Source organism: Cibotium barometz, chromosome 10, assembly GCF_041138505.1.
Source record: "Cibotium barometz isolate CiBa-2024 chromosome 10, ASM4113850v1, whole genome shotgun sequence".
In the NCBI taxonomy this organism is placed as follows: domain Eukaryota; kingdom Viridiplantae; phylum Streptophyta; class Polypodiopsida; order Cyatheales; family Cibotiaceae; genus Cibotium; species Cibotium barometz.
Window position 1 is genome coordinate 50,325,078 of NC_141055.1, and position 72,089 is coordinate 50,397,166.

At 40.3% G+C, this 72,089-nt stretch overlaps 2 protein-coding genes and 1 long non-coding RNA gene across 3 annotated transcripts; 1 reads left to right on the forward strand and 2 right to left on the reverse strand.

Annotated features, from left to right (window-relative positions):
- The first annotated feature begins 30,563 nt into the window (after nt 1–30,563).
- LOC147635019 (uncharacterized) lies at nt 30,564–32,345 on the forward strand. The gene is made up of 3 exons (XM_086804271.1): nt 30,564–30,784; nt 30,907–30,948; nt 32,030–32,345. Exons 1-3 carry the CDS (start codon nt 30,723–30,725, stop codon nt 32,178–32,180), a joined length of 255 nt encoding a protein of 84 aa, XP_086660397.1. The 5' UTR covers nt 30,564–30,722; the 3' UTR covers nt 32,181–32,345.
- Nucleotides 31,451–31,809, reverse strand: LOC147635020 (uncharacterized). The gene is made up of 2 exons (XR_015266826.1): nt 31,741–31,809; nt 31,451–31,648 (listed from the first exon to the last, which is right to left on the reverse strand). It is a non-coding gene; the product is annotated as an uncharacterized LOC147635020 (long non-coding RNA).
- Nucleotides 32,346–41,359: 9,014 nt separating the features above from the next.
- Nucleotides 41,360–45,409, reverse strand: LOC147635021 (uncharacterized). Its single transcript, XM_086803340.1, has 3 exons — nt 45,300–45,409; nt 45,013–45,165; nt 41,360–41,474 (listed from the first exon to the last, which is right to left on the reverse strand). The coding sequence occupies exons 1-3, from the start codon at nt 45,407–45,409 to the stop codon at nt 41,360–41,362; spliced, it is 378 nt and encodes a 125-aa protein (XP_086659466.1).
- Between the last annotated feature and the right edge of the window lie 26,680 nt (nt 45,410–72,089).

Genomic DNA, 72,089 nt, shown 5'->3' on the forward strand with positions numbered 1-72,089 from the left:
GTTGTCATTTATTGTTGTAAGATTCCTCCCACCAGCTTTTGAGATGTAAAGATGTAAGAACCTCTCCTTTAGTCTCTTTAATCATCCCCTATTTCAGAATGCAAGAAAACATTGTTTTCCCTTGTTTTTGGTCTAGAGAGAGGTAATACAGTTTTGAAATATTTTTAGATAATAATTTTCTCCCAGTCAATAGGAAGAGATCCTCTGAAATAGAATCTTAAAAAGAGTTCTCCAATGTGCATTAGAAATTAATTGAAAATGTATATTGGACATCTTGGCCTAGGGTATATATTTTCAGAAAAATTCTTATTAAGCTCCAAAGAGCGTTCTAAAGGGCCAATAGGGTCAATCCAAGTGTTGGAATAAGAAAAAGGCAAAGAATAAAAGAAAATCCTCCAAAAATGAGTAAATTCTCACATAAGATGAAGAGTTGACTAGTACTGGGGTTTATTAGTAAGAAAATGTGATTTATTAGTATAAAAATAGAATTTTGACACCTCAGAAAGGGGGGAGGGGGCTCATGAAGGAGGCGCCTAGAAATCACATCAAGGGGGCATTTTTTAATTCTAAAAAATGAGATATTTCATCTCTCCTTCTTCAAACTAGATCAAAAAAGTGAGCCAAACTAGTCTAAAACTTGTCCAAAATAGATCAAACTAGAGCTGGAAGCCTCTAGATTCTAGTTGGACTTGGTTGGTGGCCTCCCTATCTTATAAATAGACCCCCATTCCTTTGTATTTTCATATTGGAGTAACTTTATGCTAGTGTAATTTTCAGTTTAGTATATTTCTATTATCTCTCTACCTTGCCTCTCCATTGTGAAGCTTTGGGGCTTCACTAATCCTCTTCTTCTCTTGGAGATTATCTTCTTTTACTTGGTGGCCAACCTTCTTCTTGTGGGCTTCACATTTCCATAAAGAATCAAGCCAAAAGCCAAGGGTAAGCCTAAAACAATGGTGTTTTTCTCTCTTCTAAATGGTAATCTTCTTCCCAACCCCTCTAATGCTTGGGAAGCATTTTAATCTATGGTTTCTTCTTTAAAACCATGCTTTTATTGATTATATTGTTTAAATGGATTAGTGCTAATATTTTATGCTTAAAAGTAATGTTTTGATTTGTAAATCTCTCTTTTTGTCAGAATACTCACCTTTATGGATTAATCCTTCTTGGAAGGATAGATCTTAGTCCTAATCTCATTTTCTTAACCAAATCTCTAGGCCTAACAAGCTAGAGATAGAGATTAAGCATTTTTTATGATTTTTAATCTAAGTAAAATGAGATTTAATTCATTTATGCTTGTTTTATGTTAAGAAAATTCATATTTATTCATTCTAAAGTGAAAGAGAGCTTGGGTTAACATTCTTATAATTATTTTCTTAAATAAATAAGGTGCCTAAATGTAATTATGTTTACGTTTAAGCTTAGGCTTATGCATAAACTAATTTTTATGTTAAAATGCTTATTTTAACCATTTTTAATTCATAGAAAATGCAGGAAAGTTATGGCAAAATTTATCAAAAAATGAAGGTTTATGCATAAATAATTTTTATTCTAAAAGAGGAACTTTGAGTATTATTATTTCATAGAAAATGCGGGGAAACTATGGCATAATTTTTATTTTTTATTGAAAAATGAATTTTATGCATAATTAACTTTTATGCTAAAAGTGGAATTTTAAGCATTCTCATTTCATAGAAAATATGGGAAAGTTATGGTAAAATCTTTATCATTAGAAAATGGATTCTATGCATAAATAACTTTTATATCAAAAGTGGAATTTTGAGTATTATCATTTCTTAGAAAATGTGGGGAAGCTATGGAAATTTTTATATCATTAGAGAATGAATTTATGCATAATAAATTTTATGCTAAAAGTGGAGTTTTGAGCATTATTCAATTGCTTGAAAAATAAAGGTGGTTATACACATATTTTCTAGATGAATTATGGAAATTATTATAAATATAATTCATTTAGATAAAAATGGATTAGTGGGTGTGCATAAATATTTTATGCTAAAAGAGGAATTTCCATGATAATTAATTTTGGGAAAATGGAGAAAAGAAGGTGAAAATATTCATAGGGGTGCATTGAGAAAATATAGATAAATTTTAATTAGAAAGAGGAATTATGGGTATAATTGATTTTATGAATCCCATGAGATCGTATTATGCATAAATATTTTATTCAAAAAGAGGAATATTGAGTATATTTTATTTTCAAAAAATTGAGATAAGAATGATAAAATATTCATGGGAATGCATCGAGAAATCATGGATAAAATTTTAATCAGAAAGAGAAATCACGAACATAATTAACTTTTGGAATTACGAAGTATATGTCTAGATCCTCGAAAAATAGAATCTTGGGGTACATTCTGAATGGGAAAAGGATTTCCCAGGAGAAAAAGACTAGAAACACGCTTAGTTGGATGAATATGAATAATTGTGAGACTGACTTATTCCTAGATTCCCTGGGAAAGGAATCCAGAACTTTTGAAAGGATCGAGGATCCAAAAGAGAATGGAAATTTAGATTGAACTGAATTGAGTCGAGAAAAGTTGTCTTTAACTGAGTCAAGTAATGGTCGAGAAAAGTTATCTTTAACTGAGTCAAGTAATGGTCGAGACTTAGAAAGTCCTGTCTGTATAAAAAGTAGGGTGACTACTTTTAATTTGGAGTGATGTGTGGTTGATGTGAATAGATGTGAGATGATGTGAATGAATGTGGGAATGATGTGAATGGCTGTGAATTGATGTGGGATGATGTGAATTGATATGGGATGATGTGAATGGATGTGAAATGATGTGTGGGATGATGTGATTGGATGTGAATTGATGTGGGATGATGTGATTGGATGTGAATTGATGTGAGTGGATGTGAATTGATGTGAGTGAATGTGAAAATGATGTGGGATGATGAGAATGAATTTGGGAATGATGTGGGATGATGTGAGTGGATGTGAATTGATGTGAAACATTTGATGTGATGTGAATTGATATAGAAAAATGTGGGATAATGAGAAACGACATGGAATAATATGGCATGATGAGAAATGAAGTGGAATGGTGAGAAATGATGTGAAAGGATGTGTAATGATAAGGTAAGATGGGAATTTTGTTTGGAAATTGTGTTTGTATATGAAACCTATTTTTTTAAAGAAATTTCTCAAGTATGTTGGGGGAAGCATTTTGACTATCTTGTGGAATGAAGTCGTGGGACCTAAGTGGAAATGTCGCGAGCGACAGGTTGACGGAGAGTCAATGAAGGACGTCTCGCGCATGGAAAGATCGGTCGAGTTCTTGACCAACCTCGATTCGGTTAAAATGGCGAGCTTCCGATACGGTGAATGAGGGACCAAGAAAGCGGCCTATGAGTGAAGCTCTAGGTGACTTGCGAAAAGGAGCCTAGAGGGTGCTGACCATACAGTGCTCGGGCTCTGGGTCGCCCAGGATACCCGCATGTGCGTCAAGGAAGAAAATGAGTTGGAGTTATTTTCTAAACATGGGCATGGATCTGGTTGATTGGCCTTGCTGGTCTTCAATGGATGAGTTCATGGCTCTTTTACATGGATCTTGTTGATTGATCTAGCTGATCTTCAACGGAGAGTCCATATGGATTTTATGTGATTATACTCCTAGGTACTATGGGCTAGGAACTATCGAAAAGGCCCCTAAGTGAGCAGGTGGTGAGCGTTCTCGTTTCCAATGATGCCATAGGTACACTGAGGAAGGAATGATTGAAATTTGGATTTTATGGCTAGGAAGTAGAAAAGTTGGAAATGAGACCTGGAAATGGAATACTGAGGATTATAATGGAAACATTATGGTTTTATTGTAATGCTGTTTTGGAAATAGTTGAATCAGAGAAAAGGCAATTTTCTATTGGGTGCGTAAGTGGTGTGTCTATTTAAATTTTGCATGGGAGCTAGCTAGGGGGCCTGGAAACTCTTTTCCTTGGTACCCGAGACAAAACATAACCAAATTTTTATAATGGATCCTATCAATACAGTGGTTGGGCGGTTGGCTAACCCATGGGATTGGATGGGGTTAGGCTAGATTGATGGATTCCTAAAATAAAATTCAAATGATCAAGTTACGATAGTTGAAGTAAGTCACAGGATAATCCTTGTTTTATGGAAAAGAATCAACGGCTGTGCCTCTTTGATGGGGAAAAAAGCGTTGGTCTCTATGAACCAAGTGCAAGTTCCTCCTTTGATTTGGCCATGTGACTCGTGGGTTCAGTCGGAATACAAAGGTTAATTAAGGCCCTTGACTACATTAGAAGATTTTTCTTGGAGGAATCTCCTATGCTTTCTGGTGGTGAGGAAAGTTTTTTTCGGGTTCGGTTTTGGAAGAACCGAGGGATTAGTCTCTTGTTCGATCATTTGTGGTGGGCGAGCCCCGAGTGGGAAGCTATGCCTTGCAAGTGGTTGCTACTTCCGCTGCTAGCACCCCAGAGTTTGATGCGCATAGAGGCCAGGGATCTCACAATTGTGACAACATGAGTATCATACAGGTAGCTAGTAACCCAATTTATGTCTCTATCATTTTTGGAGATTCTCCTTGGTGTTTTAAAGAACTTCATCCCCCTCTTCAGATTGGGAAAACCCTTTCAAGGGCACCTCCTCTAGCTCAGGGCAACCCTTTGTTAGCATCTCCCAGGTGCCGAACCATGCAAAACTCATCATCATCATCTTTATTAAGCATCTCATGCTTCAATCGACTCAATCGCTCCATTACGACCAAATCAAACCTTGAGGAGTTGTCCCCAGGGATTTTCTAGCACAACAAACATGGCTATGGTCTCAGAATCAGTAGAAAATGGTGCCAACTACTACTGATTCCAACCCTGGGCACTCCACAGAGTGCAGTTTTGGTAAATCTATGATTAAGCATTGATTAATTTATGCTAATAAAGGTTTATGGTGATCAAAGTGAAGTCTATCCATTGCTATTGCATGCCCTTTCACCTTATTGGTAGATCTCCTCGAAAACATTGAGATTTTGCTACTCAAAGGCACACCATTTTACAAATGCTCATTTTTTAGGTAGTTAGGGTTTTGATTTTTTCAAGCAACATCATTAAGCAAACTTTCAAAACAAAGAGCTTAAAGTGTCTCCATGAGGACATTATCATCACAAAAGTGGACTTGTCCACTAGCTAGGTTTGTGCTAGTACTTCTGAGCTCCATGAAGGAATGGATCTTAACTGTGAAGGACACTCGATAGTGTATGCCATTAAGCATTGCCTTAACCAATTCTTGGACTTTCAACATGATGAGACATCTTATGTCTATTATCACATAGTGGAAATGAAGAGTGGAACATCATCTTGGTATTGTGCTTAATGCAAAGCTGTGTAATTTACTCATCTCAAAATCCACTTTGCATACACACATCTAATCAAGGGGAAATCATTCTATATACACAGTCACATGATTAGATCTATTTTATGCCATACACTTCATGTAAGTGAGCTAGACACTGCCATTGCTTTCATGCGATTGGTAAGACCTCTCACATCACCTATGGCATCCTTCATTGATGGCATCCACACCATGCACATTGACCTTCATCGAGACAAGAAAAGGAAAGACGTCAGCATCACCACAAGAAGGAAGACAAGGACTACAATCCAAGTGGAGAAAAGGAAAGACGTCAGCATCACCACAAGAAGGAAGACAAGGACTACAATCCAAGTGGAGAAAAATCATTTCATGTGGCCTCCCACAAGGCCTATTTTATTTTTTAACTTTACCTTGTAAAATCACCAAGGACCAGGCCCTTCTGGTTTGCTACCCCTTGTTTTAAGCATAACTACCTCATTGTAAGCTGAACTAGTTATTCCACATGCTAAAATAGCATTAACCATCATAATTGGCATTGTAAACCTAACTGGAGTAAGACTTATGAGCACCAGCATGGTCATCATAACCAGCATCATAAGTTGTAATTGGGACCAACATCTATCATTATATACCTAACTGGAGTAAGACCTATGGGGGCACTAGCATGGTCATCCATAAACAGTAACTAGACCCTAATGGATCTAGCATAGCCATCATAAAGGTAGCATTGCCATGGATTTTAGTTGAGGGGGATGTTAGTAATAGCAACTTTATCCATGGCCGTGTGCCATTAGCTTTAGAAGTTATATGGGGCATAGATCCAAAGGTGATATTCAAAGGTTACTCAGCCATGTAAAAGAGTCCATGTGAATCTCCAAGAGCCAAGTTATCATCAGGAATCTCCACCAAAGACCAAATGAGAAAGGTCAACTAAGATCCATAAATCAAGGGAGAGAATATAGGGGCTACTTTTTTAGCACCTAATCATGATTAGCCTAGAGCTATTCCATTGTACTTTAGCCTATATAAGAGGCATCATCTAATGGAACGGTGCATCTATTATTCCCATCATTATATTGTCATTATGCTCAAGTGATTAGCCTTAATCCACATCCAATCATTATCTCGTCCCATTATGCTTAAGCATGTCTATAGTCCATGCTTATTCACCTTGATTATTTTTCTAAGCATAACTGCCTCATTGTAAGCTTAACTAGTTATAAACAAGCATTAACCATCATACTGGAATTGTAAACCTAACTAGAGTAAAACCTACAAGCACTAGCATGGTCATCATAACCAACATTGTAAGTTGTAACTAGGACCAACATCTATCATTGTATATGTAACTAGAGTAAGACCTATGGGAGCACTAGCATGGTCATCATAAATAGTAACTGGACCCTAATGGATCTAGCATAGCCATCATAAATGTAGCATTGCCATGGATTTTGGTTGAGGGGGGATGTTCGTAATATCAACTTTATCCATGGCCATGTGCCATTAGCTTTAGAAGCTATATGGGGCCTAGATCCAAAGATGATATTCAAAGGTTACTCAGCCATGTAAAAGAGTACATGTGAATCTCCAAGAGCCAAGTTACCGCCGGGAATCTCCACCAAAGACCAAATGGGAAAGGTCAACCAAGATCCACAAATCAAGGGAGGGAATGTAGTAGGGGCTACTTTTTTAGCACCTAATCATGTACCTAATCATGATTATCCTCTAGAGCTAATCCATTATACTTTAGCCTATATAAGAGGCATCATCTAATGGAATGATACATCTATTATTCCCATCATTATATTGTCATTATGCTCAAGTGATTAGCCTTAATCCACATCCAATCATTATCTCCCCCCACTATGCTTAAGCATGCCTATAATCCATGCTTATTCGCCTTGATTAGTGTTCTAAGCATAACCGCCTCATTGTAAGCTAACTAGTTATTCCACACGGTAAACCAGCATTAACCATCCTCATAACTGGAATTATAAACCTAACTGGAGTAAGACCTACAAGCACCAGCATGGTCATCATAAATAGTAAATAACTGGAACCTAACGGATCTAGCATAGCCATCATGAAGGTAGCATTGACATGAATTTTAGTTGAGGGAGGATGCTAGTAATAGCAACTTCATCCATGTGCCATTAGCTTTAGGAATTATATGGGGCATAAATCCAAAGGTGATATTCGAGTGATATTCAAAGGTTACTCAACCATGTAAAGTAGTCCATGTGAATCTCCAAGAGCCAAGTTACCGAGAATCTCCACCAAAGACCAAATGGGAAAGGTTAACCAAGATCCACAAATCAAGTGAGGGAAAGTAGGGGCTCATTTTTTAGCACCTAATCATGTACCTAATCATGATTATCCTAGAGCTAATCCATTGTACTTCAGCCTATATAAGAGGCATCATCTAATGGAACAGTGCATCTATTATTCCCATCATTATATTGTCATTATGCTCATGTGATTAGCTTTAACCCACATCCAATCATTATCTCCCCCCATTCTGCTTAAGCATGTCTATAATCCATGATTATTTTCCATAACTCCATTTCTAACACCATGCTATAATGAAGCACATTGAAGATGCCCATTGTACTTCAGCCTATATAAGAGGCATCATCTAATGGAACGGTGCATCTATTATTCCCATCATTATATTGTCATTATGCTCATGTGATTAGCTTTAACCCACATCCAATCATTATCTCCCCCCATTCTGCTTAAGCATGTTTATAATCCATGATTATTTTTCATAACTCCATTTCTAACACCATGCTATAATGAAGCACATTGAGGTGCACTACCACTTTGTTGAGGGAGAAGGTTCTAGCAGTGTGCTATAGATCTGGTAAATGTTAGCACAGAGGATCAGGTGGCTGGCATCTTCATGAAGGGATTGGGCATAGAGTGTTGAAGCTTGTGGATCCAAGCTCCCATGGAGATGGTGATGAGAAGAAAGGCCTAATCCTACATTAATTAACATGTGATTAAGCTAAGGTAAGGTGGGTGATACCTAATGATAATCATGATGAATGAACTAAGCTAATTAAGCTTTAGACTCAAGCACACAAAATTTCCAATTTCGCCCGAAAATTCTCAAATCTAATGAAAATTTACAATTTTAATGGATTTTTCAAATTTTTACGTCAAAAAATATATATTTAAAGGAATTTGAATGGTCACACAGGCGTCCGAATGGACACACCACATGCCAATCACCAACCCCACATTTTTTAGAAATTTAAAATAACCCGTGTCTAATTTTTCACTAATTTTCAGGGATTTTTTTGAAATTTTTAATTAACCCCGAACGCATTTAGAATATGAACAGTCAAAAAATTTCGGAATCCCAATGGTCTTCCCGGAATACGGAAAGCCAACAGTTTTCGGGAAAATGAAAAGAGAAAAAATCAGAATGTGAAAGGTCAAAAGTTTCCAGAATCCGAAAGGTCAAAAGATTTTCCGGAATACGGAAAGCCAAAAGGTTTCCCGGGAATGTGAAAAGCCAAGAGATTCCAAGAAAATAAAGTCAGAAATTTTCAGAGATTTTGTTATTCTGAAATTTCATATTTTCTCCCCCCTTTTTAAAGCTTTTTTTCAAGCTTTGAAAAGCTTTTTTTAAAAACTTAATTTTGAAAAAAAAACTCTTTTTAATATATTTTTAAAAGCTAAAAATAAAGCTTTTCTTAGCCTTTGTATTAAAGCTCAAAAAAAATTATAAGGGGGGGCGATTTTTGCCCAGCGGCGGCGGTGGACACGGCGGGCTGCAACGCAGCCCCCGTGTGCGTTTTCAAAAAACTGTGAGAGAGGAGGAGTCCTCTCTCCTCTCCCCTCTCTCCTCTCCTTCTTCTCCATTCCATCTCTCCTTCTCCACCCCCTCCTTCTCTGTTAAATAGAGAGGAGGTTGATTAAGAATTTAATTAAACTTTTATTAATCATAATTAAAGTTTGATTAATATTTAATCAAATTATGCCTATTAAGAGACGATCACACGCGTGAGAGGAAAATAGAATGAAAATTCAGAATTGAGAGACGAAGAGGGTCCCACGCACACAGGAGAGCATTCCATGCATCAACATGCTGCCCCTATTGAAAATCGACAGAAAATGGATAGAATATCCGCGAAAAACCCGTAAAAATGCATAAAAAATTATTTTTAACTACAAAAATGCTCTAAAAGTTTCTAAACAATTATGATTTTTTTTTAAAAAAATTCTAGAACTTTAGGGAATCCATTCTATCAAAAATATTCACAATAAGTTATGTGGTATTTTCATAAAAATTTCCATTAATGCTTATTTTAAACCACAAGAAATAGAAAAAAATAGCATTAAACTCACGGAATTCCCCTGCAATGTCGATTCGTCCATTGAATAGTAGTAACATACGTTCCAACCGCCATATCGACGATCCATGTGTAAATCATCAACACAAATCAACAAAATAACATTTTTTATTTAGTAAATATTGAAATTTACTTCAAAAAATGCCAAAAATTACAATAAGAAAGAAAAATTAACAACAATTAACTAGAGATTGCTCTGATACCATTGTTAAAACCCTAAGATCTCTCTAGATAATTGTTATGCATAAACATGCATAAATCAAGCATAAACTCATCCACCCGACCACCCCAAGGGATGCACACATGAATTATAATGAAGTACATTATACCTTTACCTTGATGTCCCATACTATCAAGAGGTATAACTCCAATCAAGCAACATGTAGCTATAGTGTGAAATGGTAGGTGAGTAGTTATGATCCTCTACACAAGAGAACATAACATAACCTAGCCTCAAGATAACATCAAGAGACCATAGCCTAAGCCTCAAGCCTCAAGATAATATATTCTTATTCTCCCTTGAGTGTGCCCCATGCCCCTATTATATAGGAGGGCCCTCAAGTGACTCTTGACTCTCCATTTCCCATGTGTGACCCTTGGATGCCTGACCCTAACCTTAACCCTTAAGGTTAGTCTTAACCCATGCTCCACTAGAGCTTGTTCCCATGCTCCCATGCTCACAAGCCTAATGTGGGTTAGCCTCCTAGTATATGCACACATAATGTGCATATAGCATGCTGTCCCTCTCTCAAAACATTGCACTTTTGCAATGAAAAGAAGAAAAACTGCGCTGAACAATCTCAATCGACTCCCAAGTCGAATCCTCTATTTCCCTATCTTTCCACCTAATTTTAACCTCAGGGATTAGTCAACTACAAAGTTTCCTTTCCTTGAATTCAAGTAACTTATCAGGTTCTTATGGAACATAGAATAAATCTTTGACTTCAATGAGTTCTTGAGGAGTAACTGTGTTATCCTCACCTCCCAGTTTCCCTTTTAATCTACTGATATGAAAGACGAGATGAAGTCTAACATGTGGAGACAATTTAAATTCATACGCAACCGTGCCAATCCGATGTATAAATCGAAATAGACCACAATATCTAGGAGATAAATTTGAGCATTTTCTTATTGACAAAGTCTGAGAATCTTTAGGAACATTAAAATAAACCAACCCTCCTGGTTCAAAAGACCGAGATGAGTGTCCCCTCTATCAGCATAAAACCGTGCTCTATCCTGAGCACTCCTGGATAGAATCTCGAGCTTTGGTCAGCATTTCCTTCATATCACGCAAGAAATCCCTCGATGCATCAAGCTCTATGTCCTTAGGACCGACATCAATAGGTGGCCTGGGTTGATACCCATACATATGCACGAATGGACTAAAACCAATAGCCATATGTTTAAAACTGTTATAGGCAAATTCCATCATTGGAATATATTTTTCCCAATTTGATGCTTTTCCAGAGACATATGCACGAAGAAAATCCTCTACAATTGGATTCATACGCTCTGTTTGCCCATCAGACTATGGATGATCATAGGAATTCATACTCAAAGTAATTTCCTCGTTGTAAACCATTCTTCTTCTAGGTAGAAATGAGGACCTTTTTATTACAAAGAGTAAAGCCAAGATTTTATGTGCCCCAAATGACCTTAAAATATGAGCATGAATATTGGGTGCATATCCCAACAGTACCTCAATTGTTTGTTTGTTGTCGTGACCTTTTTTCAAGGACAAGAGCACTCATGCAAACATGCAAACACATTTCTCATTCTTACCAAATGCTTTCACAAAGTTCATTACATTCTCGCTCTCTTTTCTCATACATAGCTCTCACACTGATAAGCTCTCTCTAAAACCATGGTGGAATTTGAGATGTTGACAATAGTTCTAGATGTCAACACCAGCTTCAATCGCACTTGGTTTTAGAAGAGAGGGTTGATGCAGTTTGCTTCCCTTCCTTGGAGCCCATCGACCATTAGCTCAATGTGCAGGAGTAGTTGCACAAAGTGCAAAAGAATGGGGGTGCAGGGATCTCACTTGTTTACTGTTGTGAGTATGTGGCCAAGGTTTTTCATTTGCCTTTGAAAGGAGCCACGAATGCTCCATTGGACAGAAGAGGATATGGAGTTTTACTTTGGCTCTAAAGGGCTTGGCAAGGATTACATACTTAATAATCATAAAGAAGCTCGACATGTTGTATTTTAGGTTTCTCATTGAAGTGGTCATCCTGACCCCCCCACAAGCTCACTTGTATGTCAAAGAGGGCATTGGTTTATATTTTTATGCATTTGTTGGAAAGCCTATTGCACGGATACACATTTTGTTTAATCAACTGCAAGCAGAGCATAATAAGAGTATAGGCCCTAATTCAAATACAAATATTGGGCAATATTTAGACTTTCTCCATGAGGGGATCTCCACCACTGTGCAGATCCTTATTACAACGGCCTTAGTAGAAGCATAGGACGCACCACACTTTTAGAAGAAAGTGAATACGTTTCAACACAAAGAGATGGGGGAGGGGTTCCATAAGGAAATAGACAAAGGAAAAACCTGAGAGAAAGAGCTAGATGTAGAAGTGCAGACACAAACAAAGGCACCTGTAAAATCTGGAGAATTGGAATGGTTGGATTGAAGTGTAGTAGAAAGTTTAATTCCTCTATTTTTTTCAAATGAAGTGGAGGTCACGGATATTATTTTATTATAGGTTTCCTACAAATATAATTCCAAGTATGCAACAAAAGCAACAAGTGTATTTGTGCAACAAAAGCAACAAGTGTATTTGCATCATATATAACTTAAAATATGCTCTATAGAATGCCCTTAACTTGTGCAGAGTTGAGGTGACAAAATCCAAAGGTGAATTAGTGAAAATGTTTACAATCCAAAACAAGATGGTAGCCTTGGAAGCTGAATAGGTGACCTTGAGGTAGACATTAGAGGCACTCAGAGAAGATATAGCATAGTCCAATGCGGATAAAGCCCGAATACAAGAAGAAATCCTAGACTTCTAGCATAAGTACACAAGTTCAGAGCTGAAATATCAAAATTTAATGACCCAGCATTTGTTTGCAATAAATCAACATGAAACTACATCTAAAGCTAACCAACCTAACGTGACCTGCTAAGTAGAAAGCTATATGATTTGTCTGGAGCAGGTGGATTCAAAGGAGGCGGATCTAGAGAGGGCTAGGTCACATTTTAACACCAATTATAGGAGGCTTGCAGAGTAGATATACCAACAAAGACTTTAGGGTCCCATTCTTTCATTGATGCTGGAAATTAGCATGATCAGGGTAAACAAGTACTTCTTGAGCAAGATGAATCGATTAGACGTGTTCTAATAGAGTATATTATTTATAAAGAACATGCTAAGGCTTATGATCATAATGCAAAGCAACTCAAAAATGAAGTGATAGCTCTGAAGATGGAAAATTAAGAGCTAGAAAAAAGAAAAGCAGAATTGGAAGACCAGCAAGCTCAAGATGTTCAAAAGATTAACCAACTTAAAAGGAAAGCTGCTGGATCCAGAGAGTTAAGAGCAACAATTGATACGCTGGATGAATATGAAGAAGATATCTGGAATTTGAAAGCAAATCAAGAGCTAGAAAAAAGAAAAGCAAAATTTCTCTTAAGAAGCAAATCAAGATGAAAGTGATCTTCATTTAAAAATTTGAGAATGAACATGGGATGTCTTTATCATAAAAGAAGTCTAAGAAGACACAACATACATGACTCTCAAATAGGTTTTAAATGTGCCTACCTTCCTAGATTTGACTAGATTGAGGAAGAATAGAGGCATGGATCGAGTGGCTTGAAGATTACTTCAACTTTAGAGTACTAAAAGAAGTAGGAATGACTAAGGTGATTGCTTTTCAAAGATGTTGTCAAGATTTGGTGAAGTAGAGTACCATAAGCATAAGCTCAATTATGGCGCAGATGAGATCTAAGTTAGAAGCTAAAAAGAAAAAAAACATTTTTGTTGTGGCTTCCTTAAGGGAGAAAGTGGTTGTACCATAAGGAGAACCCTCGTGGGGGTACACAATAAAACAAAACGAGAGCAAAAAAGTATTTTTGTTGCGACTTCCTCAAGGGAGAAAGTGTTTGTACCAGAAGGAGAGCGCTCATAAAGGTACACAACAAAACAACAAGAGGACAAATCGAAAGACTAACATTGAAAACATTAAAAGCTAAGTATAATTTACTAGATAAATAAAGGTAAGTATAATTTACTAGATAAAAGTTATGAGTAATATGGGTAACTTTGTTCAATTCATGTATGATCTAGGTAAGAAAAATTAGGCATGATGTATTGTCACAATTAAAGTTAATTGGGATAAGAATTTTTGTTGAACTATAGAAAAAAATGAATCTCATAGGTTTCAAGTTAGAAAATGCCTTGTCTACAACCTACTACTAGATTTTCATTTAAGAAGGCACACTACCATTGGCTTACTACCATTGTGGCGATAGATTGACTATAAAAAATCAAGAAGATGTGATATATTTTAAGACTAGAAGAGTAAATTTTTATAAAGAAGAAGTAAAAAAGACTTCACATTAGGGAAACAAACCAATTATTCTAAAATTAAATTAGATAAGATTGTATATCTTTTGTTATGCTAGGGAAGAAGATTGACTAAGATTAGAAGAGGGACTCTTTGTAAAGACTAGGCATTATTGAGATGTCAAGCTCAACATGAGCTGACACTCATTAAGGCGCATGCGTGATTGGTCAACATTTACATCACTGCGGGTTTGGTAGCTAGCACAGCCATATCTTTGCCTGAGATTCTACAACTGGACTACACTGACTAATTCACATCTACCCACTCCGCTTTAGCGTGTTCACATTATGGACCGCCTGTATATACTCTAGTATGTGTGTTAGTCACTTTATCTCCTTTGTAGACCTCTTTTGTTGAAGAAGAAGAAGAACAATTTTCAACCTCTCACCTTGTGTGTTCTCTTCTAGGGTTTTTGAGTGTAAGATCCCACTGCCCCCTACGTGCACCGGATTCCTGGTTGCTAGCAGTGAAAGTAGCTTCTTCTTCCGTGGGACACGGTTTCCCACTCGGGGCCTCGCCCTCGAATGTCCGGACATGAGACTAATCTGGTGGTCATTCCGAAACCAAAACGGGAAAAATTTCCCTTGCCTGAAAAACGGGGATGATTCCACCTTTTTGATTTTCTTAACGAATTTTCTAACGAGGTCAAGAGACTAAACTAACCTTCACCTGATTAAACCAGATAGAAGGAAAACTATTAACTTGAAGAAATCAACGCTTTTTTCCTAATTAAATCAGGCATAGCCGTTGATCTATTCATTTGAGAAGTCTTTAACTATTCGAGTTCTAAGCGTATTCCTATTATTCAATTTCATTATTAAAACTCTACTGATTCAGTGAAGTTTTCACTCATTTTCAGAATTTCAGAGTGATGGCTGAAAAGCAGACAGGAAAGAATGTGAAGTGCCTAAGGTCAGATGAACTTCTCCAATGAGTTCTCTTATTTCTTACAGAAGAATGGCATTCAAAGACAGTTTACATGTAGATACACTCCGTAGTAAAATAGAGTTGCTAAGTAGAAAAATACGTACATTGCAGAGATAGTATGAGCATTGATGGCAAAGAATAATATTCCGCATAGCTATTGGGCTGAGGCTATGTCTATAGCAGTTTATATCATGAACAGGACTCCTACTGTAGCCATACATGATGTAATGCCAGAGGAGAAGTTTACTGGCAAGAAACCTGATTCGTCTTACTTGAAAGTTTTTGGATGTATTGCGTATGTGCATGTGCCAAATGAGTTCCATACTAAGCTGGATCCAAATGAGTTCCATACTAAGCTGGATCCAAAGGCAAAAAAATGTGTGTTTATTGGGTATTCCCTTGAGCAAAAGGGATATAGATGTTATAATCCTGCTACACGTGAATTGAGGGTAAGCACGGTTGTTGTATTCGATGAGATGAGTAGCTGGTATGGTGTTGAAAAAGATGAAGTTGGGGCTGATGTAAGTGGAAATGTGGTTGCACAGAATGCAAGTGAGTAATCACAGTCATTGAGTGGACCAGGAGAGTCCTCGTGCAGCAATTCTATTGATAGACCATGGAGTGGCAGGTTGTGTCATAATACCAGTCTTGGAAATGTAGTTGGTACATCACATAAAGGCAAAGAGAAATTAGTTGAACCCCTTGGTATGCCTAATATTTCTACAGGTCTCTTGTTGATAGAGATTCTAGTGACTCAAAGATGAGCCTTGATGAGGAGCTTGGGATTCTAGCAATGAGGACACTTGGTGTAAAGAAGGCTTTGGAAGCCATGAATGCAAAGTTATGAAGATCTAGAAGAGTCAAAAACCCTGTGTAGAGGTTGACTTACGATGGTTATGCGGCACATCACTATGCTTACATGGCAAAAGTTGTGTAGGTTGTAGAGCCCACATGTTTTGATGAGGCTATTGGAAATGTGTATTGGTGGGAGAAAGCTATGGATGAGGAGATGGATGCCTTGTATGGAAATGAGACTTGGGATTTGGTGCCATTGCTTGAAGGCAAGAAAGCTATTGGATGTAAGTGGGTGTATAAGGTGAAACATAACAATGATGGTAGCATAATCAGGTACAAGGCTAGATTGGTAGCCAAAGGATATGCGTAGACACATGGGATTAATTATGAGGAGATGTTTGCCTTGGTTGCAAAGATGGCAACTGTGAGGACTGTGATTGCGGTGGTTGCACCTAAAGGCTGGTTTTTAGATCATATGGATGTAAAAAATGCGTTCTTGCATCATGACTTGCAAGAAGAAGTGTATATGGATCAACCACTTGGTTTTGAGGATACAGGTGTTAACCACATATTGGTTAACACATTCCTATGACAACTATGTCCGCACACTTATGTAATGGGCGCCCGTGCTATATTGTAAATCCTATCATTTGATGAGGGAAACTCCCTAAAGATGCTCCCAAGTATTGAGCTTCAAATTAGAGTAACCACCTTGGTGTGCGGGAGGATAGCAGTGACGAGCAGCTACGGTGGAGCTCTTGAGCCATGCTCAAGCTCGACGGATAGGTAACTTCCCACGAGATTGTTAGGGTTTCCTTAACATTTTTGGCACTGCTGTCGGGGAGCGCCATTCACTACTTGTCTAGGCCATCTTTGATTCGAATCCGATGGAGCCCCCATAGCTCGTGCGAGGTAGGTTCTTTGTTGGCATTTGGTTTTTTGATTTTTTGTTGTATTTTGATGTTTTGTTTGGTTGTTTTTTTTGTTGTTAAGATTCATGTATAACTTTGTGTTTAGAGTAGGATTATCACTTGTTTGAGTAAAAAAACTTGTGATTTGGGTGATTAACGAGTCTAATCAAGAGGGGTTTTGCTTAAACCTAGACTCTTTTTGTTAATTTTTAGCTTAATCTTATTTTTCTTGCTTAATTCCTTTGCATAGGTAGGTTAGCATTACTAGATAGAACACTAATCAGACAAAAAAAAAACCATACACTATCTCTTAATTTTCACTAATTATTACTAATCTATTGGTCAGTGTGATTAGTGGACTTAAAGAGAGTAAAAAGCCAAAAAATTAAGCCTAATTACTTGTAATTAGACTAATTAGAGTGGAATTAGTGTTCTAAACACTTGCCTTAACTCAAATCTATGCTTTGTTCACTCCAATTAGGCCTTAATTAGCAAGAATTAGCACTAATTTGATCTCTTTTGTTTAATTTTTCCTCTTTTGAGTGGATTAATTAGTGACCTAATTAGTGAAATTATTTTGAGATAATCACATGTTTGGATTAGCATAAACATTGCTAATGCCTCTATCAAATCCCCATGCTTAAACTCCTTACCACAATTAGGAGTAATTTGAGGGCAAAGAAGAGGGTTAAGGAGTGATTAATAGTGGGATTAAGAGAATTAATCTTTAGTTAAGCTAGAGGACCTCTAAATTAGTCTAAATCTACTAATTTAGAGGTAGTCTCTAACTTTAGGCTATCCCACCCACCTAGCATTAAAGAGGGGGTCTTAGTTGTCTCCTACTCACTTCCCTCCAATTTGAAATTCAAATTGAAATCCAAAATTTCAAATTCAAATTCAAACTTGCCACGGCCGTTCCACACTTGCCATAGCTGTTCTAACCTAAAGCCACGGGCATTCGCTTGTGAGCATACGGCCGTACCAAACAAAAATAAATAAAAAAAATCCGAACACTCGACGGCCATTTCAACCTAAAGCCACGGGCATTCATTTGTGAGCATATGACCGTACCAAACCAAAAAAAAGAAAAAAAATCAAATTTTTTTTTTCGAACGTCCATTCCAATCTAAAGCCACGAGCGTTTTCTTATGAGCGTACAGTCGTACCAAACTGAAAAAAATCGAATGACCGTTTCACACTTGCCACGGCAATTCCAACCTAAAGCCAAAGACGTTTGCTTGTGAGTGGACGGCCATACCAAACCCTTTTTTTTTCAAAAACAAAATAAATAAAAAAATTTGAGCAGCCGTTCTAACCTAAAGCCACGAGCATTCGCTTGTGAGTGTACGGTCATACCAAACCCAAAATTTTTTAAATTTGTTTCAAAAAAAGATAAAAAAATTTCCAAATTTCTAAATATTTAGAGGAGCATCGCTTTTACACGCGTAAAACACCTCAAAAGACCATTTTTAACCTTAAAGGTGCGTTTACGCATAAGGCAAAAGTGAGGTAAAACTCCTATTTTGGGCCTACACGTGCACTGTTGAAGCTTCTTTAAGCTTCCTCGCACACCATGGACACCTTTCAATCATGGTTGCATGCCCCCAATGCCTCCATTCCATTCGCCAGCACCCTGGCCTCAATTGCTCATTCATATATGGTCGCCATGCCACCCATGCTTGGCCAAGAGGGTGAAACGATCTTTGAAGAGCCCTTATCTAGTGGAGCTCCTCCCTACGTGCACCTCAGCGTGGAAAGACGCCCCGAGAACATTGACATACCCTCTTCTCTATCCACCACGGATCTATTCCCACTCCCCACCTCCCCTTACGCCACAACTTGACATTCCAAGCTTAGCACAAGCTCTAGGAAGGGGAGTGTCACAACAGTTGCACCCAAAACATCACATACAAAACCTATGTGGGCAAAAATTTTGAAATTTTTGCCAAAATTCCACGGAGTTGGAGACCCCGTATTCCACATCAAGGTCTTTAACCAAATCTATCAGGCATTTGAAATTTTCGATGATGCAACTAAAGTCCATCTCCTTGGACTCTACCTTGAAGGCAAGGCCGTGCAATGGTTCTAATCCTTGGACCCTCAGCACAAAAGCACTTTCAACACAGTGAGAGAGGCCTTCATTCTCGGATTTGCACCCTATGGGCCTAAATGGAGCCTCATCATCCGACACTTCAATTGGAACAAAAAACATAGGAAACATTACGCGACTACATCGCACACATCAAAAGTACCTTGATTTGCATTGTGAAGAAAGGGAAAATTTGAGTGATAAGCAATTAATGAACCTTTTCTCTTGGGCTTGCATAATCTAAGGCTTCACAACGCCAACGTAAGTCGTCGATTTTCGTTGATTAAGGAGCACCATTTTTCAATAGAAGATCTCAGATCTACACTCACTCAAGGTGAATCAACCTAATTCCTCTTAGCCCCAAGTGTTTTCAAGGATTCTCTACAAGCTGGTGAAGTCAGAATTCAATTTGATCAAATCTACAGTGAGATCCAAGCTCTTTATCAAATCTGCAGGTGACTTTGGTAAAATAGAGATTAAGCATTCAATATTTGGTCAAATCTTGTGTTTATTGGCTTAATCCTCTACTAGACTCATTGCTATTGATGGCCTTGAAAGCATTTGAGCTCATTTGAAGTCTAAGGCCCCAGATCTGGACTCCCCACATACTTTTTTTTTGCACACAAAACAGAGGATTAATTTGTTAATCAATAATTAATTAGTACTAATCACTATATTTTAGGATAATTGAGGGTTCAAATTAACCATTAGGTATCTGATACAGATCCTTATAACTTCAGATTGCAATTCAAAGTTGGTTTGATATTCCAACCATTCCGTACAAATTGGTTACCCTTGATTTAATGTAATTTCTGGTAAAATTGTGCTGATAAATTTGTGATAATCATAATTTTGCATTTAACCCTTGGTTAATGCCTATAAATCTCACTCAAAATCAAGATTATTCACAGCTAGAGTTGCATTTGGGAATGTGCATAAGAATGAATGCTATATGCATTATGTATTGGCACATTACATCAATGTAAAAATGGGATCAGACACTGCCCTTGTCCAGAATAAGGCAAGAGGCACTTGGCACGCCTGGTGGGTTGGATTCCCAATTCGACAACTCAAACCCAAAAATTTGCAATCTTCTAGAATGTTAGATGCTCTTTAGCATTTTTTCAATGGCAATTACCTAGAGATGGGCATCATGTTAGATGCTCCTTAGCTTTCTGGGGGAGTTCTGTTCTCAGCTAGCAGAGGGTTTACTGATGACCCAATGGTAGGCACGTCCGGGCCCTTGATGATGCGAAAGAACAGATTTGGAAGGCAGAAGATGAAGCATGTCTTCCACGAGGTGACACATGTTGGTCAAGGACCCCTCTACCTTCGATCAGGCCTGCAAATGGGCGATCTTTCTCGATGACAACATACGGGAAAGCTATTCCACGCCACTGCGCTAATACCACCCCACAACTCATTTGTAACATTACCTTCCTCTCCTCTCGGACCCCAAGCCTTGCTGGTGGCACCGTCCCAAACTAACTACTCACATAACGCACCACCATGCCCCTCTCCACTACCAATCTTTCCATCCCAACTGTTGCCTCTCCGAGAAATCCCGATTGCTTATGGAAAGATCCCAACCAGGTCCATTGCTAAACCTATGGAGCCCATGCGCGGTTTGCCACCCCCCAAGGCACCTCACCTCCCTTTGCCTGTGCCCTACATGGACCCTAAACCACTTGTGCACACTATAAGTACACCCGTAAGGAAACCACCTCTTCTGTGTTTCCTCAGCCATGAACCCCATAGAGTGGTAGACTACCCTCAAAAGAAACCTCTGCCAATGCAACCACAATGTCATGGTTGTGGAATTGACCATTACTATAAGGATTTCCCTTTGCAATCAATTTCTCATTTCATAGTCGAAGGCATGCTGTCCCCTCAATGTGTTGAGTGTTCAACATGGGAAGATATCCACTATCCCATTGAATGTCGTCACACGGTTGCAGGCCAAGCTAAAGAAGGCCACAGCCCAAAAGAAACAACGTTCTAAGACATTGGCCATGGTGACAATCGGGTTAGCATCCACACAGGCTCAACAAAGACCATATCCTCCTCTCCACGAGCGATGATTTTGTCAAACTGTCCCCCCTGTAGCGCCCAATAAAAACTCATAAAACGGGAAAAACGGCTGGCCACATATCCTAATGCCATCCTTGAGAAGCAACGCCTTCAGGAGGCCCAAGCACTGGTAGAGCAATAACAATCTCAACTTGAACCGCTTTTATCCTCCTACTGCAACTACCTCTTGACCTCCACACCTGTCAAATAAGGACCGAATTGAACTTCCATATACTGTTGTTGCTGGTCCACCCTATGATCTAGGCCCTGCCCCTCAAGAAGCCTCTACTCATCAATGCGACCTGGCCAGCCTCTCTGCCTTCCTTTCCTCCTAAATCCAATGCCCATTGGAACCTTGTTAAAAGGTCATCTAAATTTATGGAATGACCTACGAGATTGGATGGAACACAAACAATAGGCTTATGTGGACGAGGAAGCTCCAGATTCCTCGAATGAATTTGAGCCCCATTATCCAGACTTACTCCATCACCACCACCCCATGACCCAAAGGTGCACCAACAATTCACGTCAATGCACTGGGACACTACTTTGAAGGTGATGACACAAACATAGCATTGCCCATTTCCTATAACGGACATGTGGTCAAAGGCATCCTAGATGGAGGTGCTGGAGTAAGCATCCTTACACAAACATGCTGGGAAACTTGGGATCAACCACGCCTTGATCCCACTACATTGGTGATCAACCCTTAGGCCTAGTGCATGACCTCAAGGTAAAAGTTTGTGGCATGACATTCCACCTCACATTTGTGGTCATGAACTTTCGTAACCCCTCCTATGATGCCATCTTGGGTTGGCCCTTCATGAGACAAACCCGACTACTCCATGACTGGGACCTGCCTCATGTCTACCTCCGCAAAGCATCTCAAACGCTTAAGGTCAACTTATATACCTGGCACTCACATCCCATGGCCAAATCTCCCCTTATTGTGCAAAATCTGTGACTACCGCTAGGAGCAATGATCTCTTGGTTTGTGATGCTTGTCATCAAGCCCTTGATGAATCACAGGTGCCATGCACAAACGCTTCTGTCCATCATGATGAAGTTGACCACGATTGGCCGAAACTCCTTGCTACACTTGACACCCTCCTAGATCGCAAACTCGGCATACAATTTGTGCTCCCAAGCGGCCAGACCATTCATGAATCCTACAAGGCCATTGTCTCGCTTAACACCCTGAGTGTAAGCATAGCTCCACAACCTGAAACAACCACCCTTCGGGTCTGGATAGATTTCCCCTTTGGTAGAAACATACAACGAAAACGTGTCTTTCTGTCTCCCACAATGAGCCACAATCTTTTGCCATGGGAAACATAGGTCTCTCTAGGCAAACCATCTCTAAAAACTTCCCATGCTAAAATTCAATTTCCTGGGTGGACAACACATACAAAGCCTTGGGTCCTTTACACAAATTGTACATATTGTATCTAACCCATTGGCTTGTAAGTTCTGTGTGGTTCCACAGGTGAGATAAAGAAAGCCGTCATCCTTGGAGGAAGCTGGGTCTAGAACATTACAAGTACAATTAACTCAACTGATAACACAGCAACCCTCGAGCTTCCCCAGGGCAAGGTAATAATGATCCTCGGGGGGACAGAGAGTGCATCAACTCTGATCCTTTGCCCCCACAAACTGCTTCCACAAAGGGTATTCTCACATCCTCCGCAACAATTGGTAAGTCTTCCACTGTCCCTGAACTACCACCAGAACTCAACCCATTAAGAATATGGATTGGTCTACAATGGTGGCAAGTCCACATATACCCTATTGGAGGCGTGGAAAGCTCTTGGAAAACCCACATTAACAAAAGAAAACACTTATATTCAAATTTCACATGAAATGCGTTTAATGAGTGTTGGGTATTTCACTCCTAAAATTTCTATTAGAAATAACCAATTGGAGTGCAGATTTCATGTCATAGATGCAGGTGCATTCCAAGGTCGGATAATAATTGGAAAAGAGTGGATTGATGCCACTCATTGCCAAATTAATTGGCGCAAACAAACGGCCACCATGGAAATGAACAGCAAAAAGGCCATTGTCCTCTTGTGTTCCCAATAGGAAATCATCCACTCACCCTCACCCTCGACTGCCCTACCACCTTACGCCCCTCCTCATCACTGACAGTCTCCCCTATTCCCCCACCCCATGGAATAACTGTGCTTCATGTCTCATCAATCCTACCTTCGGCTCAACACCTATGGATCCTCGACATCGACTACCACTCCTATCGCACAGGATCCTAGATCTCCAATGACAGAATAAGACAAAGCATAAAAAGAAAAGAGAAAACACTGCAACCTGATGTCTCAACATCCACAGGAGCCAAGATACCCATCACGGTGTCTTGACAAAGATGCTAGAGCTTCATGAACATCGCCATCGATATATACAGCATCTCGGAGCGCAAGCAGTCTCCATACGTGTTGCCTCCTTGTACCTCCAGAATTCCCCCCTCGCTAATTGCTTACTAACCCTATTGTTTTACTAACTCCTCTTTAATCATACCACCTACCACTAGATACTGGTCATTAAGTATTTTGTGCTAGTCTTCTCATTCAAGTACTCCGACTCCTCTAATGATGATGTCCTGGAGCGCACAGGCGATTTAAAAAAAACAAAATAACGAATACTATTGGGCACATACAAAAAAGCAAGCTCATAAGAGCCCATTAGACTAGCTAGATAATCACCAATACTCCACTAACTTCTTTCCATCATACTAACTCCCCCACCCCCTCTCATTTTCGGAGAGATAGGAGAACCAACCAAGTGCGACCTTCCCCACGTGCCTCATCAACCTCTCACCGATCACAAGGATGCGATCGACTTTAGGAAGGGGAGTATGTTAACCACATATTGGTTAACACATTCCTATGACAACTATATCCGCACACTTATGTAATGGGCGCCCATGCTATATTGTAAATCCCGTCATTTGATGAGGGAAACGCCCTAAAGACACTCCCAGGTATTCAGCTTCAAAGGATAAACAAGAGGATCTTGGTCAATTGCCCAAACCATAGAGAAAAGCCTTGTAACTATGTTTTGGGCGTCCCGGGTCACTCCTGGGTGGCCTAGTGGGAAAAGGCTTGGAACTATAAAAGCCAATTTCTCTTGTTTGTAACTAGTTTTCCCATTTGTGCAATAGAAGTGGAGTGTTCTCTCTCTCCCTCTCTTGCAACTCTAATCTAGCATGTGTAGTGTGCTTAGGGTTAGGGTTTGGGAGTGATTAATCACTTGTTCTCTCTCTCTCTCTCTCTCTCTCTCTCTCTCTCTCTCTCTCTCTCTCTCTCTCTCGTGATTAGGCTAACCAATGCGATCCTCTTCCGCAAAGATCCCACATGATCTTCGTGAGAGAGCTTGCATCACCCGTTGGATTAGAGCAACCGCCTCGGTGTGACAACGAGTGCGGGAGGACGACGGTGACGAGTGGCTATGGTGGAGCTCTTAAGCCATGCTCGAGCTCAACGGATAGGAAACTTCCCACGACACGGTTAGGGTAGGGTTTTCTTAACAACATGTCACCCAGAGTATGTATGTAAGATTCGTAAGGCCTTGTATGGGCTGAAGCAAGCTCCACGAGCATGGCATGACAAGATTGCTGAGTATCTTATCACTATTGGTTTTCATATGGCAGATGCAGATTACTCTTTGTATGTGCGCAAGAGTGATAACGGTATTGTGATCATCACCATCTATGTAGATGATCTTATTGTTGGGGGTGACAACTTGGAAGAGATTGAGCATGTGAAAAGTCTTCTCAAAGGAAGTTTGACATGAAGGATTTGGGAGATCTGTGCTACTTTTTGGGCATTGAGGTCATTTGCACACTTGATGGTATTTGGCTGTCCTCCACAGAGAATACGTATTGGACATGTTGTCCAAGTGTGGGATGGCTGGTTGTAACCCAATCTCGGTGCCATTAGATTGAAATGGCAAGCTCAGTGCAGATGTAGGTTATGCATTAGAGGACCCCACTATGTACAGGAAGATTGTGGGGAGTTTGATCTGTGTCACGATCAACAAAAGCTAGATTTAAGTTACATTGTTGGCTTAGAGAGCCAGTTTATGCAAGTTCCACGACAAACCATATCTTAACAGTGTGCGACGCACACTTCGGTATTTGAGGGCCATTGTTGATTATGCATTGTTTTATGCAGCAGGTGTACCATTGGAGCTATATGGGTACACAGATGTAGATTGGGCAAGTAGCATCTCAGACATGAGATCTACTAGTGGATTTATGTTTTTATTGGGGAGTGCTACTGTAATATGGAGTAGCAAGAAGCAGCCCACAGTTGCCTTGTCGAGTAAAGAGGCAGAGTACAGAGGAGCTGCCTTGTCGAGTATAGAGGAGCTGCCTTGTCGAGTACAGAGGAGCTGTAGTGGTAGCGTGTGAGGTAGCTTGGTTATGCAAGCTACTTTGTTGATTTGGGGTTGCATGTGGAGAGAAAGGTTTTCATATATTGTGACAATCTTAGCAGTATACAATTGGCCAGGAACCCAATTTTTCATGTGCGGACGAAACATATTAAGGTACACTACCACTTCATCAACGAGAGATTCTTCAGGTGATATCGACTTGGCCTACATCAACACCAGAGGATCAGGTCGCTGACATCTTCATGAAGGCCTTGGGAGCTAAGAAGCTCCGTAGATTTCGAGATATGCTTAGAGTTCACAAGCTGAAGTTGAGCTTGAGGAGGAGTGTTGAGATGTCAAGCTCAACAGAAGCTAACACCCATGAGGCGCCTGCGATTCGACATTTACATCACTGGCGGGTCTGGTAGCTGGCACCGACATATCTTTGCTAGAGATTCTACAACTGGATTACATTGACTAGTCCACAAGCTCCCTTCTCCCCTGCATCTTTTCAGACATTAGGGAAACAAACCAAATATATCTTATATTAATAATTCCATTTAAAAAAATTAGATGCGTGAAATAATATAAAGCAGGATACCATCAATGGCAACCTCTTCAGAGTTATTTTCTATGTTTTATAGGGACACTTTGAATGTGACAAGTACATCTATGACTTAGATTATTTAATCATATTTGCATGAAATATAAGAATAAGGATAGATTTAGAACCTTAAGAAGGGTTTAAATCCAATAATAATTTTAATTTACTATTTTAAAGCCAAAGCTAATTAAAGCCCATAAATGCTATATATAAGGTTTAAATCTAAGAATAATTTTAACTTACTATCTCCACTATGTTAAATGTGTACCGTCATAAAGCTAGAGTTAATTGAAGCCCATAAATGCTATATGTAAGGTTTCTATTCATTGCTACTTAACTGAAGCCCATAAATGTTGTATGTAAGGTTTCTATTTATTGCTACTTAGATGTTTTGAGGAGTACACTAAGGAGTTAAATGAAGCCCATAAAGCTAGAGTTAACTGAAGCCCATAAATGCTAGATGTAAGGTTTTTATTCATTACTACTTAGATATACTAAGGAGATTCTCTTTCTTTCATGATTTAAAAAAAATTGCTAGAAGGGACTCATTTCAGAGCACTCATTTGCTAGATTGGACTTCTTTTGGTGATGCTAGCAATATCATCTTTAAAAGGACATTAAATCGTAATGGTACATGGTTGTGAGACCAATAATTATACTTGGATTCCATTCAACCACATGTGATGTTTTGTGTGGAGTTCAACATATCTTTTACATAGAGACTTATATCAATGTTGGTTTGTTTTGTGACTATGGCATATGTGTGAGTTCCTATTTGTTAATTTCTCCATTTACTCTAGATAATAATAATAACTCCGTCACCATGTTGAATCCTATCTTCTCATGGGATTAAGTATGTCCTTATTTTGGATGGGGGTAGGTGAGTGGTGATGGTTGGAGTAAATGACATTTGTGAAGAGGAGGAACATTTGCAACCCATATACCTTTATCACAGTTACCACCTTTATCAGAGTCTCCACCCAGGTGAGTGGTGGTGGTTGGAGTAAATGACATTTATGTGAGGAGGAACATTTGTAACCCACATACCTTTATCATAGTTTCCACCCACATACCTTTATCACAGTTACCACGTTTATCAGAGTCTCCACCCAGGTGAGTGGTGGTGGTTGGAGTAAATGACATTTATGTGAGGAGGAACATTTGTAACCCACATACCTTTATCATAGTTTCCACCCACATACCTTTATCACAGCCTGCACCCATGGCTTTTGCTCAACCACCTCTCTCTCTCTCTCTCTCTCCTCACACACACACACACACACACACACACACACACACACACACACACACACATGTATGCACCCCATCATCATCATCACCATGATTTGCATATCCATATATACGTTTATTTATATATCTTAATACATCTTACATAAATTCAAATCTACATAATACACTCTATCTACATGAATATATGTATACATAATAGACTATACATATATGTATAATGGATATACATATGTATGTAGATAGTTATGTGTATATCTCTCTTTTACCACACACACACACACGCACGCACACACACACATTACACACATGTATGTATGTATGTATGTATGTGTGTGTGTGTGTGTGTGTGTGTGTGTGTAATACACACACACACAAGTGTGCATGTGCATGTACGCACACACACACACACCCCCCCTATCATTATCATCATCATCATCATCATCATCATTATCATGATCTATTTATACATATCCAAATATATGTTTATTTATGTATCTTGATACATATATTATATAAATTCAAATATACATAAAACAAATAGATGATGATGATGATGATGATAATGATGATGTGTGTGTGTCTGTGTGTCACACATACAGACACTTGTGTCAAAACACACACACACACACACACACACACACACACACATAAACAATGTAGGTATTTATGTGTTTATCTCTCTTTTACTACACAGACACACACACACACACACACACACACACACACACACACACACACACACACACACACACACACAGAGACTCAAATTGGGTGCAAAGCTTGTTAAAGGCATGGATATGAAGAACAATACATGGAATAAGGAGGTTGATTATCAACTGCATGTCGAATTCTAAAGTTGGAAAGTTTGAAATCGACAATCTTATCATTGAAGGTCTTGTCCAATAGTCCAATAGCTGTTAAGATATCGAGCTCAACTAGTGCTAATGAACATTGATAAACCGCCTAGGTGATAGCTTCCACACTTATGCCATTAGGCATGGTTGGTGAGATTATGATTGATATACCACCCGGATGACACGTTGTGTGACAAAAATATGGCATAATTATAGAGCTAGCTCATATAGTCGGGTTCACACTATGGACTGAACATTGTATGTTATAGCAGGAGAGTACTTTCCCTTATAGTATGTACTCTTATCTCTTTATGTTAATGGTTGTGTATAGTAGGAGAGTACTTTCCCTTATAGTATGTATTCTTATCTCTTTATGATAATGGTTGTAAAGAAGATAGAAGAAAATTTAGTCTCTCTCTTGTGTCTTGCTCTCTCTCTTGTGTGTGTGTGTGTGTGTGTGTGTGTGTGCTTGCTTGCAAGTAACTCAAGCTCTCCCTCTCCCTCACATTCTCTTTAATAGTATGTTTGGGGGCTTTGTGTCTAGGTGCATCACCTCCTCCCTCCACTCATCATGTAGAAAGGCTAGGTCTTGAGCAATGCTTACCACAATCTTGTACCTCTCCTCACAGCACTGAGTTGGGCTCAAAGTTGTAAGAGGAGGAAATAGCTTGCACTTTGAATTTGAATTTTCCACTTAGAAGTTAACGCACTGTGGACTTTAGAGGTAAAATAGTTCAGTTTTTTGTGCTTAGTATTTGTGCAATCTAGCGGATTCCATGGAACTTGTGATATAATGGTGGGCCCCCTTATTGCGTTAAACTTCATGAATTTCACTAGTTTTAGGATAAAAATTTGATGGGAATTTTTAAATCATACATGCCAATTCGACGGGACTAGTATTCTATAAGACTTCATGGGCTGATGGGCATCCCAATCTTCATAAATGGTACCGAAACTAATTTGCCTTTCCCGACGTGCGAGGCCTATAATCTTGACATTTTTGTAGTCCTTCTAGAAAGACTTCACATTGATATTGTATATATGATGTTAAAAATCCTTAAGGTCAAGATGTGTAATTTTCTCTAATTTAGGTCTTAGGGCATAAGTTTTACTGGTATAGGTGGAAGCCCTTTACTTAAGTGCTTGAAGGTTTTTTTAAGCAATGAGATAAAGTAAAGGTAATGTTTGAAATCCAACGGTCCTTAAAATGAAAGTACAACTGAAACTGCATGAATTGAAAACATTAAATATTCTATTTAGAAACGACCTCCCTTTTACTAGGACAAGGCTGAATTTCCAATGTAGTTTTTTTAAATTTACACATTAGAAGTTTTAAAAATGGTGTTTTTCTAACATTGCTTCACTTATAAACAATGCATGTTATAAAAAATGACTATACATATATATATTTTATCGCTAGGACCTCCCAAAATCTAGCAAATATTAAAGCTTTCATTTTAATCTTATGAAAATAACAATTTCAAATATATTTTTTACATTAAAAAAATTCAAACTATAAAATGTAGGATTTATTTAAAACTCTCGACTCATGCAAGATTGTTATTTCTAAGTAGCAATGGATTAAAAATTCTCAGCTCATGTAAAATTGTTATTTCTCATCTTGTGAAAATATATTGTGGCTATTCTTGTGTCAACCATGTAAAAGGAAGGCAACTCTTGAAGGTAATAAGTTTCGTTTACAAAAATAAGAATTGAAAAAATTAAAGAAAAACTTAGTCAACAAATATTAAATTAATTGCCTTCTTGTAGTAGAGGAGAAATAAAGAGAAGATGAGAAAAAGAGTGTGAGGTGCAAGTCTAGGCTAATGGTGGCTGCTTCAAAGGGCGATAAATTTGTTGACATTAAATTGCCCATAATCCCCATAGTAGTCAGGGTTAATTTTTTATGACACATGTGAACACAATTAAGCTTAATGTTTGATGGGCTGTCATGCCCATTTTTTTGGGCATTTGGGTCGTCAAGAAACATTGGTAGAACTTGAAGGTTCCCATCATAAATTACACAAGGAATTGTCAAGAAAAACTTGCAAAAAGTAAAATGAAAGTTGTATGCCTCGAGAAGCAACCTTGAACTCTACAAATTTAATTCACATTGTTTACCTTTGGAGATTACAAGGTAAGGCATGGAAATCTATCTTGTCCATGTGGATACACCAAATGCTTTATGCCAGCTTTTTCTTGGAGGCCACATGGGACATGGGACATGATATTGAATATATTGAAGTAGGACAAGGACATGCCACTCATAATTGAGGTGTGGGGTGGGGCAGATGTCAAGATAGTACCAGGTGTCAAGGTAGTACCAGGGGTAGGTGAGATGCCCTTTTAATATTTGACAACAAATAGCAATGGGAATCTTCTAGAAATAAGTGGGGGGGGCTTCTCTATATTTTATATAATGGCCTTCAAAACATTAGGGTTGTGTATAGAATTGTTGGGGCTTCTCTAATTTGCTTTCCTGGTTTTCATAGTGAGGTTCTTTTGTCGAAGATTCAATTCACCCACAGTTCCACGCACAGAACAGAGCAACCATGTCTTCCTGCGGTGGCGGATGCAGCTGCGGCTCCGACTGCAGTTGCGGGAGTGGATGCAAGTATGTAAGCAGACACCATTTTAACATATCGTCCCCTCTAAACTAGTCGCTAGTGCTTGGTGCAAGTATGTTTGAAATTTGCCTGCTGACTAGCTGCTTGGTGTGCGTGGTGGTGGGCGCAGGTGTGGCAAGAAGGTGTTCGATGAGACTGCCCTCGATGCCCCGTAAGTAACTTGCTTTGACCTAACTGTGTGGGATTTGGTATCTCTGCCCTTGAAGGCCTTCCTAAGCGCGAGGGTTCCCAAGGGAAATTCAGCGTGCCATAGAGTAATTAGTACGATTGTACCAGAATCTATTTGAAGCCTCAAACCAAGCATTGAGGGCAGGATGGGTTGAGTTTTAGGTTAATTAGTCTGCCTGCAGACTCTTATGGAGAACTTTGGTTTTCTCTCTTTCATGTATGCTTATCTGGCCATCGTGTATGTATGCTATGTACATGCGTACATACAAAGCATGTATTCATGTATGTCACACACGCCATGATATATAACTTTTCCATGTATGCTGGTATCGTGTATGTATGCGCTTAGGTGTGTGTGATAAGAATACATATGCTATGGCTTAGATCTCGTACCTACATACATACATATCTATCTGAAAAAAATAACGTTTATTTCCCAAGCTACACACATCCTCCTTATTCAGGCATGCATTTATTGATATCTCAACTTTTCCATGTATGGTGGTATCGTGTATGTATGCACTTAAGTGTGTGCGCTAAGCGTACATATGCTATGGCTTAGGTCTTACATACATGTGCACCTTCTTATCTGTATGTATGCACTTAGGCGTGTGCGGTAAGCGTACATATGCTATGGCTTAGATATCTTACATACATGTGCACCTTCTTATCTGGATGCGTACCTACATATGTACGAAAAAAATAACTTACTTGCATCCAATTTTGTGATTTATTCATTCACTCTCTAATTGTCATGTCTTATCTGGATGCGTACCTACATATGTACGAAAAAAATAACTTACTTGCATCCTCCCTGTATACATATATGCGTGTATATGTCATGTCTTTACGTAGATCATGGTATCTTAGCATGTATTCAAATAGCTCTCTTATTGTCGTGTTTTAACGTAGGATCTATTCGTTCATTCTCTTATTGTCATTAACGTAGATTATGGTATCTTAGCATGTGTTAAATATACTGACACAACAGAACCATGTCTTACGATTTATGGTCGAAACTTGAGTGTTCTAATAATGCAGCAATTGGACCTTCTTTGGAGCAGGAAGGAGGTGACTGTGGCTGGTAATGCGTGCAAGTGCGGATCCAACTGCCAATGTGCGGATCCCTGCCCCTGTGAGGCCGAGGCCGAGGCCACCAGCCAAAATACCTGCAAGTGTGGTGCTAACTGCAACTGCAACCCTTGCAAATGCTGAGGGGTCTTATATCCATGATAGAATGTATGTAGAAGAGGTTAGAATGTAGATGTGAAGGTGCCCGCGGGTTTTGATGGCATGGCCGTCTGCCCGCCCCCACCTGGCGCCCATCATCTCATGTAATCACTTGTCTTTTAAGTTGAATAAAAAAAACATGTTCTGTTAGCAGTGGTTGAGACTCCGTGTTTTGGTGTCTGGGTCTTATTTCCTTTTGAGCAAGGTAAACCTTGATAGTACTGCTGTGATGGTTAATTAGGAATTCAGGAAGATCAACGCGTGAAATATGACCCACACGATAGCCTAGTGATGTGGCAGGACATTTACTGTGACTGAACCAGTCTGCTATTGAGTCTTTTGGGTGCTGCGTAGCAGAACTATGGAGTCGAGGTGTATTTTTGGGGGGTAGGTCAGATTTTTTATTTTGTGAAGTTTTCAAAGGTTTTCAAGGGTAGAAGGGTAAATTTGGATAAGTTTATTAAAGGGGGAGGAGAAGGCTAAACAGGTTTCTTTTAGCTTTCAAGCTGTTTTAGTTTCCATCGTGTGAATGTGTGCTGCAACGCTCTGAAGAAATATCCGAACAGCCTTAGGAGCAGGTGAGGCGAAAACCCAACCGAGGAGAGCCCTTGACAGTAGACCATCAATCCTCAATTAATAGTAAATTGATATTGCTTACCTTCTTTAATAGAAGTGTGAGAGAGTCATCTCTCTGTGCCATCTATCATCAACAAAGTAGTGGATACGGTGCTGTCAAGCTATGAGAGAACGATTGTGATGAATTGTCACTTGGGTGCTCGTCACTACCGAATAATTTGACTAGAAACGACACTTCTAATCGTTGTGTGGAGAATCTTGTTGCTCGACGAAAACCTGATAAGTGGCAAGCTAATGTTATGCTTGCGGCGAGTACTGCCTTGTCCAGAACTTGTCTTGAAATTTGGCCAGTTACCATCAGAACTTGTCTTGTAATTCTTGAAATTTGGCCGGTTACCATTGGTCTTGATCCTTGTAAATAAGAAAAGGAATGAGCTCCATCGGAATTTGGCTAATTGCCATTGGTCCCTCTGATGAATGCAAGCAATTGATCAATGCCCCCTCTAGCAAATAATCGATCAATGCTCACCTCTGCGTAGTTAGGATATTTGATGGGGTGTGTGCTTCTCTGAGTCTTCCTATTATTTTTGAAGTATTAATCATCACAAATATTTATCGTACCCTTTTTCCATTCTCCTTTATATTTTTAAATTATTAATCATTAAAATATATATAGGACCATCTATGTATTCAATATCGTATGTACACTTAGTTTATCAATCGTAGTAATAGTTGGTTAATTAAGGAGCATGGGATGACATAAGGTGGTGATTACGAAAATTACGACCAACACGGAGGTGAAATGGGTTGATCTAGAAATACTATGAGGCCCCTTTGTTGGTTTGTTGAGTTACATTTAGCACTCTTTTCGTGGTGTGTCTTGAGCTTATTTTAGCCCTCATTTTATTTAAAATTTGTCGTGCCCATGCGTAAGGTTGTATTAGTCATATATATGTTGTTAATTGTGTGTTGATGTGTCCAGCTAGGACGAAGGTTCCCATGAAGTTAGACCATGATGAACACACAAGGATTACCCTTCCATGGATTCCTTCATATGCAACCAATATTCCTGCATATGCAACCATGGTGTATTTAGGAACACCATGGGAGAGGACATAGGAGAAGGCATGCCTAGTAAACTTAGGCATGAAACTAGCTACCTTACGAGCCTTGGAATTAATCAATCCATCATTTGAAAATCGGGGGTTTGTCTAGTGTGCTTGTAAGAGTACTAAATCCATGCCGTCTGCAAAACGTTGTCTTTGCGGGTTAATGTCTTTCTCTGGAGGCTCCTACATCTCAAGTTCCCCAACCACCAGAGATAGACTCCAGAATCACTAGCTAGGCCCGAACCTCATCGATGTGTTCGTTCTGCAACACCCATAGGGCGGACCCGTTCCACATCTTTTGGGCATGCCCAATAGCTCAAGCTTATGGAGAGGAACAAGGAAGTGGCTGGACAACAGGGGCACACAGCATCAGTTTACATGGAAGCATGCTTTGCTTGGGGATGTCACTTTTCTTAATCTGACATTAGCAAGCATCTGGCCTTGCGTGAGATACAAAGTCCTGCAACAACTCTGGTTGGCCCGAAATCAACTCGTTGTCAGACGTTGCCCTCAAATGTAACGCCTTGAATGGAAAGAAAAAGCGTTCGTATAGGCAGAACTAAAAGTACGCATTGGTCCTTGTAGCTCTGAACTACTAGATTTTGCTAAGTGGCTATTGATCAGTCCCTAGCCCGTTGATCACAGGTGACAAATCATCTCTCATAATAAAGTTATCCTTTCTCAAAAAAAAAAAATCCAAGCCTTTAAAGCCCACACTATTGCGACACTGCACTTAGAGCCCATCTCATGCAGCTTTTACAACGCCTATAGTGTGAGTCCCACGATAAATAAAAATCAACATTGGGTATTTTGCTAGGAAGTTCGTTGCCCTCCATGCTCTACAAATACCTTCGATTTCCTTGATTGTATGGGCTTTTTGGCCAATTTCAAGTCCAGGCCGTCTCGAGATTTGTAGGTGAAGGTTTACAAGTTTGCAACAAGTTCTTATTGTGGTTGGTAAACATTTGTGAAAGGTTTATTGTGATTGTTGATTGGAAGAAATAAACATTTGTGAAAGGTTTATTGTGATTGTTGATTGGAAGAAACTTGGCGGGCCTATTTTCTAGCGTGGCGAGAGATGTTATCTAAATTCTATTTTCCTAAATTCTTGTCATGGTGAAGAGTTACCATGGGGACTCGACTGGGCTCTTGGCCAAAGAAAACTAGAAATTTTGCTAGTTGGAGCTCCCAGTAGGAATCAAAGCATTGACCTATATAGGCCTACGACCATGTGATTATCTTTTTTTAACTCAATTTTTGTTGGAATAATATACCTTTAGAATCTTCCATTTTTTCTCCAGCCTGCACATGCATGCAATTCATGCCTCTCTCTCTCTCTCAGATCAATCAAAAAGTCTCTCTTTCCTTCTCTCTCTTTGAATATGAATCCAAAGAGAGCTATGTCTAGAACAAGGCTTCTTGTAATAGTACCAAGATCTTTCAATCACCTTATTATAAGTGATCTTTCTTTTGCCATTGCTTTCCTTGTTAATAGAAGTTTGGAGAAAGAGCCATCTCTGTGGGCCATCTATCATCAACACGAAGTAGTAGGTATGGTTTTCTCAAACCATGAGAAGGTTTGTGATGAATAAATAGCGACAAAATGTCACTTGGGTTCTTGTCACAACCAAATGAATTGACTAGGAATGTCATTGCTAATCATTGCGTGGTGAACCTGTGCAAAACCTGATAGTGGAATTGGAATGCTTTGTCCCAATCCTTAGCTAGCTAAGGTTATTCTTGCGACGAGTACTTTCAACACCCTTGGCATGTGGAGAACTTGTCTTGAAATTTGGCCAATTGCCATTGGTCTAGATCATTGTGAGAAAAGGGAGCAGCTCCATCGGTAATTGCCGTGTCCCTTTTTGGAGTCTTCTTAATATATTCTTTAATTATTAATCATCACAATAACTTTAGTACCCTTTTTTGAGTTTTCTTTATATTTTTTATTATTAATCATTACAATATATATTTATAGGATCGTCTATGTTGTATTTAGTAGTGTATTTACACGACTATGTAAGCAAGGGGTGATATGCTTATCACATAGCTTTGATTTGTAAATCGTAGTGAAAAAGTTGGTTAATTATTAAGGACCATGGGACGACATAAGGTGGTGATTACCAAGATTGAGATCACGACCAACACGCAATTGGATCAGAGCTCTCTTTATTGGTTTGTTGAGTTACATTTAGCTCTCTTAGGTGGTTTCTTGAGCTTATTTTTAGCCTCTTTTTATTTAAATCGTCCTTTCAAAGGGTACTATTCTATCTATTAAGGATAGGTTTTTCTCTCCACGTCGTGGAGAAAGGAGAAGGGATAATTTTTGAAAAGGAGAAAGGAGCAGAGAAGACACCATTTGGGGTTTCTTTCCCACATGCTTAGATGCATTGGGGCTCACAATTAATTGTCACTATCAATCAAGTCATTTGCTCATTGAATGAGTTTCTTACATGTATATAATAATACATTAAAAAGAAAATTTCCCACCCCTCCACGTACACATATATATCTTCCAATATTATATTATGTGCATATGTAAGAGAGAGAATATACATACCTATACATACATAGATAAATACATACACACACATATGTATTATGTATGTATGTATCTATAGGTATGTAAGCATGTATATATAAATAGATATCTATATATAATACATTAGAAAGAAATCCCCCCTCCTCTACACACACATATCTTCTAATATTATATTATGTGCATGTGTAAGAGAGAGAATATACATACCTATGCACACACACACACACACACACACACACACACACACACACATCATGTATGTATCTATAGGTATGTAAGCATGTATATATAAATATATCTATACACACACACGCACACAAACACACACTTGCATGCATGGACACACGTGCACACACATAGAGATTTGCACACTTACACGCATACACACATGCAAGCTTGCACATACACATACATGCATATACATGCACACAAGCACATAAATATACACACATATATACACTCACATACACAAGTACATGCATGTACACCTATATATATAGACGTAAAAGCATACACAATTGCACGTGGTACATGCACACACACACACACATGTGCGTGCACGTGCACACATAGACACAAAAATGTACACACATATATTCACATGCTCACACACACGTACATGTACACACTCGCACATGGATACACATAAATACAAACATACACACCACGTACACACACAACATTCACACGCTAGCACATACGCACAATCAAAACACTTGCATGAAGTCGACATTACACAATCACACATACGTATGTATGTGCACACATAATCACACACATATGCATGCAAGTGTGTGCGTGTGTGTGTGTGTGTGTGCATGTATGTGTGTGTGTGTGTGAGAGAGAGAGAGAGAGAGAGAGAGAGAGAGAGAGAGAGAGAGAGAGAGAGAGAGAGTTTCTATGCATGTGTCAGGGAGTGCGAGAAGAGAGAGTGCATGTGCATGTGTATGCATGAGAAAGAGAGGTGTGTGCGTTTGTGTGTGTGTGTGTGTGAGAGAGAGAGAGAGAGAGAGAGAGAGAGAGAGAGGTATATAGCATGTGTGTGTGCATGCATGTGAGAAGCGAGAGGATGTTTGTGTGTGCGTGTGTGGGAGATTATGTCTTTGTGAGAGAGAGAGACACACACACATGCACACACATGAACGTACACACACACACACACACACAAACACTCAAGCTTGCACACACATATGCACGCACATAAGCACATACATATACACACAGACATGCATATGCACACACATAAGCACATACATATACACACATGCACACACTCACATACACAAGTACATGTGTACACACATGGACGTGCACACCCACACACCCACACATGCATACACATTTGCACATGTACATGCACACACACATATGTACATGCACATGCACACACATAGACAAAAAGATGCACACATAGACAAAAAGATGCACACATGGACACATTCACATGCTCATACACACGTACATGCAAACACACTTGCACCGTCATACACACATAAACACAAACATACACATGTACACACACTCACACCATACACACAGACGTGCACATACACACACTAGCACATGCACACAATCAAGACATTTGCATAACGCATGCAGGCATGAAGACAACATTACACAATCACATACACGTATGTATGTACGCACATAGTCACACAGATGAGCGTGCAAGTGTGTGTGTGTGTGTATGTGGGGAGAGAGAGCTGTTCTGATCCTTGTTCCCAGAATTATCTGATTGAGAGAGCCTACTGACCATCTTGATACTAGTTTCGAAGAAACTGGCTAGTGCTTCTATGCATTATATTTATAGTAACTCCATTTTAGCCAAGAGCTCACCATTCTTTTTTAGTAGACAGTCGAGATCTTCTTGCTGTCTAGTAAGTGCCTTTTTATACTTTTCAAGTTCTTCTTTTAGCTGCATATTATCCTGGGCAACTGATTTATTATCTATTATGGCTTGGTTGTAGTAGTGGGTCACCTGTCTCAGTTCTTCTGATTGTTCAGCCAATTTCGCTTTAAGCTTTGTCACTTCTTCCGTGTTGCTTTGGAATTTTCCTTTTGCCTTGACTGCTGGCAGTCTGGGTGGAGATTCATCTCTGCTCCAAGAAAATCCCTTTGTTATTTCTGCTACGTGCTGTAGAGTGAGATGATTCTTCTTCTTTTTAGAATTTTCCTCTTCCTCTGAGTCCTCTGATTGTCAGAGTAGTTCTTCAATCTGTTTGTATTGTTGTTTTGAAGATCGGTTGTTGTAGAGGAATTCTTCTTCTTCATTGCCATCGGGTGCTTCCCAGTGGTGGGTTATTATTATTTCCACCATGCTTGCACTGAGGGTGTCCACCACAGTGCTTCCTTGCTGGTATTCCTTTTGTTTCCAATGTCCACCAGTGCTTCCCTATTGATGCTCGATTTGCTTCCATTTTTGCTTTTCAAAACCAGGAAATTGAGGTTTAGTTCTGAAAGTGTTGATTCTGACAGTTTTCACTAGTTCTTCTCCAAAGTCGGAGGAGGATTCTTCCTCTGTAGATGACGGTGGAGGACTTGGTTCTTCTTTTGACGCCTGAGAAGTCCCTGAGGATGTCCACGGAGATATCTCCAGCAAGTTCTGAATCTGTTCGAATTAATTCATACTCTTGATTTTCATGCGAGGAGAGCCTTTACTTTCCTTTTACTTGCCTTAGGGCAATCTTTGGCATAGTGGCCTTTCTTGCCACCCACAGAGAAAGCATGCATCCCCTGTATTTATTGCTTTCTTTCTGAAGACTCTTTTGAATGATTTTCTTTTGAAAAACCTTTTGTGTCCTTTGGAGGCTTTTTGTTTTGCCGCCTTATCTAACTTCTTACAAGAGAAACTTTCCGTTCCAAACTTGCATCCATAGTTTCTAGATTCCTTCCAGGTATCACAAAGCTTAACTTGAAGGTTTGCTCTTTCATTATAACTCTTCATCATTTTTGATGCCCTTTTATCTCTGCACATTTGTTGGAGAGTGAGAAGGATGTGCCTCCAAATGTCATGTTCTGAAGCTGCTCAAGACCTTTGTTACCTGCTTCATCTTCTGTGGTTTGAAGATCTTTAACAATTTTTCTGATAACTCCTTTGGATAAGAGTTTATGTAAAAGTGCTTAGCATAGAGATAATTCCATAGCTACCCTTGGTAGATCAAGTGTTGAATATTATCCCAATATTTGTTGATTCTTGTTAGATCATAGCACTTCATTCTCCAGAACTGATTTTTATAATGTTCCTTCTCATCAACTGCTTCTCCAAAAAATTGCTTGAGTAGAAGCTTCTCAAGGGAGGCTATCTCTTTGCCCATCTCTATGGTTTGTGTTTCTATAGGAAGCATGTACCACCATATTCTCAAATTTCCTTCAAAGAAGGTGAGTAGGGTGAGCATCGCCTAATTTGGATCTTTCTTATCGATGGAGGTTTTTCTGAAGAAGTATGTAGTCATTCTGTCAAGGACTGCTATGGCTTGTTGCTTTGTAAGGCCATCTAGGTTGATTGATTGCAGTTCTCCTTTGTTTAGTAGCTTTGTTGATGGCTCTCCTTTATCAAAGGGGACTACTTCCATATTGACCTTTCCATTGTTGCTCCTGAGACGAGTTTGGCTTTTGCAAGCCGTATGTTGTAGTCGAAGACCCTTTCAAAGTCATCGACTTTCTCTTCCCAACTGAATGTGAAGGATCTTCCTTCTCCCATATCTTCATCATCTATTACCCATGCAACTGGGGAAATAGGTTGGTCATTCCGAATGTAGGGAGGTCTTCTTGTGATATTTTTTATATCTTCTTCAGGGAGCTTTCTACCATTTGTGCCTTCATGAGAGATGCATTCTCTCCATCCAATATCGGCTTCTGAGAAATTGATGGCAGAAGGGGCTTCTTGCAACATGAATGTTGCGGGTTTTGTGTCTGCTTCCACACATTTTGGGGCTTCTTCATCATCCAAATCTGCAGACAATTCTTCAACTATTTCAAAGTCGAGCTCTAGATTCAAACCTGATATTATGGCCTCATCGGTCTTTAGGGATTCGTTGCTCCCCCTGGCAAGCTTCATCTTTTGAAACATATCCATAACATTCTCCCATTTTTCTTCTGTAGCTCTGATGCTAGCCTTTTGTTGCCGAATGTCATCTTCTCTGTAAGGCTGTATTGCCGCCACCATTTCTACAGTGAGCAAGGATTTGTGGGTTGGCGTGAAGATGGCTTGTATTTTTGCTGAGGATATTTTTCTTTAGGGATCCTTTTTAACCTTGCCAAGTTTTTTGCAAGTGAATTCTTCACTTCGATGTGGTTGAACAGCATCCTTGACTCGATTTGGCTGAGTCTTTCATTTGCTTGCATGATAGCTTGCCTGTTCTGTATTGCCCTTTCATTTATTTGCAGAAAGAGCCTTGGAGTGCCAGTTTGAAATAGCGAGACCTGTGTTTACTACTTGATCAGCTGGTTGGTCTCATGGTGCATATACTCGTAGGTATCCTTGCTTCATACCTTCTTGGTCAGTGACTATGATGACATCTGGGCTAGGGAAAAGATTTTTGGTGTCACCTTGTTGTGTCTACTAGCAGGTGTACTCATCATAGATACTCTGCCTTTTTCTCTAACCACCACGCATCCACAAGCTGTGTAAAGCTCTGTATCTCCATTGGTGATGGTTTGGGAGTGATCACAAAGATCAAGCCTCATTGTTCCTAGTTTTTGGGACAAATCTTCAAGCCGCCTCAGCTTTTCTTCTTTTGACCTTGGTCTGACATTTGTAGATACACAAAGAGACTTGCTGGTTGAAGCTTCAGGGACTTCTTCTCTGATCTGCAACCTAATTGGATAAGGGAGTTCTTTGGGTATCTTCTCTATGTCGAAGGTCCATTCCTTTGGAATCTTCAAATCTGACCACCTTGTGACCACGTGGATAATACTGCTAGATCTTTCGTCTAGCTTCATGAGAACACTGTCATGCTTTGATCTGCATCTTGACGGGTGTTCATGTATCCAATCTTCTTTTTCTCCTTCTCTGCTATATGCTTTAGCAGAGGCATTCTAGAATTTACATATCTGTTACACATTCTCCACTACACAGACACAATTTCTATGAAATTCATGAAGTCTTCTGTGTCAAGGTCACCATGATTATAAGGGCTTTAAGATAGTAGGGACCTCTGAGGGATAGAAGATAGTCAGGACATAGATTGTAGAGAATGAGGGTCCTTCAGAGAGGGGAGTGTCCCAAGCAACAATTATACACTTCTGCATGTCTTTGACTCTTGTGTCTATAAGAGAAACTAGAAGCCTAACGGGCATACCCTTTTTATATAGTGGAATGTAAAGAGACTGTGGGGAGAGGGAGAGCTTCAAACCCTAGCAAGCAAACACACACACACAAGAGAGAGAAAGACACAAGATTGAGATGGATAGATGAATTTTCTTCTATCTTCTTCTCTACTCAACAACCATAACATAAAGATAAGAGTACACTATATGGGTTTGTATACTCAACTACTACAACATACAAGGGTTGGTCCATAATGTGAACCCAACTAAATGAGCTGGCGTTATAACTATGCTAGTCTCTAGTAATCCAAAATGGCTGTCACACAGTCTGCTATCCCACTGGCCGCATATCACCCATAATCTCACCAACCATGCCAGTGATGTAGATGCAAAAGCTATCACTCAGGTGGGTCATCAATGTCCGCCCGTAGCACTAGTTGAGCTCGATATCTCAACACTCCCCCTCGAGCTCAACTCCACACATTGCACTTCAAGTAAGCTCCTAAACCTTTGGAGCTTCTTTGTGCCCAATGCCTTCGTGATGAAAGATGTCAACCACTTGATCCTCTGTTTCTGACTTACACCAGATCTACATCTCCTACTAGAACGTTCTCCCTCACAAAGTGATAATGCACCTCAATGTGCTTCGTTCTAGCATGATATACTGGGTTACTAGCCAACTGTATGCTGCTCATGTTGTCACAATATATGACAACTACCCTATCCATGGGCTCTCCCATGTCACCAAGTAGCTTCTGAAACCAAGCTACCTCACAAGTTGCCATAGCAGCATCCCTATACTCTGTCTCTGTACTCGACAAGGCAACTGTTGGCTGCTTCTTACTGCTCCAATTCACAGCAACACTCCCAAATGAGAACATAAAACCACTGGTAGATCTCCTGTCTACACTACTACCATACCCCAATTAGCATCTGTGTACCCATGCAACTGTATCTCTGTACCTGCCTCATAGAAAAGTCCATAATCAACTGTGGACTTTATGTACCTGAGGATCCGTCTAGCTACATCCAAGTGTGGCTTCCTAGGGGCCTGCATAAACTGACTCACAAGTCCAACAACATAGCTTAAGTCTGGCCTTGTAATGGTCATGTAAATCAAACCACCCACTATGCGCCTGTATGTAGTGGGATCCTCCAAAAGCTCACCTGTATTTGCGAAAGCTTTGTGTTATGCTCCAATGGCACTGAAATAGGCTTACAGCCTATCATACCATACTTGGATAACATGTCCAAGCCATACTACCTCTACAATAGCAAAATGCCATGAGGTGATCTCACCACCCCTATGCCCAAGAAATACCGCAACTCACCCAACTCCTTCATCTCAAACTTTTGCTTCAAAAGGATCCTGACATCATGTATGTCTACATCACTATCACCAATGATAATCAAGTCATCCACATAGATGACTAATAGCATGATCCCTCTATCTGTCTTTTTCACATATAGTGAAAAATCTACATTAGTCATCCACATAGATGACTATTAGCATGATCCCTCTATCTGTCTTTTTCAGATATAGAGTGAAAAATCTACATTGGATATCTGAAATCCAATGGTAACAAGATACTCCTCGATCTTGTTTGACCATGCTCTGGGTGCCTGCTTCAAGCCATACAAGGCTTTGCGTAACTTGCACACAAAATCTGGATGTGCATCACTCTCATAACTTGATGGCTGCATCATGTACACTTCTTCTTCCAAATCACCATGCAAGAAAGCATTCTTTACATCCATTTTATGTAAAGACCAACTCTTTGTTGCAGCCATAGCAACACGACAGCTCTCACAGTTGCCATTCTTGCAATCGGGCTGAATGTCTCCTCATAGTCTATGCCGCCATAAGTCTATGCATAGCCCTTGGCAACCAATCTTGCCTTGTACCTGCTCACTGAACCATTAGCATTGTGCTTGACTTTATACACCCACTTACATCCAATTGCCTTCTTTTCCTTATGCAAAGGCACTAATTCCCATGTTGCATTTGCATCCAATGTTGCCATCTCCTTATCCATGGCATCTTCCCATTTCTTATTTCCAATTGCCTGCTCAAAGCAAGTGGGCTCAACCTCCTCTATTTCTTTTACCATGTAAGCATAATGATGGGTTGTATATCCATCATATCTCAACCTGTCAACAAGGTATCTAACCCTCGTAGACCTGCGTACACTTGGATCACTGCCAGGTGTCCTCAAAATAGCCCTGGTTCTCCTTACACCAGGAGTAACCACAGACGGAATGCCAAGCTCCTCATCAAGGTTCTGCTTAGAGCCACTAGAGTCACCATCCACATATGAGTGATCTGCTGACAGATCAGGCACAAAAGGTTGATCTACCTTTTCCTTCCCTTTCCGTGATACATGTGTACCTACATCATTCCTCAACCTGCCTGACCATGGGCTAACATTGGATCCACTACTAGAGGACTCCCCAGGTCCACTCAGCACCTATGATTGCTACTCTACATGTGGTGCTACATCAACACTTCTTACATCTACATCTTTTGTTGCCTTCACTACTGGTGCATACCAGCTACTCATCTCATTGAAGACAACATCTCTGCTTACTCGCATCTCACGAGTGGTAGGGTTATAGCATCTATAACCTTTTTGCTCCATAACATAACCAAATGAAGATGCATTTCTTTGCCTTTGGATCCAACTTTGTTCTCACTTTATCAGGAACATGTACATATGCATTACACCCAAACACTTTCAAGTGAGACATATCCGGTGTCTTATGCCTGTAAACTTCTGTTTAGGAGTCATACCATGAACAGCCTGCAAATGAGTGTCCTGTTCATAATGTACACAGCAGTTGCTACTACTTCTGCCCAAAAGTAATGTGGCATATTCTTTTCAGCCACCATCAAGGCACGTGCCACTTCTGCAATGTGCCTATTTTTCCTTTCTACAACACCATTTTGTTGCGGAGTGTACCTGCACATAAACTGCCTCTTGATTCCTTGCTTTCTCAGTAAATCACTGAACTCATCGGAGAAATATACTCCCCCACCATCTGATCTTAGGAATTTTATTTGCATGCCTTTTTCCTTCTTGATCAAGGCTTTAAATATCTAAAAGTGAGCAAACACCTCACTTTTCTCCTTCATGAAATAAACCCACACTTTCCTGGTGTGGTCATCAATGAATGTAACATAGTACCTGCAACCTGTAATTGTTGCAGTCTTGGTCGGTCCCCATACATCTGAATGTATGACATCCAATGGCCTTGCACTGACATGCTTTTCATGTGGGAAAGCATGTTTGGCCTGCTTACCAAGTTAGCATGCTTCACATACCTTATGTATATGTTGGTCATATAGGAGCCCAGAAGGTCGGAATAGTTCTTGAAAAACTCCTTTTCAGAGAAGTTGAGCTTCTCTTGGATGTCGGCAGGAAGTACAGCCCCAAGCTGCCACCTTAGACGTTGTATCTTTTGGGTTCGGTTGTACCTAATCACGGTTTAAGCACCAGTTAATAATGTATTTAACAAGAAGACAACACCTGCAAAGTGATGGTGAAGAACTTGGCAGGCCACTCCGTTGGTTATTGCTTAATAATTTTGAAGATGGAGACGAGGACATACACATAAGTCAAGAGGCATCGCTTGTTACGAACCAAACTAAGGTGGTGGATTAATGCTCCAAAATAGTCACGGTTTTGTGTCGTCTCAATGTCTAGACCTTCTTGTTGCATTTTCCTGCACTTGAAAGTCAACCTTAAACTTTGGCAAACTTGCAACAATATTTTGGGCCTGCATAGACTTCAGTCGTTGTATATTCACATGACCAATGTGCTTGTGCCATACGTCAATATCTGCAATGACACCTGTTCCATGTGCAAACTGTTGAAATTTGAGCAAAATGATGAGCTAGGGTGGATCATACACTAGAATCAACATGATTAACAAAGTGATTAAGAAATGATTAAGATGTAATTAGTGAATAATTAGCAGATAGATTAATGTAGGCATGGATACTCAAAAACCAGCAAATTCTCATTAGGGCTATGCCTCAATTTATAGTGTTTACATCAAGCATCAAATCCCCTTGATTTCTCCATGATTCACTCCCTGAATATCTCCACCTCTTGCCTGATTCTCTCCACCTCTTCTCTTTTCCCTGAATATCTCCCAGAATAACTCCACACTCCTAAATTCCCTCATGCTACCCATTATTCTCTCCCAGTAGATTCTTCTCACCTTTTCACAGGTTCTTTCACAATTACATCTCCTCTTTTACAGCCTCTATCCAAGAGCTTGTTCCCACACACACCCTATTCACTTGTATATTTCAACACCTCCCCTCAAGTGAATACTCCTAGTACACCTAGACCCTATACCAAGTTTGCCTCCCCTTACTTGGTAGTCCGCGACCAGTGTCTACTCCTCCCCTCAAGTTATTTCAGCACAACTGGACCCTGTATCAAGTTTCTCTCTTACTTGACAGTCCGCGACCAGTGCCTCAAGTCCCTAAACTCCATAGTCCTTGACACTCTCTCTCTCAATGTGTCCAAGGCTACTATAAGTGCCCGCGACCTTGACTAAAGTGCTCACACATACATCTACCACGTGGCCTACATCATCGGTGGCTCAGAGGTGGTTTTACTTTATTGGGGCAGGTTACATTGGGTTGTGGGTTCTCTCTCTCTCTCTCTCTCAGAGATTTTCACATGGCTCCTCACTCTTTGGAGCCTCACATCTTCTCTTGTCTTCAGTCTTCTTGTCGTGGCAGCATCTCTCCACGCGTCCGTCTCTTCTTTCAGTCTTCTTGGGGCAGCTTCTCTTCTCGTGGCAGCTTCTCTTCTTGTGTCCATGTCTTCCTTCAGGTCTTCTTCTCGGTGTGGATCCTCTTCTTGGAAAGAGATATTCTTCTGCTTCCATGGCTGGGGCCATGAGCTCGTCCGTCAGGTCATTTTGCTCCATGATGTGAGCAACATGTTTCAATGTTTTGCTGACAGTTCCTTTGGGCTTTTTATGTTTATTTTGTATCATTATGCAATGCAAACCCAAATTTATGCGGGAGGTCTTACCTCTTGCCTTAATCTGGACAAGGGCAGTGTCTGTTCCCATTTTTACACTGATAAAATGTGCCCAATACATAATGCGTATAGCATTCATTCTCATGCACATTCCAAATGCAATTCTGGCTGTGAATAATCTTGAATTTGAGTGAGATTTACAGGCATTAACCAAGGGTTAAATGCAAAATGATGATTTTCACAAATTTATCAGCACAATTTTCCCAGAAATTACATTAAATTAAGGGTAACCAATTTGTACGGGATGGTTGGAGTATCAAACCAACTCCGATTTGAAATCTGAAGTTATAGGGATCTGTATCAGATACCTAATGGTTAATTTGAACCCTCAATTGTACCAAAGTACAGTGATTAGCACTGATTAATCACTGATTAGCAAATTAATGCTCTGGTTTGTGTGTAGAAAACAGAGTATGCGGGGAGCTCAGATCTGGTGCCTTCCACTTCAAATGAGCTCAAATGCTTTCAAAGGCATCAATAGCAATGAGTCTAGTAGAGGATTAAGCCAAGAAACACAAGATTTGACCAAATAATGAAAGCTTAATCTCTGTTTTACCAAAGTCACCTGCAGATTTGATGAAGAGCTTGGATCTCACTGTAGACTTGATGAAATTGATTTCTGTCTTCACCAGCTTGTAGAGCATGCTTGATTACCCCTTGGGCTAAAAGGAATTGAAGCAATTTGATTGGAGCAAGTAGCAATGTCCAATTCACTCAGAAAAATAGGCGCCAGCGATTTTCGTGATTCCTCCTTCGTTTCTACGCGGTTTGATGCGCCGCCTTGCTGAGCATGTAGCCAAGGATGTTGGCTAGCTTAAGCTAGAAGCTTGTGACCTAATTTGTTTTGTGCTAAGTGCTAGAGACCCTCCACTGGCTGGGGGTGAAGGGGAAGAGTGAAAACTCACTAAAAACTGATTTTTTTTGCTAATTACCTACTAATCCTGATTAATTCACTAATGGGCTCATAAATCTGGTTGATTCTAGGCATGGCTCTGATACCATGTTGAAATTTGAGCAAAATGATGAGCTAGGGTGGATCATACACTAGAATCAACATGATTAACAAAGTGATTAAGAAATGATTAAGACGTAATTAGTGAATAATTAGCAGATAGATTAATGTAGGCATGGATACTCAAAAACCAGCAAATTTTCATTAGGGCTATGCCTCAATTTATAGTGTTTACATCAAGCATCAAATCCCCTTGATTTCTCCATGATTCACTCCCTGAATATCTCCACCTCTTGCCTGATTCTCTCCACCTCTTCTCTTTTCCCTGAATATCTCCCAGAATAACTCCACACTCCTAAATTCCCTCATGCTACCCATTATTCTCTCCCAGTAGATTCTTCTCACCTTTTCACAGGTTCTTTCACAATTACATCTCCTCTTTTACAGCCTCTATCCAAGAGCTTGTTCCCACACACACCCTATTCACTTGTATATTTCAACACAAACATGGTTGCCTTTATCTCAAACTAAACATCCTGGCATTTCTGTTACCCTTTACAACCAAGCGACACTTATTTTTGAAGTCTTCCACAAAACATCCTTGAGGATTAAACCTCACTTGTAGACCCTTACATATGGTTGCTCCATATGGGGGAGTGCCATCGCATCTTGCACAAGCCCCACGCTGAGCTGGACTGGGTGCTTTCACCCCTCGATATCCAAGATAACTCCAGTGTGCTAATTTTCATCATCATAATTTTTGGTGAAGTATAAAGCATTGTACAAATTTGGCCCCCAAGGCTCCAGGGTGGGCAAGCGGCCCAATCCAAGCTGCTCTAACTTTTGAACCACTGTTGGGTCGGCTGCTGCAACAACTCTATAGCATAGACTAGTGTAGTAAAGGAGCTTTGTGCTCAACTTTACAGTGATTCTTCATCAGACAATGAACAATGTGTTCATTGTCTTGCTTCATCAATGCTTCACCGAGGTGGGAGAGCTGGGTGGGGTGCTTTGCATACTCCTCGAAGTGGCCGCTGGTGGTAGGTCTCTTCCTCCTTAGAGAAGTGTGGTGGAGCACTTCTAGGGATGAGTTAGAAGCTTCTGACATATTGCTGGCTAGCTGTGAGGCTAAGAGCTTGGGGAAAACATTTGCAATAGTTTGGCTAGGAGGCTGAGAGTGAAAAGTGAGGAAATGGAAGGAGGGGGCCCATATTTATAACCCTGTGAGGAAGACATGGCCATGGCAAGTTTAGGGAACGTGCGTGCGATTGTAAGCGTATGGGCGTGCAAAGTCATACTCCGTGTGAACGACTATGGAACTGGAGTGAACGGCCATGCAAACTTGAGAAAAAGGCCACGGGCTCCCGAAAACTCGTTGGAACAGTCGAGGGCTTTGAATAGAGATTTGGCCATGGCAATGGGCGGGAGAAGGAATGGCCGTTCCAAACTGGGAACGTCCGTGGTGGCAATCCATAATCTGAGAAGGGAACGACCGTGTGAAACTTGGAACGGATGGGGGCTTTATGTTTGACGAAGGAACGACCATGGCACTTAGAATCTGAGAAAGGAACGGCCATGGGAAGTTTTTTTTTTGTGCACCTTGTAATAAGTTTTGTACATAGAGGCTATGCCGCCAGCACCCCATTGCAGATTTTATACTAACTGCGTGCCTAGTTCGCCAAAGAAAGGAATCTATTCCCATTAGATAATGGTGAAGTAAGGGGTGGCACTTATTAAAAAGATTCCAATGAGGGTGGCAAGGAAGTGGCTGGGCCCTGAGGGGGTTAATGGGAGTTTTGTGGTCCTGTCAAGCCTCTGAATGATTGGCAGAGGAATTGTTAATGTTGAAGGTATATCTGTAAGAAGGTGTGCCAGCGATAGCATGGGGATGGGTGTGTCACGGAGTGAGTTTAAAAAATTGGCACGAGGATTCGCTCACCCCAAGAGGAGAAGGAATGGACGTGTGAGTTTATTGGCTAAGTGGAACGAACATGGCAAGTTGCAAAAGGGAACTCAAACAGGCGCTCGCTCCAAGATGGACCTGTACTCCGAACCGAGATGGATGTATCAAAAGATTTATATTCCTTGCCAAGACCACGCAAGGTAATATCCACCAAATCATCATCAGGCATGGGGGCATTTATTGTTGCCAATGCATCTGCAAACTTCTTTATTTCTTGCACATAATCATGGATGCTCCTTTTATTCCTTTTCACATTATGTATCTGCTGTCGCAATTGAGACTTGTGTCTGTATCAAACATTTTCACCAAAGTATTCCATGCATCTTTGGGATTCTCAGCATCCTGTATGTGTATGAGCATAGCATCAGAAATACATATAGACAGATAATGCAGCACTTTGAATGCTCTTTCTGACCATTGCTTGTGAGCTATAACCTGCTGTCTGCTGTGTAGGTTGTCGGGGTAGTTCAAGCTCTGGCTCAGCACCTGTAATGAGATTCCAAAAACCTTTTCCCTTCAGAAAACTTTTGATCCTGTACTTCCATGCTTGAAGTTCTTCCTATCCAGCTTTTCACCAACAATCTGTACTGGATTATCCGACATGTTTGCTCAATGCATACACCTTCCGCACACTTCAAATCTGTAAATGAGCCTTCCTCAACCCAACTATACTCCAATGAGTGTTCCAGATACTCCACTGTAGCCAACAATCTTCAAATTTGATATAGAAAATCAACCTGTATGCATCCAAAATGAACCGGCTCACGCAGTCCGAGATACCCTACTTTGATGCGCTTTCCACGACTCCAAATCACAATGTAGTGGTGCAATCAAGTATGGAAAACTTGCATTGACACCTAAACAACCTCAATGTAGAGTATCAACACCATCTGACATGTGTACATACCAATTTTTGAAAACCCCTTTCTCTGTTTTGGGAAAAACCAGAAAAACCAGAAAAACCAGTAGTAAAATGGCTCTAATTTCTTCAATATTTATCCAAATTGAGCAACCAAGCATTCAATAGCTTAGCAATGATGTCCACTAACTCCATGTAAGAGGAATTTGTCCAATTGTTTAAGACCAAAGATTAATTGCTCAATTAAAATCACCCTGTTTCTCTGCAACCAGTGGATAGGCTTTTTAATCAGCTCATTCCCAGCTCAATCAGGCATAATTGGTCAAACCAATCATGTAGCCCTCTTCTCAAATGTGTATAGCAACCAATTGCTAAAACAATTTTGAAATATGTCAAGCACAAAAGTTGTAATCGACCTCCTCGCATCAAAATGATCAATTTTCTGCCCTGTTTCTCTGTTGGAGCTACGCTGCCTGCTGTAGGGTGGATTTGGAGAGATTATAGTGTTAATTGATGATGATATTGAGTGCCTAACACACCAAGGCAAGTGTGTAACCCATCAATGCTTTGATTTTTGCCAAAAACATGCTCCAAATGCATCAAATCTTGACTCCTTTTTCTCTGTTTTGTGAGAGCTCAAAAACTAGAATTTTTCACACATTCAAATGCATCCAAATTGCTCCAAAATTAGTTTAAGGCTTGCATAGGAGTTGCCAACACATCCCTCCTTGTCAAATACATTTGTCTTTTGCCAGATTTACATGTATTTCCACCATACATCAGTGTTTCCAAGCTTTAAGGGAAAGCTTCCAAAAACCAAAAATTTGCTTTGCTTTGAGTTGCTCTAAATTGCTTTGTTTTTGCCTGAATCACCTGCAATCCGCTCAAGGATGTTTAGAAGACCTTACCCGTTGGGCCAAGCTCTCAGATCTGATAGTAATCAGTGTACTCCAAGCTTCACAGCATCAATGGCAAGCTTCACAGCTTCTCTTCACAGCTTCTTCTCCCTCTTCACTCACTCACTCATAAACCCTAATAGACAGCACAAGGCTCTGATACCATGTTGAAAGAATGGTAGAGGGGGAGGAGACACACACACAGGAGCAAACCCTAATGTATATTGCAAACCCTAACCATAGAGGGAAGCCATCTCCCTTCTCACACAATGCATAAAGCCATAATCCATAATACACACAACACACTATGAGTTGTGTCCACACACCTAACCCTAGCTAATGTCCACACACTATTAACTAGCTGGACACGCGGTCATTTATGTCTCACACATGTTCCTACCTAACATGCCAGCACATAGCATAGCTGGCTCACACTGACATCGAGCTTGAATCTCAACAGTTTTATGTCTCACACATGTTCCTACCTAACATGCCAGCACATAGCATAGCTGGCTCACACTGACATCGAGCTTGAATCTCAACACTTTTATGTCAAGAATGTTGGGGAAGCATTTTGACTATCTTGTGGAATGAGGTCGTGGGGGGTCCTAAGTGGAAGATGTTGCAATAGCTGACGGAGAGTCAAAGAAGGATGTCTCGCGTGGCAAGATTGGCCAAGGTCATGACTAGCCTCGGTTCGGTTAAAATGGTGAGCTTTCAATACGATGGATGAGGGACCAAGGATGCGGCCGATGAGTGAAGCGCTAGGTCACTTGCGAAGGAACCTAGAGGGTGCTGACCATACGATGCTCGGGCTCTGGGTTGCCTAGGATACCCATGCGTGCGTTGAGGAAGAAAATGAGTTGGAGTTATTTTCTGAACACGGGCATGGATCTGGTTGATTGGCCTTACTGGTCTTCAATGGATGAGTTCATGGCTCTTTACATGGATCTTGTTGGTTGATCTAGCTGATCTTCAACAGAGAGTCCATATGGATTTTTATATTCCTAGGTACTATGGGCTAGGAACTATTGAAAAGGCCCCTGAGTGAGCAGATGGTGAGCGTTCTGGTTGCCAATGATGCCATAGGTACGCTGAGGAAGGAATGAATGGAATACTTGATTATATTCCTGTGGTACTATGGGCTAGGAGATATTGAAAATGCCCCTTAGTGAGCAGGTGGTGAGCGTTCTAGTTGCCAATGATGCCATAGGTACGTCGAGGAAGGAATGATTGAAAATTGGACTTGGGACTAGAATATTGAGGATTATGATGGAAAAACTATGGTTTTATTGCAATGCTATTTTGGAAATAGTTGAGTGTAAGAAAAGGCAACTTCATATTGGGTGCGTAAGTGGTGTGTCTATTTAATATTTGCATGAGAGCCGACTAGGGGACCTGGGAACGTTTTTCCTTGGTACCCGGGACAAAACATAACCAAATGTTTATAATGGATCCTATTAATACAGTGGTTGGGCGGTTGGCTAACCCATGGGATTGGATGGGGTTAGGCTGGATCGATGGATTTCTATAATAAAAATTCAATTCTATTTAAGTTACGATAGTTGAAGTAAGTCACAGGATAATTCTTGTTCTATGGAAAAGAATCAACGGCTATGCCTCTTTTGATGGGGGAACAAGCGTTGGTCTCTCTCTATATGAACCAAGTGCAAGTTCCTCCTTTGATTCGGCTATGTGACCCGCGGGTTTGCTCAAAATACAAAGGATAGTTAAGGCCCTTGACTACGTTAGAATATTTTCCTGGAGGAATCGCCTATGCTTTCTGGGCGGCGAGGGAAGTTTTTTTCGAGTTTGGTTTTGGAAGAACCAAGGGATTAGTCTCTTGTCCGGACATTCGTGGTGGGCAAGGCCCTGAGTGGGAAGCTTTGCCCTGCATGCAAGGTTGGTACTTCCGCTGCCAGCCCTCCAAAGTTTGATGCACAGAGAGGGCATGGATCTCACACTTGCCAAATTTAGGCAACAAATCTACCAGATTTGGGTTGCAGGCATAAGGAACGGGCATTCCAGAGTTGGAATGAGCATCCCCTAAACTTGCCTTACCACGGACATTCACTTCTCAAAGAATGCAATTTCGCCTGGGAACCTCTCCAATTAGCAGAGCTGATTCAAGCACCTTCCCATGGGTTTTTTGATGTTTTTGTTTTTACAAGTAGCTAGAGCTAGTCTCTAGCTACTTATTAATACCTACAATGCATGGTTTAATCTAATGGATTGAGATTAATTAAATGATTAAATAAAAATGCAAACATGAAGAGAAAACACAGAAATTGAAAATTGCTCGAATGTTGAGGGCAAATAGGGGTAGCACTTACTTGCTTCTCCCCACTCTCGGTGAAGACTCGAATGCTCCGATGCTCAATCAACAATCCAAACTCCGGGTAATCTCCAAAAAAACACAAAACAAACAATGTTAATCAACCTACCAGTGGATTTGCACTCCAACCGGGCTAAATCAAGCTCTAGCTACTAATGAATCAAGTAGAGGACCCTAAGCCAAATGCCACTCCCCAACAGCGGCACCACCAAAGATGTTAATGGAATAACATACTATCTCACAAGCATAAGAAAGAAGAATAAGGAAGTGCATGCAAGGGTTGAATATGGTGATTAGCACTTGACCAACCCTATTAGGGTTAACTCCCCGATGTGAGGCCGCTAGGGGCTCACTCCACTCTCTTTGTGTCAAGCAAGCTATTTATGAGAAAGAGGGAAGGAGATATGGAGAGATCAACCTCTACCTCATGCCAATCGTATGCAAGCAAGACAAGGTGGAGAGAAATAAGAAGGGAGTGAAGGAGAGAAGGGAGAGCAACACCATTCCTATTCACATGCACCAACAATCACAAGTAAGCAAGCCACAATAAGATCGAGAGAGATCGAGAGAGAGAGAGAGAGAGAGAGAGAGAGAGAGAGAGAGAGGGAGAGAAGGCAAGACTCAATTGAGACAAATGAGATTATCCCTTTTCATATTTCATAAAGTGTCTTACATACATAAGCTCATATTTACAATGTCTAGCTGCCCAATTACAAATGGGGGCCCAAAACTAGTCTTCCTAGTTTAACTAGCTCTATGTACATCAATTCCTTATGATTGGCATTACACAAGCTGTAAGCTCAGTCATCCCATGTCTCTTTTACAATTACCGCTTAGCGCGGTTACAAAAAGATGAGTTACAAAGGAGGTATAGTAGCTGTGCAAAAGGTCATGTTAACCAGAGTTAACACCCTCTAAAATCAACACTTCTATAAGGGCAATCCTCACATTTGGATCCCCAAATCTCCCTAACACAAACCTCCTCCTTGTGTCACTCACTCGTCCCCTACCCTTAAATGGATGCCCAAGGCATCACCTGCCATAATGACTGCTCAGGATAAAGGTAAGCAAAAACTCCACACTAAAACCCCCATGCTTTTGCTGACAGAGTTCCTTATAGATATACTTTTAACATCAGCAAACCCCCCACCACTCATTGTAAGGCTACCACCACAAGGTACAACAATGCCATCATTAACTCCATCAGCCTCCTCAGGTACTTCCTTGCTAACCACTCCCGAATTCCTCAAGGAAGTAACTCCCACTACCTCGCCAACTGGAATCAACTCCTTGTCTGGGTGAATTGGGTTTGCAATCAGTACAAAACCCACAAAGGGGTGCTGATAGTATATCCTCTGTTACAAAGCCTATTATTACAGGGTGCACAAAGAAGAAGAAGAAGAAGAAGAAGAAGAAGAAGAGAGGAGAAAGAAGCCACAAGTGTTCCAACTTTCCCACACCCGTTCGAAGTTTGCCACGGCCGTTCCCTCTTCAACAAGTGCCACACCTGTTAGATTTAAGCCTGCAGCCGTGCCAACCCCTTATCCAAGCCCACAGCCGTTCCTTCTTGATTTCGTGAGTGAACACCCGTTCTCTTTCCTAGTCCAAAGACACGCCCGTTCTCTTTCCTAGTCCAAAGACACGCCCGTTCGCTGAAGTCCCATGCCTATTCACTCACACAGGCCAACTGCCTCACCCATTCTCTCCACGTCTTACGGTCATTCCTTGATAGTCGCACGTCCATTCCCAGGACTTACCACGTCCGTGCCCTTCTCCCAGTACTATAAATATGGCCCCCCTCTCCATGTTTTCACTTTTGCCTCTCCCCTTAGCCAAACTCTTGCAAATTTTTCTCCCAAGCTCTTATACTCACCTGCTAGGCCGCACAATGTCTGAATTCTTTGACTCCTCCGAGAAAGTCCTCCGTCACACTACTATCTGGAGGAGGAAGAGATTGGCAGGTGGCCGCTTTGAAGAATATGTGAAGCACTCGACCCAGTTCTCTCACTTGGGTGAATCCTTGATGAAGAAAATCAATGGACACCCTTTCCATTCCCTTATGAAAAATAATAATAAGGTGTAGCATAAGCTCCTGTACTTCACTAGACCCTATTTTAGAGCTATTTCTTCCGATCCTACGTGGTGGTACACAGAATCTTAAACAACTCGGCTTAGGAAGACTGCCCACCTTGGAACCATGGGCCCCGACCTAATGCATTATTTTTCAGAGAGACCTCTACGATGCCAATCAACACACAGGCGAGGTCTTGGACATTGAAGGGTGGAGGCATAAGGTATAGCTGAGCGTGGAGCTTGTGCGCGATGCTTTGGTGCTTCCTCATATGGACCAACCATATGTCCGCCTCAACAATGCAACAAAACTCACGAACCCCAATAAGGACGGAGTTGAGTGGGGGAACCTAGCATAGGAGGATCTGGTTATGCCCGCAAGGGCTTTGCAGTTTCTACTTACTACCAGGTGGACAGACATATTCAACCACTGCAGTATGAACACATTGGCTAGAGTCCACCAGGGCTAGATGGTGAATTGGTCCAACTATATCTTCACAAAGAGCTACACGTAGTTTGCTTGAACCCTAAGGAAAGCTAGCAACTACAACCTTATTGACCAGGGTCCTTTATTATGCGGTGAGATGGGACAAATTGCCAAGGACAACCTAGCTAAGTGGGCCAGATGCGGCTCTGACCTCTCTACCCTCACCATCCACTTCTCCTAATCCACCACCAGCGAAGAGGCCCCATCATGCACCAGATGTCATAGAACAAGTTTCGTCGCCCCCTAGCCCAAGGCCAACACAGGAGGAACTTGCAGCAGCTATGTAGAAGCCAGTAAGAAGGCCGAAGAGGAAGAGGAAGAGAAGAGGAAACAAGATTTTTTCAACAAAAGCCTATTTGAAACATCGCCCTAGAATGATTCCAAGAGATGCCATCATATGCAGAGGCCTGCCTTTCCTCCCCCAATGCCACACACCTTGAACACTTCGTTGGGCATGCTCGAGTAGTTTCAGTTCCAATCAAGCTTATTCAGAGAGCATACATGTAGCCCACGGAGATGTTCCAAACTTTGCACTTGGCTTCTCACATATGGCAAGAGAGCTCATCACCCAAATGGTAGAGTGTACCTACAAGTAGTAAGAGGTGGTGCAGATGTCCCAGCAAAGAGAAGCTCTTAGCCAAGGCCTAGGAGCATGCTGTGTTTGAAGACTTATACTAGACAAACCTTTAGTTTATGGAGCTCCGAATTTTGATCAGCAAACACTGCAATTGCCTGCATCACTGAGCGCTAGCAGCAAGTCACAATAGCCCATGCAGCGACTGAGAGATCTCAATATGAGCATACCATCATAGAAGGCCTGCATCAGGAAGCCATGAGGTGGGCCGAGACAGCAAAAAGTCTCCTCACCCGCACTCAAGCCAATTTTGTGACGCATCGAGAACTCACCAAGGCCACTATCCACTCTTTGCAAGAGCAATTGGGCGATGCTAAAGCCACGGAAGCCCTGCCTCCCCCTTCACCCTCTGTTGCCTCATCCAGCACCATGGACAAGAAAGTGGATGCCCTAATGGAGATGGTGACTGAGCTACCAATTTTTTCCTTCCCTCCGCAAACGCCTTATTAGCTCAAGTTCAGGAGCATACGCCTCAACCTTCTTCAACATAACCTCTACATCGACGAGCCACTCTCCCACAACCAATATGCCTATGCTCTCATAAAACTACCTCTATTGATAGCCTATTCCTAATCCCACACTTCTTCTTCTAGGGACTTCTCTCGTTCTAACACCCACATGATTTTTTTGAGCTCCCCATGCACCCTCTTCAAGCCACCCTGACAGGATGGAGCCTTCTCCTTCGATATGGATTTCCATCTGACCCCATCCACCCCACTAACTTACTATATTTATCTATCCCTGATGGCGCCGTCGGGTGGCATGTGGTCAATGATGCCTACTTGTCTCTTCTGCATGATGCTCTCCCACCATACTCTACAGGTGAATTGCTCCTTTTGTACCACAAGTGCTTCTTCCTAGTTCTGGTAGCCACTGGCATTTTCCAGTTTAATGACACGCATGTGGCCTTCCCCTAGGAGTTCAATGAAGCTAAGGATGCGTGGCTATACATTTTTTCTATGCTAATGGTCCTCAAGTTGCTGGTGAAGCTGGCCTTGCCACCCTAGATAACAACGATGATGGCAATGATGGGCAGGGTAGCTTGCCACCTCCACCACTAAGAGTTTCTTCCCCCCCCACCTCCACCTCCACCCAAGTCATCATCCGCACCTCCAGCACCCAAGTCATCATCCGCACCTCCCCATCACCACCCCCCACAGACACTTCGACCCTTCCTCTTTTTCATGCACACTCTTCTTCATCTCCTCTTCATTTTCCCACTCCATGCACATCACCCCCTTTATTATCCCTTCACTTAGGCATGCACACTGCATTCCGGGATGTACCCTCTACATCTGCCAGGCCACTACCACTGCTCGACGCCAACCTTTCCACACTACCTTCCTCATTGGTAGCCCCTCCACCCCCTTCGTAAGCTCAGCAGACCTCCACCCAACCACTTGAAGATGGGAGATCTCGCTGCCTATGCTCTCATAAAACTACCTCTCTTGATAGCCTATTCCTAATCCCACACTTCCTTTGCCTATGCTCTCATAAAACTACCTCTATTGATAGCCTATTCCTAATCCCACACTTCTTCTTCTAGGGACTTCTCTCGTTCTAACACCCACATGATTTTTTTGAGCTCCCCATGCACCCTCTTCAAGCCACCCTGACAGGATGGAGCCTTCTCCTTCGATATGGATTTCCATCTGACCCCATCCACCCCACTAACTTACTATATTTATCTATCCCTGATGGCGCCGTCGGGTGGCATGTGGTCAATGATGCCTACTTGTCTCTTCTGCATGATGCTCTCCCACCATACTCTACAGGTGAATTGCTCCTTTTGTACCACAAGTGCTTCTTCCTAGTTCTGGTAGCCACTGGCATTTTCCAGTTTAATGACACGCATGTGGCCTTCCCCTAGGAGTTCAATGAAGCTAAGGATGCGTGGCTATACATTTTTTCTATGCTAATGGTCCTCAAGTTGCTGGGGTGAAGCTGGCCTTGCCACCCTAGATAACAACGATGATGGCAATGATGGGCAGGGTAGCTTGCCACCTCCACCACCAAGAGCTTCTTCCCCCCCCACCTCCACCTCCAGCACCCAAGTCATCTTGGGATTTAGTGCAATTGCCTGAAGGCAAGAAAGCCATTGGATGCAAGTGGGTGTACAAAGTAAAACATCACAGTGATGGAAGCATAAGCAGGTACAAAGCTAGATTGGTTGCCAAAGGATATGCGCAGACATATGGCATTGATTATGAGGAAACTTTCATCCTAGTTGCCAAGATGGCAACAGTGAGAGTTGTGATAGCAGTGGCTGCGTTAAAGCAATGGTCTTTACATCAGATGGATGTAAAGAATGCATTCTTGCATGGGGATTTGTAGGAAGAGGTGTATATGTTGTAGCCACCTAGTTATGAGGATGTGAGTCAGCCCGAGCATGTTTGCAGGTTGAAGAAAGAATGCATTCTTGCATGGGGATTTGTAGGAAGAGGTGTATATGTTGTAGCCACCTGGTTATGAGGATGTGAGTCACCTCGAGCATGTTTGCAGGTTGAAGAAAGAATGCATTCTTGCATGGGGATTTGTAGGAAGAGATGTATATGTTGTAACCACCTGGTTATGAGGATGTGAGTCACCCCGAGCATGTTTGCAAGTTGAAGAAAGCCTTGTACGGATTAAAACAAGCACCAAGAGCATGGTTTGACAAGATTTCTGAATATCTTGTCACTATTGGCTTTCATGTAGCCAATGCAAATTTCTCGCTGTATGTGAGACACAGTGATACAGGGAATGTGCTTGTTGTCATCTATGTAGATGACCTGATCATTATGGGGGACCATGATGCAGAGATCTTTTATGTAAAGATCTTGCTTAGACAGAAGTTTGAGATGAAGGATCTGGGGGAGCCCAGATATTTCTTGGGCATTGAGGTGATTAGGGAAGGCAAAATTCGTGCAGGTTGTAGAACCCACATGTTTTGATGAGACTATTGGAAATGTGTGTTGGGAGAAAGCTATGGATGAGGAGATGAATGCATTGTATTGAAATGAGACTTGGGATTTGGTGCCATTTCATAAAGAAGGCAAGAAAGCTATTGGCTATAAGTGGGTGTATAAAGTGAAACATAACACTGATGGTAGCATAAGTAAGTATAAGGCTAGATTGGTAGCCAAAGGATATGCGCAAACACATGGGATTGATTATGAGGAGACATTTTCCTAGTTACAAAGATGGCAATTGTGAGAGTTGTGATTGCTGTGGCTACAGCTAAAGGCTGGTTTTTACATCAGATGGATGTCAACAATGTGTTCTTGCATGGTGACTTGCAAGAAGAGGTGTACATGGATCAACCACTAGGTTTTGAGGATACATGTCACCCAGAGTATGTATGTAAGCTTCGTAAGGCCTTGCATGGGCTTAAGCAAGCTCCATGAGCATGGCATGATAAGATTGCTGGAGTATCTTGTCACTATTGGTTTTCATATGGCAGATGCAGATCACTCTTTGTATGTGCGCAAGAGTGATAAGGGTATTGTGATCATCACCATATATGTAGATGATCTTATTGTTAAGGGTGACAACTTGGAAGAGATTGAGCATGTGAGAAGTCTTCTCAAAAAGAAGTTTGAGATGAAGGATTTGGGAGATCTGCGCTATTTTTTTGGGAATTGAGGTCATTTGCACACCTGAGGGTATTTGGCTATCACACAGAGACAATATGAATTGGAAATGTTGTCCAAGTTTGGGATGTCTAATTGTAAGCCAATCTCGGTGCCATTAGATCAAAATGGCAAGCATAGTGCGGATGGAGGTTATGTGTTGGAGGATCCCACTATGTACAGGAAGATTGTGGGAAGTTTGATTTATGTCATGATCAGTAGGCCAAATTTGAGCTACAATGTTGGCTTAGAGAGCCAGTTTATGGAGGTTCCGTACAAACCACATATTGACAGTGTGTGCGACGCACACTTCGGTATTTGAGGGCCACTATTTATTATTCATTATTTTATGCAGCACGTGTACCAATGGAGCTATATGGGTACACAGATGCAGATTAGGTAGGTAGCATCTCAGACAGGAGATCTACTAGTGGATTTATGTTTTCATTGGGAAGTGCTGCTATGACATGGAGCAACAAGAAGCAACCCACATTTGCCTTGTTGAGTACAGAGGAGGTGCGGTGGCAGCATGTGAGGTAACTTGGTTATGTAAGCTACTTGGTTGCTGATTTGGGGTTGCATGTGGAGAGAAAGATTGTCATATATTATGACAATCTTAGCAGTATACAGCTGGCCAGGAACCCAATTTTTCATGCGCACATGAAACACATTGAGGTACATTACCACTTCATCAAAGAGAGAGTCTTGGCAGGCGACATAGACTTGGCCTACGTCAGCGCACAGGATCAGGTCACTGACATCTTCACGAAGGCCTTGGTAGGTGAGAAGCTTTGTAGATTTTCAGATATGCTTGGAGTTCATGAGCTGGAGTTGAGCTTGAGGGGGAGTGTTGAGATGTCAAGCTCAACATGAGTTGACACTCACGAGGTGCCTGCATGACTTTTCGACATTTATATTACTGGCGAGTTTGGTAGCTGGCACACCGACATATCTTCGCCAGAGATTCTATGGCTAGACTACACCGCCGCGACTAGTCCACATCTACCCACTCCTCTTAGCGTGTTCACATTATGGACCGTTTGTATATACTCTATTATGTGTGTTAGTCACTTTATCTTCTTTGTAGACCTCTTTTGTTGTGTGAAGAAGAAGAAGAATTTTCAGCCTCTCACCTTGTGTGCTCTCTTCTAGGGTTTGTGTGAGTGTGTGTGTGCTTGCAAGAGCTCAAGCTCTCTTCTCCCCTGCATCTTTTCACCCATAAATCAAATGAAAGGGTATAAATCCTGTTGCATGCTTCTTTGAAACCATGTAGGCCCATAATGCTCTGTCTAGATATAGATCCCAGTCTCTGGACCAATGATGTATCAAAAGCTAGCCAATGCCACAAGCCTATATGTATAGGTACAGATAGGCAATGGGAACCCACTTAAGTTGGGCAACCGCGCAAAGCCCATTTGTATATACTCTCCAATAGGGACTTCCATGATCCAAGACAAGTGTTCTAACCATTAGCACTATGATTCCTTGCTAGAGAGTAATAAGAAGGTTCTTGACATGAACAAGCCTGGAACACACGTATTATGGAGCTATGGAAGGCTACCCCATGCTTCAAAGTCGATGTATTATGTTGGAAGGTTCTTTATCATAAACTCCCTACTTGGGACCGGCTTGCATACAAGTCAGACATTTATGCCTTCTGCCCACTGTGTCAGTCCGCAAAGAGAACATGTCTTCCAACTTGGGACCGGCTTGCATACAAGTCAGACATTTATGCCTTCTGCCCACTGTGTCAGTCCGCAAAGAGAACATGTCTTCCAACTCTTCCGGGCATGCCCCTATGCTCAGTCCCTAGTGGAGAGGACTGCGCCAATGGCTCCGTGGTGTCAAAGAGACTCAACATCAACTTACTTGGAAGAATGTTGTGCTTGGTAACACTAAGAAAAGCTGAACCCTGCTTTGGCAGCCCTCTAAACCTAGATTCATTATAACATTTGGAACGCGCTCTGGATGGTCCAAAACATCCACTGATGTCGAAGTTTCGACCGCTTTGCCTCAGACCTAATGTTCTTCATAATCGAGCTGGATATTCCCTTTAGTAACCAGATGCTAGATGCTATTAAGATATAGCTATGATCAAGCCTTATCAAGGCAATTTTGTATCTCAATTACATATACTAGTACTCAACCCGCACGTTGTGGATGTAAAATACATCAAGAAGCAAAACGCAAGAATAAAAACCAGAATACAAATGGTAAAATCGATGGGATTTTTTCCTCTTATTTTTTAAAAATCCATGATTTCTTTTTTCTCTCCTCTCGTTGTGCCTTGGTTGTCCATGGTTAATATGTAATAGATTACTAGTGTTGCGACCCATCTCCGATGGGCAAGAAGCATTTTGCATTTTCAAGGAAGCATTTTCCATATAGTTATAAGCAAAAGAAATATTTGTAAAATCACCCTTCCTTTCCTTTTAGAAGCTAGGCACATCGAGTTACACACAAACATGCATAAAGATGTATGTATGTATATGTACATATGTGCACGTGTACGTGTAATCCACTGAAACCATACATGCTACAACTGGAAGATATGTGTATGTGTGTGTGCGCCTATGAATGCATGTGTGCATGTCACATACACAAATGTAAATATGTGTTTGTGTATGCGCATGCACCCATAATATCCATAGATATTGTTCACACTCATACATATATGTATACATCATCCTCAACTTTCCAACCTTATATATAAACACATCATGATTGCCATATATATCCATATAGAAGCTTCTAAAGCACCAAACTTGGCATATAAATATAAATCTAGCATTACAAACCCATAAATTAATGACAATCTTAACACACCTGAACACGGCTTCAAAACAATCTTCGGACAACTAGATTATCTCTCCTTGGTAGCCTATACCCCGCGCCTCCATCTAGCAAAATGTATGCCAGAAAAAAACATTAGCATTGAAGATATAATTCTTGTTGAAAAAAAGTAGGATAAGGATAAAAGCTTACAAAACTCATTTGGTGGATCAATATTTGAGGCGAACGGTGTTTGAATAGGCTTGGAAACAACAAATCAAAAAATTCTGTATTTTCCAATGCCTGTGCACCAAAAATCGAACTTATCAGGCTTTTCATAATCCACAAACATTACACGTACATGAAGTTGATCTGCAACCTTCCGTAATTGTAGATTGTAAATTCCAAGGAGCCCAAAGCTCTCATCGTAACTATCTCGACCATACAAACCTAACAGTAATCTCGGTTCTTAAAAGTAAAGATATTCCATATTGCAAAAAGAATGTTTCAATAAAAATATAAATTAATTAAAACAAAACACAAAAGCTACATAAAAAGGAAGTTTCTATATATACTATAAAATACCAGTGCTCTCTAACAGTTTGTTTGATAATTAGAGATGATGTTGCTTGTCCTTCCCAAAATGGAGGGTCTACGATTCAGCCACCATGAATATTAAAAATAGATCTTGAAAAATGATAATACCTATATTATAGAAAATGTCTAAAAACTCTACCTTCAATATCTTGTCCATCACCATAAAAATGAATGAAAATGATCTCCTTGCCACATCCATCCTAAGCAATATACCACTCTCTCTCTCTATACACACACACACACACACAGACACACACACACACACACACACACACACACATATGGCTCTATGTGTGTGTGTGTGTGTGTGTGTGTGTGTGTGCTCAGTAGCTTGATCCAAGCAACGAATAATATAACGGCACTATATATAAAAGCAATCCAAAAGCAAACAAAAACTACACTTGCACATCTTCAAAAACATTCTCCATTCAAATGCTTACTTCATTGTACAAAGATATGTATAAATGTAGTCTCTAACATTTACAAACTGCCATTTACATTTACATTCTTTGGCATGCCATTTGCAAAACCTCCTTGTAGACAACATTGGTTGTGAAGACCTCATTTGAACCTCTTGTGCCGCTTTCATATTCCACAATATGCTTTACACACACTTTCACTGCATCAGATGATCTAACACGTGACATAGCAACGTACAATTGTCCATGTGTGAATACTTATGTGGCTAGATAAAGTCCCAATACACTCAATGTTTATCCTTGTGACTTATTTATTGACATACCAAAAGCTAACCTGATAGGAAATTGGCTCCTTCTCATGTCAAAAGGAAATTGAAGCATAGTAGGCATAAATGTTATCTTGGGGGAATAAAGACTCTGTCTCCAATGTTTGTACCTATAATGATTTCTCCTTCTATCACCTTTGAGTTAAATTGCTTGCATATCAATCTGGTACCATTACAAAGTCCCCATCAAGGGTCCAAATTATGGAGTAGAATGATAGGGGCATTAATCTTTAGAAATAAGCGATGAGGAGGGTAACCACCACCGAAGTTCAAACTATTCAAGTACTCAATTGGATACAGTATTGCATCATTATCGTAAGAAACAACAGAATCTGCACTGAGGTATTCTCTTTCAAGACCATGCAACGAACTCAAGGCTAGTTCATTGATCTCATCATTATCGTAAGAAACAACAGAATCTGCACTGAGGTATTCTCTTTCAAGACCACGCAACGAACTCAAGGCTAGTTCATTGATCTCATCAACCTCTAAATTTCATGGTGCAAGAATAGCACGATCTTTGAAGAAGCATGCATAATCCTCAACTCTCTGAAGATCTTTGAAGAAGCATGCATAATCCTCAACTCTCTGAAGATCTTTGTATAACTATTCTACCAAACTCAAAATAGAGTTGCCATGGATCAACATCTACGGTGGAATTACCACTCTGCCTTCATTGTTTGGAGCCTTGTCTCAAATGATTATTGGAGCCTTGTCTCAAATGATTATTGGAGCCTTGTCCCAAATGATTATTGGAGCCTCGTCCCAAATGATTAACCTTGTAAGATTCAACACCTCGGCCAAATGATTAACCTTGTAAGATTCAACACCTCGGCCAATGGGCTATTAGCTTTGATTTCACATGTGCTAGAAGCATTCAGTACCAATCGGATTTTAAAATGTGAGTGAGCTGTACGACCATTTGAGAGTAACAATGCGGCTATTCCAGACGATGCACATGCCAAGGCAATGTGTTTCTCTCCACGCAATCGAGATAGCAAGGCATTGTAAAGATAAGTTTTGCCTAATCCACCGGTCCATCAAGGAAAAAAATACCACCCTGGTTCAAAGAAATAGCTCTAAGGATAGTATCAAATGCTCTTGATTGACAACTATTAAGACTTCTTTCCATGGAAATAGACAAATCAGCCTGCTGATCATAATCAAACATCATCTCTTCCCATGAGCAAACCATTGTTGACAGTGGCAACACTTGATCTATCTGGAATAGGCAACCTTTCAAAATAAACCAACCCCATACTGGTGTAAGAGATCTTGCATGTGCAACAATGCCCGATTCTTTGCTATAGAATGACAAACACCAACATTGACACACCCTCTTTGCTGCAATGAATGGAAAAAATCTTCGCAAAGTTCGGCAGAGAATTTGTCCCAAAGCTACCCAGGGTATATAGGCTCACAAAAAACCATTATAATGACAAACAATTGACGCAGCTAGAATCCTGTATTCTGAATTACAGCTTCATGGATGGAGACACATGTACCACTCCTCATCACTCTCCAGCATCTCTCTGGCTTCACATGCAGCCTTAAAATATGGATATGAATGTCCATTCATTGTTCGCAAACTCTCAAAAGATTTGCACCCTTTGTACACTGTGAGTAGCATCCATAAAAGTAATATTGCTCACCTACACTTAGACTAACATTATACATGCGTCCAATCATATTTCCCCTTTTCCTTTTAGTCCATGAGTGAAGAGCCAAATTCCACACCCACTTGCAAGGGAAATCAACATATAGTAAGCTATTTGCATCCGCATACAACTGAGGCTTTGAACCATTCGGTGAGAGATGTTCTTTGGCTTCTTTTGTCACAACTAATCACATCACGTAAGTCATCCTGGTCATTAAAAAGCACATTATTGTGCATTGGGAGATGAACATGTAACCTTTGTATATCAGGATTTTCATCGTGCAAATCATATTGATATATGCACCAGCATGCCTCTAAAGCAGAAACGTATCGTGCATCCAGATATTGACTAACCTCATCGATAACCCCATTTTTGTCTTGCAACTCTATAGTAGCTTTATCATGTCCTTTGTATACATACTATACAAATATTTTATAACTGTAATGGTAGAGCATACTTCTATGCTAATATGGGCTTTGTACCTCAACAAGAGAAAAGGGTTATATGGAACAACCCATCGACTATCCACCCTATGATCCTTTACCTGGATGAAACTACCATCATCTCGTCGCATGTAAGTTGGATACCCATTGTCATCAACGCTACTAGTCTTGCAAAAATTCCGAGGATACCGATGTTTAAAACTCCCATTAACCATGCAAGGAGAGCACATATTCAATTCACCACATGGTCCATGGACATTGCACAATGACTAATTATGTTGTGTAACTCTGGAAACATCACCTTGTCAGGAAGTTCAGCACACACCAACATATCATAGTGAGGGATCTCGATTGGGTTACATCCACTTTCCAATATCAATAATATATGTGCATGTGGAAAGCCTCTTTTTTAAAATTCAATAGCAGAAACAAATCCCAATACTGTTCCAAATATTGAATTTTTCACCAATAAGTGCATCATGTCCTTATGCTTCTCATAAAAGACCCGTGCAATCAAGTCGGGTCGATCTTGGGAAACTTGACCCGAAAATAAAGCATTGGTTATTTCATCCCACTTGGGATTGCAAGTAAAGGTGATAAACAAGTCAGGTTTACCCATCTTTTTTAACAATAGCCATTGAATCTTGATATAATTGATGCATATATCTAGGCACCCCAGTATATTTAGATGGTAGTACCACCCTGGATCCAGCAATGCCTGCAGAGACTCTATTAACCCCATTACTTAAATTAACCATATCTGCAAGACCCTGGTATACTTTAGCACACAATGCTTTCTGGTTATTGCGTATCCATACTAATCTAGATTCTTCCATGCTACTATATGCATCAACAATGTACTGTTGCAAAAGATGACCACCGCGTAGAAGGCATGCATTTGTATCTTCCTTAATCTATAGTCTATAAGCATAATATTGTCGTTGAGTTACGGTCTTTGTATCCTCATTTGAGCCTTCTCTATTCCTACCATTGAGTGGAATTCCAACGTGCCAACCATCCTCTCCTTGTTGAGGAAATAGAAGAACATATAATAGAGGCATATATGAGCGATGCAAGTTAGATATTTTTTTTATAGCACCTGTGCGCGACATTATTTGAATGTCTCTATGCCCCACATGAAAATCATCTCCTTGACCCGGCATGGTAGCTGCTACCTCACTTCCTGCATGAGGTTGATTGAGCTTCAGTGATGATGACCATTCTCAAATCTACATGTGGACTTGACAGCAACATTTCTCTCATTGAATGAAGTGCATGGATTATGTACATACATCATTGTTTGCAACCTTTCAACAATGTTATGATTTAAAGAGGGCATCCCATGAAGTCTATTCTCTAATTCATGCTCTGTATTGTACACATAAAGCTAAGCAAATCAAGGATCCGCATCTCGAGTTTCATTAGGTATGACAAAACCAACATGATGATAGGTGGTACCATGGATTGGAAAATTGAATACTCCTCCTCCCCTAGTGAACTGACTATCCAAGTGAGCACCCAGTGAAATGAATGCCAAGGCATTATTATAAGAGCGTATATTCTTTCTGTATTCCTTACTTGCATTATCATCACCACGCAACAACTCCACCAATGCAGGAGGTGGATTTTCCAATGGTAGTAAAGAGACCTTCCCAAGGGTTTGCCCACATATTCTCCAAGCTTTTGTGACGCCTCACACTTCCAAATTATTGCACCACAAAAATGGCACTTGTAAGAAAGGGCTCCTAATAATGAGTGAAGAGTACAATCTCTAGAGCATATACTAGCATAGTTGCTCGTATGGGTACTTGACATTCCGAGTAAAGAAAACACCTACCTTATAGAGTGACATTGAGATTTAATATCTTTCACATCACCAACGACAAACGTTATAGAATGGAAATTATCATCCATAGGTAACTCATTTAAATCAAATGAGAAAGGGCCTCGCACCGAATCTCTATGTCTGAGCATTGTGATGTTCATTGATAGGTTCTTGAAGAATCGTAGCATTGAGAATTGTTCTGTTTCTTGAATCCAAGTGGATTCTGCCACACGGGGTTCAGTATGCATCTCATTTTTTGAATCTCTATGTCTGAGCATTGTGATGTTCATTGATAGGTTCTTGAAGAATCGTAGCATTGAGAATTGTTCTGTTTCTTGAATCCAAGTGGATTCTGCCACCACCACGGGGTTCACTATGCTTCTCATTTTCAACCCTTCCAAATGTTTCAATTCTAGCTATGTTAAAGCAATCCGTAAAATTAGCACCATTTTGTTTTCGAATGCAAGTCCTTGTTCGTGACCGTTTACGGTGAGTCATGCATGTTACATCCAAAATTCGAAGCCAACAAACTTGTTTCGAACTTAAGTATGTACATCTCCTAGCCATCTTCAATCTCCTTCGAAACACAAAATAACGAATACTATTTTTCTTAACTTCAAACAACATAATCCTTGAGATAGACAAAGAGAGAGACAATGATATAGATAGACAGTGAGATATACATATATATATATACATATATATGTATATATATAAGTATATATATATATATATATGTATGTATGTATATATATATATATATATATATATATGTATGTATGTATATGTATAGATATATATATGTATGTATATGTATGTATATGTATATATATATATATGTATATATATATATATATGTATATGTGTGTATATATATATATATGTATATGTATATGTATATGTATATGTATATATATGTATATGTATATATATGTATATGTATATGTATATATATGTATATGTATATGTATATATATATGTATATGTATATGTATATATGTATATGTATATATATATATGTATATGTATATATATATATATGTATATGTATATATATATATATATATATATATATATATATATATATATATATAGAGAGAGAGAGAGAGAGAGAGAGAGAGAGAGAGAGAGAGAGAGTGAGATAAAGGAAGGAAGAGTTGAAACATGTTGAGAGATGGAAGAGAAGTACTAAATTTGAGAAAATGGAAATTTCATATATAACGCCAAAATGAAGAGCCAAATCTAAAAGTTGGAACACAATTTGACCCTTGATCAAAAAACATCATCCCTCTCACAAAATCTCTAAGCAACTACCCTGGCTTCTAAAACACGGCACATCTTTTTCATAATTGCATTGAGTCTATTAACAGATATCTTTAGACTCAATACCTCCATGTGCCTAATGTATGCACTTGATCTTTTAGAGAATCTACGTGTTCTTTACATTGCCCATTACATCCACGTAGACATTTTCCAATTTGAACATGCATGTTCTCCATGAAAGAAATCATGTCTAGTTGGTTTGCCTCCATGCGACCACTAATGTCATGGACGCAATGGAGATGATGAGTCAACTCATCTCTTAAGGTATCTCCCCTTTAGCTGCCACTTCCACGAATCTCATCCCAAAGGGCATCTAAGTACTTGCAAGCAACTGAAATTTTCTCAGTATCCGCAATAGTTTGTAGACGTTTAGAGCTTGTTTGTTAAGATGGAGACCTTCACCGAGCAAGGTGCTTTACAGCTTGAATATTCATGAACTCAGGCGACGTAGACAAAGCTACTTCTTCATTGGAAGAATCATCCACGGCCACTACATCTTTGGAGCGGTTGTTATCATTTTGAAGCTCCATTTGCTGAAATCCAAAATTAATATCTTAAAGCTCTACAATTATCTCTATGTATCTTTGCCAACATATACCTAACCCTAGTAACCTACATGTATACCGCAACAAAAAGAAGAACACAGTGATACATATAATTGTCTGAGAAAGGTTTTTTTTAAGTTTTTTTAAGAATGTTTATCAATTAATATAAGAAGATACTAAATGCAAATATTCTCCAAGGCTACTACAATTTGTATATTCTATATGTCCTGAACAATCTCAAAGCCGTAAGTTCAAAAAATGAAAGGTTTCTAACATATCAATATTACACTAATATTTGCAATTAGATTATCAACAACAAAACACTCATAAGATATAAAGAGATAAAAAAGTATCTTGATGTACACAATCCTCTCTCTCTCTCTCTCAATAATCCTCACTCTATGCATCCCTTTTTAACACAAAATTTGAGAGAGACAGTGACAACATCAAAAGAACTAACCTCAAGTTGAAGAGAGAATTATACGCGAAAGCACCAACTTTGATTCAATCATCCTTGTGCTTGCTTTCACACATTCAAATACAAAGACACACAAAATAACAAACTTATGATCTCTCTATTTTTTTCACCCTCCTAGCTATGTTTCACACCATATACAAAATAAAGTGCAATAATAACTATTGGTAGAGAGAGAGAGAGAGAGAGAGAGAGAGAGAGAGAGAGAGAGAGAGAGAGAGAGAGAGAGAGAGAGAGAGAGAGAAGACCAATCCATCAATAATCTTAAATCTTATTACATTATCTTTACCAACTTTTTCAATGGAATGCATTTCAATATTTCCGTAAAAATGAAGCGCTTTTCCTTGGAGCTCCTACATCTACTACCCACAATTTAAAAGCCATCTAATAATCCCAATGCCTCTTTGATTAAAAGGAGCTTGAGATTGTCATCTAGCCTGTAAGGTTCTAAGACTATATAAATATATCGAGGATTGTTAAGAAAACGTGGTGCTCATGCTAGATTGTGTGTGGAGGAGAGGGACTCACAAAATACAAGAACAATATCTTGCTTATTAAGTTGTTTATGAATACAACTAGGCCTTGCTCACAAAATGCCTCCTAGCTTCACCTTTAAATAGGTGAGCTAGTGGACCTTAAGTCCCTTCACACACACACCCTTCTCTTCCCCTTCTACATAACCTTAGTCTTTTAATACCCTCCCTCAATACCAACTATGAAAGAATTGGAATAGGTGGTATTGGACATAGGTTGCCTTTATAACATTAGGCATACAAGGATGTCATGGTGGCGTGGTTATCTAGGATTTACAACTATGTTCCTAGAGCCTTAGAGGCTAATACAATGATGCCATCTAAGTCTTTATTTGATGTCGATGATGAAGATGTACACCTCAATGATGGTGCACCCCACTCTTTGTGCTTGTGCTTAACTTCTTGTAGTTGACATGCTTTAGACATACATGCCATTGCTTCCACATGCTTTCCACCTTGACCATTCTCACACCTCAATGATGGTTCACCCCACTCTTTGTGCTTGCTTGACTTCTTGTAGTTGACATGCTTTAGACATACATGCCATTTCTTCCACATTGCTTTCCACATGCTTTCCACCTTGACCATTCTCACACAATGATCAAAACAAGGC

Excerpts from the sequence above, each read along its gene's own strand:
- LOC147635019 (XM_086804271.1), top strand. The coding sequence starts at position 30,723 with ATGTCTTCCTGCGGTGGCGGATGCAGCTGCGGCTCCGACTGCAGTTGC. Across the intron at positions 30,785-30,906 it reads AGTTGCGGGAGTGGATGCAA|GTGTGGCAAGAAGGTGTTCG; the intron begins GTATGTAAGCAG and ends TGGTGGGCGCAG. Across the intron at positions 30,949-32,029 it reads GAGACTGCCCTCGATGCCCC|GAAGGAGGTGACTGTGGCTG; the intron begins GTAAGTAACTTG and ends TCTTTGGAGCAG.
- LOC147635021 (XM_086803340.1), bottom strand. The coding sequence starts at position 45,409 with ATGCAACAAGAAGGTCTAGACATTGAGACGACACAAAACCGTGACTAT. Across the intron at positions 45,166-45,299 it reads CGATGCCTCTTGACTTATGT|GTACAACCGAACCCAAAAGA; the intron begins GTATGTCCTCGT and ends AACCGTGATTAG. Across the intron at positions 41,475-45,012 it reads ATGACCAACATATACATAAG|ATATGTAAATTCTAGAATGC; the intron begins GTATGTGAAGCA and ends AATGTGTAACAG.